General features: G+C 37.4%; 5 protein-coding genes and 1 pseudogene across 5 annotated transcripts; 4 read left to right on the plus strand and 2 right to left on the minus strand.

Annotated features, from left to right (window-relative positions):
* Nucleotides 1-1692: 1692 nt before the first annotated feature.
* Nucleotides 1693-7059, plus strand: LOC101833161 (putative olfactory receptor 52P1). Its single transcript, XM_005074152.2, has 2 exons — nt 1693-2600; nt 7014-7059. Exons 1-2 carry the CDS (start codon nt 1693-1695, stop codon nt 7057-7059), a joined length of 954 nt encoding a protein of 317 aa, XP_005074209.2.
* A 6892-nt stretch (nt 7060-13951) lies between these two features.
* On the minus strand, nt 13952-14879 carry LOC101832897 (annotated as a pseudogene).
* A 6608-nt stretch (nt 14880-21487) lies between these two features.
* On the plus strand, nt 21488-22441 carry LOC101837158 (olfactory receptor 51B6-like). The gene has a single exon (XM_005074102.2). The coding sequence runs from the start codon at nt 21488-21490 to the stop codon at nt 22439-22441; it is 954 nt and encodes a 317-aa protein (XP_005074159.2).
* Nucleotides 22442-32488: 10047 nt separating this feature from the next.
* Nucleotides 32489-33442, plus strand: LOC101836897 (putative olfactory receptor 52P1). Its single transcript, XM_005074101.2, has one exon. It carries the CDS (start codon nt 32489-32491, stop codon nt 33440-33442), a length of 954 nt encoding a protein of 317 aa, XP_005074158.1.
* A 15945-nt stretch (nt 33443-49387) lies between these two features.
* LOC101832635 (olfactory receptor 51V1-like) lies at nt 49388-50329 on the plus strand. The gene has a single exon (XM_005074151.1). The coding sequence runs from the start codon at nt 49388-49390 to the stop codon at nt 50327-50329; it is 942 nt and encodes a 313-aa protein (XP_005074208.1).
* A 9686-nt stretch (nt 50330-60015) lies between these two features.
* On the minus strand, nt 60016-60960 carry LOC101836617 (olfactory receptor 51V1-like). Its single transcript, XM_005074100.1, has one exon. It carries the CDS (start codon nt 60958-60960, stop codon nt 60016-60018), a length of 945 nt encoding a protein of 314 aa, XP_005074157.1.
* Nucleotides 60961-66660: the final 5700 nt, after the last annotated feature.

Raw genomic sequence — 66660 nt, forward strand, 5'->3', positions numbered from 1 at the left:
GAAAAGCTGTGTAATGGAGATTTTTAGTTAATATTTAATCATTTGAGTGGTAGGTGGAAACTAGACTCTGAGAATGAGAGATGGCCATGTTAGAAGCTTTAGAATACAGTCAGAAGAGTCCTGAACAAGTAGTTTTTTTTTTTTTGTTTGTTTGTTTTTTTTTTTTTGCTGAGAGCAACACTGCAAATTGCTGAGTCTTTGATTCACACTGTCACCAGAAAAGATGAAAGCCAGAGCTGGAGCAAGGGCCTGTGGCTCAGCAAGGAAACTGGATTATTGTTGTTGTTATCATCATCATCATCATCATCATCATCATCATCATCAACTAAAGTTCTTATGAACAATACTTTGAGACTACCTTAAAGCACAAAAATAAATGATTATTCTTCCATTTTATATTTTATGGGGATTTGTCCATCAAGAGATCTTCATATGGAGTTAATATTGTTAATGAAAAATAATTGTAGGTCACTGTTTGAAATTACGATCTTCCTGTACTCTGAGCCCTGACTGAAAATCACCATGGTGTCAATCATGATAAAATTCTAAGTCACCAAAATGAATGCAAAACTAGGTGAATAACAGACCTGTTTAGATAGCTCAGAGAGGAAATGTGCCTAATCCTAAACCAGGTGACCTAGTTCAATTTCTAGGGCATACAAAGAAATGATTGTGTCTTCTGACCTCCACATGTATGTATACTACACAGAATAAAGTAAATGTAGTAAGTGCTTTTTAAAAAGAACCTAAGAAGCTAGGCAGCAGTGGTGCATGGTTTTAATCCTAGTACTTGGGAGGTAGAGGCAGGCGGATCTCTGTGAGTTCGAGGTTAGCCTTGTCTAGCAAGTTCAGGGACAGCTAGGCCTACACAGAGAAACCCTGTCTCAATAAACCAAAAAATAAAAAACAAAAAACTAAGCATCAAAATAAGGGTCAAAAATGCCAAATAAGACTTGCAGTTGGCATTAGTCATTATAAAAAAGCAGCCTATAGTGACCTAATGGCAACTAGTGTGTAATTTCTTTATTGATTTGTCTGCCTGTCTCCACCTTATAAGAAAAACAACTTTGAAATAACCAATCTAATTTTTGTTCTGTTTCTTTCTTCATTTTCTCACCAAAACACCAGCCTCTTCTGCTCACGAATGAAGCATCACCCAGCTCTGAAGTGGAAAATGAAGTAAAAGATATTTAAATATGTATAATGTTTAGTTTGTGAACACAAAGTACATATAAGTTCACCTTTGATGGATTATGAAGCACTTATTTTCTATGATTGGATTTGCTTTTTTCTTATTAGCTTTCTTGTTTGAATTCTAACAACTAACTAGACCTCTCTCTTAAGGATAGCAGTATCCTATGATAAGTGATTTCTTGAAATGTCTGCCAATTGTTGATTTGTATGTATGTATGCTATAGTAATGCCCACATAACAGTAATTAAATTGTGTGTTGTAGGATTTAATCACATGTTAAATCTGAAAAATCTAGGTGAATATAATAGTTTCCTTTGCAAATGCAGATCCTGTGCCTCTGAATGCAGATCTGTTACCACTAGACCTTCAAGGTGGGTTTATATAGTGACTCTTGATTACACAATACAGACATTTAAAACTCACCTAATAACCCTTCTTTCTGCTGGTGGGCATTTTTTGGTTACTGTATTATTACTGTGCAGCATCCGTAAGTTTAACATGGAAGGCAATGCTGCACAACACATTGCATATTTCTTTCTGGTTGGTATTCCTGGGTTGGAAAACTTTCACTGCTGGATTAGCATCCTCGTCTGTCTCCTATTTGTCCTGACCTTGCTGGGGAACAGCATAATCATTACTTCCATCAAGCTAGAGCCAAGTCTCCACCAGCCCATGTATTTCTTCCTTTGTATGCTGGCAATGAATGACATGTGTCTTACTTGCTCTGCGGCTCTGAAGATGCTTGGCATCTTCTGGCTTGATGCACATTGGATCGACTTTGATGTCTGTCTAACACAAATGTTTTTTATCCACACTCTCTGTATCATGGAGTCAGCCATCCTAGTGGCTATGGCTTTTGATCGCTTTGTGGCCATTTGCATCCCACTGAGATATGCATCAATCCTAACAACACCCATGGTGATTAAAACAGGCCTAGTTGGCTTAAGCCGAGCTATACTTATGATTATGCCATGTCCCCTTTTCATTAAAAGACTTCTGTACTATACCAAGTATGTTCTCAATCATGCCTATTGTGAGCACATGACTGTGGTGAAGGTGGCTAGTGCTAACACCGATGTGAACAGAATATATGGAATCTTAGTGGCCTTGTCAGTAGCGGTGTTTGACCTCATGCTCATAGCCACATCCTACATAAAAATTCTCCAGGCAGTGTTTCGGCTCTCTTCCCAGAGAGCTTGCTCTAAAGCCTTGGGCACCTGTGTGGCCCATGTCTGCACCATTCTTGCTTTCTACACACCTGCATTGTTCAGTTTCTTAACTCATCATTTTGGCAAGAATGTGCCTCCAAGTGCCCATATAATCTTTGCAATCCTGTACCTGTTAGTGTCCCCCACAGTAAATCCCTTGGTGTATGGTGTTAAGACCAAACAGATTCGTGACCGCGTGTTGGGTTTTTTCTGTTTAAGAAGATTTCTGAATACTAAAACATATTGATACAACTTTTGTTGGAAGAATGCATTTTTCACAGTAATAGTGCATTAGCCTTAGTTGCCACTCTGTCTTGAAAATACTATTTAATAGAAAATATTAAATATCATATTTCTGTATTTATTTTCAATATTTAATTTTAGGAAAACTGCTAATAAAATTATTCACCATTTCATTGAATATCTTCAAATTTCACAGTTCTGTTTTCTCTTTTTCTTTTTTCTTTTTGAGACAAGGACTTGCTATGTAAACAGGACTGGCCTTCAACTTGCAGAGATCCGTTTGCCTCTGTTTCTCTGGGATTCAAGGTGTGTGACACAAAGCCCAGCTATAGTTTTGGTTTAATATAAACACATTTATCCATCATCACCTATCTACTTGTGTATTTCTCTCTGTCTGTAACTAGAGATAAATTTATGTATATTTAGTGTCTTATTCCAAAGTAAAATAATTGTAAAAATGGTAGTTTTAATTCTAGTATATTAAGACTTGTAAACATCTTCAATAACTTTTCTCCATTTATCAGAGAAATGAGGTTACATGGCAAATTGCCATTCTAGAATGTGGGAAGAGGAAACAGAATCACAGTCAGTAAGAATTGATCTAAAATGGAATGCTTCCCTTATCAGCACATTCAGATGGTTCTCTGAGACATGGAAATTAATATAGCTCAAAGATTCAAATCTATGTGAAGAGAATGCAGGTGAAATATTGATTTCATTTTTCATTATTTAATATACATTGCACTATTCAAAGAACTAATGATATTGAGGTGATTGTAGATATCAATATGATGAGATAACAAATACCAATTAATATGATAGTTGAGACATTTCAGAAATTCTTAGAAGAAATAAAAACTGGCAAAATGGCAAACATAGGAATAACCCTGTCACTAGAGTGCATAAAGAAGAACAAGTTACGGACTTAATTTTTTAAATGAACCTAGTGTAAACATTAAAAGAAAAGGAACCAACATAAAAAGAGCTTTGCTTTAGTTCAAAGATTTTTTAAAGACAGGGTTTCTCTGTGTAGCCCTAGATGTCCTGGAACTTGCTTTGTAGACAAGGCTGGCCTCAACTTGACAAAGATCCACCTGCCTCTTTCTTCCAAGCACTGGGATTAAAGGAGTGAACCGTCACTATCATTCTTAGTTCAAACATCCTTGAATTAAGTGCCATCTAAGGTAGCAGATCTTCATAGCAGATTGCAAAATATTTGACAATAATAAAGAACATTTCTGAATCTGAAATGACCAAATAACAAATCCAAATTAAATAAATGCTGAACAAAAGGAGTTTCTGGTTATAACTGCCTATGTTATACTGAGTGATAAAGTTCTGAACACCCAGCATATGCAATCTGTATTGTGCATGCAGTCATACCATGTAATGCCAATGGAAGTTGCTTGAACCTCCTTGGCTAAGAATTGAGATCTTTGTATGTAATGGATTATATGAAAAGTTTTCTTCTTTTATATAAATGTCATGTTTTAACTACAGAAAACAGGAACTTTAGTAATTTCTTCATTATTCTTCAGAATGTAAGTAGTGTGTGTTTGAATGTATTATGCTAATTTTTAAAATAGTTTTTAAAAAAGATTTATTTTTATTTATGTGTGTGCATTTGTGTGTATGGATCTACACATTTGTGGGGCCTGTGGAAGCTAGAAGATAGCATCATATCACCTGGAGCTTGGGCTATAGTGCCTGTGAGCTTCTTGATATGGTTGCTGAACTATCTCTCCAGCCCTAAAGATTTTGATATTGAAAATAGTGTTTAAATAACTGACATGAGTTTCATAAGAAACTGTTCAATAATTTGGCATTGGAATTGAGACCAAACTTCTAGTAATCTCTGAAATGATCCTAAACATACTTTTGCAGTTTTGTACTGCATATTTACGAGAAGCAGAATTTTCTAAATTATTGATCATAAAATCAAAATATAGATCAATTATAAAAAGCACTAGAGATAATTTATATTTTGCAGTATCAGGTGTTCAGGTAAGTTTCAATATGCACATCTAAGCAAGTACATCTTCTTAATAGTATATAATAGTTCCTTAGTCTTTAATAACTAATAAATTTATATGAATCCAGAAAATGGTGTCAAAAATTCTTTATGATTTATGGCATTAATATTTGATTGGTAAGCTTCCTATATGTACCTACATGAAGGTAGATGAAAAAGTACTTGAGAGAAAAAGTTCAGCAAGTAGAAAAACCTTAAGAAGCAACACTCTAGTAGATAAATACAGCCATTGTACAGTCCTTGGGGATACACTCAGAACTCAGGTAAAGAACTTGGTGCAGATTTTATGGTAATATAAGAGTTCTTAACACAGACCTGTGACACAGCTTGATCCTCTGCATGAGCTGAGGCAGTAGAGTTGGTAAAAACCTTGTGCTGTAGTGTTGACAATGTCAGAAAGAAAATGATCAGGAATGGGACAGTGAAGACTGCCTTGCCCCGAGACTTCCAAGACTACTTCTCCAGCATTAGACATACAGATTAAACAGATCTTACTTCAGACTAAATACAGCTCCTAAGTCACTAGAGAAGAATAATTTAGATATTAAAGTGTGCATTATATGGAGGCCAAAATTAAAAGTAGCCTGTACAGTAAATTCAAGGTCACCCAAGTAGACTTTGACAAAGGAGTCAGAGTTCAGGTTTCTTCCACACAATGATGTTGACTGTATAGCAGAGGAAGAACAAGCATGTGGTTTGTGAAGTTGTGAAAGAATCCCTGCTGAAAAACGATGGGAAATTTGGGAGTATGTAATTCCACAGCCATTCATACATTGCAGAAGTGCCCACCACAATACAGCATGAGTGGTTAAATTCTCAAAAACTTGAGGATTTACTTATACCTTAGATGCAAATTTCCAGCTATAAGTTTTGTTCTATTTGATATTTGTGACTTTTATCCTAAGGTGAGGTTTAGGCTTTCCAAATGTCTGTGTGTAATTTCATCACATCTACTATTCATTAGAAACCTTACAAAGTTAGCATAAAATTAAATATTATTGGAATTTTATTATTTCTTAATTAAAATAGTCTTTATATATGAGAGAAGAATGAAAATGAGGCCATGACTGCTCCTAGGTATGGTTGAGTAGAAGGTTTTTATTGTAACATGTGAGGGAGAGGACAACTAGAGGCATCTGAAAGTGTCCAGACTGAACATGGCCTGCAGAATAGATCAGACTATAAAGGGGGAGGGAGGGAGAATAAAGGAGGCAGAGAAGAAAGAGGTAGATAAAAGAAGAACAAGAGGGCAAAGAGAACCAAGAGCAGAGCAAAGAGAATGTACGACTGAAATGGCTAGATTATATAGAGAAGAGAATCTGGAGGAAGGAAAGTGAGGCTCAGGGATTGGAGAAGGTTAGGGTGGGGGCTGGGATGAGAAATGCTGAGAAGAGCCCACTGTAACAGTGGCAGCCAGTGTCCACATTGATATGTTAATAGGCACCTGGGTTAGCCCTTTGTCCTGGGTTTCTTCAGGACCTAACAGCAATATAGGGATAAAATGCTGCCTAGTTTCCAATAGTCAGTTTACAGCTGTCAAGTGGATATGTAAAGAATTCAGTTTTCTTAACTATTCATTTTGTCAGCAAGACAGGTAGATTTTGTCTATGGACTTCCATCCTTTAAATTTCTGGTTTCAGTGGTACCAAGTACAAACACTGAAACAAGCATGAGAGAATTAATCCAAGACATTACTTATTGAGTACTTATTGAGTGCATGAGAAAAAATATGTGACACTAAGGACAATATTTTATTCACTTGAATATTTGTTCAAATCACAAAACTGCATGCACATCTTGATATAATATAGCTTGACAACACTATGGAAGACAATGACTCTAGAAGAATAAAGCAATAAATAAATAAGTATGTAAATATAGGACAGATGGTCTTCACTGCTCATAAAAACAGTCCTCAGGGCTAAAGAGATGGTTCAGTGATTAAGAGTAGCTTCTACTTTTGCAGAGGTCCTGGATCAAATCCCAACACCCACAGAGTGGCTCAAAACAGTCTGCAACTCCAGTTATAGGGGATCTATTGCCCTATTTTGATCTCTATGGGCCACCAGATACTATCATGGTACACAAACATACCTACAGAAAACACTCACATACATAAAATAAAATGAATACATCTTTAAAAAATTAAATTGAAATAATAAATCAAAAGGAAAGTCCAAGTTCAACTTCTACTACATTATGAATAACCTACATTTTTTATGGAGAACTCTGAAACCACACTACTTTTATCAATCATTTTGAATGTAAACATGGGTAGGCAATATCAAAAGCATAGAATAAACATACTATAACAAGTAAGTATAATACAGAACAAGGAAGACTTTATTTAGTTCACATATTAAATACTCCATTTACTACTAGTTGGCTGTATTCTTAAATCATAATCCTTGATCTGTCTGTTCTTGTCTTTTAGTTTTTTTAAATCATTTTTTATTTTAATTTTAAATAGCTTGTTTTACATGTCAATCCCAGTTCCCTTTCCCTCCCCTCCTCCCGCACTCCTCTTCCCCCCCCACCCTTCCACCCTATTGCCAAATCCTGCCACATAGGGGATATCTAGAGTCTGTCATTTTACTCTGGGTAGGGTCCAGGCACTCCCCTAAGAGTCCAGGCTGAGAGAACATCCCACTTTGTGCTATAGGCACACGAAGACTGTTTGTATACCAGGGATAGACACTGATCCACAGCTCAGGGCCCCATAGGTTGCCCAGGCCTTCTCGCTGACACTCACATTTGGGGGGGTCCAGATCAGTCCCCATGCTGGCCTCCTCACTGTAGGTCTGGGGTCTAAGAGCTCTCCCCTGTTCAGATCAGCTGTCTCTGCTGGTTTTGCCAGCCCATTCTTTGCCAATTTGCTCATCACTCCTCTCTCTCTGTCACTGGGTTCCTTGGGTTCAGTTCAGTGATTAATTATGTGTTTGCCTCTGCTTCCATCAGTCACAGGATGAAGGCTCCCGGATGGTTATAGACATCAAGTTCATTATCAGGAATGGGCATTCGAGGTGGTCTCTCCACTATTGCTTAGCTTGCCAATTGGTGTTATCCCTTTAGATCACTAGAGGTCGCTCTGGTGCCTGATCTGTATTCGATCCTATGATTCCTTCTTCCCCCTATTCTACCCCCACCCCTCAACTTCCTGTTCCCCCATGACCAACTCTCTTCCTCTTCACCCCCAATCTTCTTCCCAGGTCCCACTCCCCCCACCCCTCGCCTTGTTCCCCATCCATTCAGGGGATCTTGTCTCAATCCTCTTCTCTTGGGTACTATGCATATATGCATATCTTTTAGGTACTTTCCTGTTTCCCAGACTCTCTATCAGTGGAAGTGCAGACTGGCACTATCCTGATCCATGTCTAAAATCCATATATGAGTGAGTATATACCATGTTTGTCTTTTTGCGACTGGGTTACCTCACTCAGGATGGTTTCTTCCAGTGCTATCCATTTCCCTGTGAATTTCAAGATTCCATTGTTTTTTTCTGCTGAGTAATACTCCATTGTGTAAATGTACCACATTTTCTCTATCCACTCTTCAGTTGAGGGGCATCTAGGTTGCTTCCAGGTTCTGGCTATTACAAATAATGCTGCTATGAACATAGTGGAGCAGATGCCCTTGTTGTATGAACTTGCCTCATTTGGATATATGCCTAAGAGTGGAATTACTGGGTCTAGTGGTATATTAATTCCCATTTTCCTGAGGAATCTCCATACTGATTTCCAAAGAGGCTGTATGAGTTAACATTATCCCCAGATATTTGATGCTGTTTTGGCTATTATAAAGGGTTATGTTTCTCTGATTTCTTTCTCAGGCACTTCATCATCTGTATATAATAGGGCCACTGATTTTTTTGAGTTTACCTTGTATCCTGCCACATTGCTGAAGGTGTTTATCAGCTCTAGGAGGAAACTTGCAGAGTTTTTTGGGTCACTTATGTAAACTATCATATCATCTGCAAATAGTGAAAGTTTGACTTCTTCTTTTCCTATTTGTATCCCCTTTATCTCCTTTTGTTGTCTTATTGCTGTAGCTAGAACTTCAAGTACAATATTGGAGAGATATGGAGAGAGTGGAAAGCCTTGTCTTGTTCCTGATTTTAGAGGAATTGCTTTGAGTTTCTCTCCATTTAGTTTGATGTTAGCTGTTGGTTTACTGTATATTGCTTTTATTATATTCAGGTATGTTCCTGTTATCCTTGATCTCTCTAGGACCTTTATCATGAAGGGGTGCTGGATTTTGTCAAAGGCTTTTTCAGCATCTAGTGAGATGATCATGTGGTTTTTCTTTCACAGATTGTTAATATGGTGGATTACATTGATAGATTTTCTAATGTTGAACCATCCCTGCATTCCTGGAATAAAGCCTACTTGATCATGGTGGATGATTTTTCTGATGTGTTCTTGAATCCGGTTTGCAAGTATTTTATTGAGTATTTTTGCATCAATGTTCATGAGGGAAATTGGTCTATAGTTCTCTTTCTTAGTTGTATCTTTGTGTGGCTTGGGTATCAAGGTAATTGTAGCCTCGTAGAAAGAGTTTGGCAGCGAGCCTCCTGCTTATATTGTGTGGAATACTTTGAGGAGTATTGGAATTAGCTCTTCTTTGAATTTCTGGTAGAATTCTGCACTGAAGCCATCTGGGCCTGGGCTCTTTTTGTTTGGGAGACTTTTGTGACTGCTTCTATTTCATTAGGGGTTATAGGTCTGTTTAGATTGTTGATCTGTTCTTGATTTAGTTTTGGCAAGTGATATCTATCCAGGAAATTGTCCATTTCCTTTAAATTTTCAAATTTTGTGGAGTACAGATTTTCAAAGTATGCCCTGATGATTCTCTGAATTTCCTCAGAGTCCGTTGTTATGTCCCCTTTTTCATCCCTGATTTTGTTAATTAGCATGCTCTCCCTCCGTCTTTTGGTTAGTTTCGACAGAGGTTTATCTATTCTGTTGATTTTCTCAAAGAACCAACTCTTTGTTTCATTGATTCTTCTCAGTGTTTTTCTGGTTTCTACTTGATTGATTTCAATCCCTCAATTTGATTATTTCCTGGTGTCTGCTTCTCATGGGAGAGTTTGCTTCTTTTTGTTCTAGAACATTCAGCTGTGCTATTAATTTTCTAGTATGACTGTTCTCCAGTTTTTTCATGTGGGCACTTAGTGCTATAAACTTTCCTCTCAGCACTGCTTTCAAAGTGTCCCATAAGTTTGTGTATGTTGTGTCTTCATTCTCATTGAAATCGAGGAAGTCTTTAATTTCTTTTTTATTTGTTCCTTTACCCAGGGATGGTACAATTGTGCATTGTTCAATCTCCATGAGTTTGTAGGGTTTCTGCGATTTGTGTTATTGTTGAATTCTAATGTTAATGCATGGTGGTCTGATAAGATGCAGGGGGTTATTCCAATTTTTTTGTATCTGTGGAGATTTGCTATGTTTCCTATTATGTGGTCAATTTTAGAGAAGGTTCCATGTGGTGCCGAGAAGAAGGTATATCCCTTTGTATTTGGGTGGAATGTTCTATAGATGTCTGTTAAACCCAGTTGGGTCATACCTTCTATTAGTTCTTTTGTTTCTTTGTTAAGTTTCTGTCTGGAGGTCCTGTCTAGCAGTGAGATCGGAGTGTTGAAGTCTCCTACTATTAGTGTGTGAGATTTTATGTGCATTTTGAGCTTTAGTAGTGTTTCTTTCACGAATGTAGGTGCCTTTGTATTTGGGGAATAGATGTTTAAAATTGAGACTTCGTATTGATGTATTTTTCCTTTGATGAATATGAAGTGTCCTTCTTCATCTCTTTTGTTTGATTTTAATTTGAAGTCTAATTTGTTAGATATTAGGATTGCTACACCCACTTGTTTCTTGGGACCGTTTGATTGGAAGATCTTTTCCCAACCCTTTACTCTGAGATAAAGTCTGTCTTTGATGTTGAGATGTGTTTCTTGTATGCAGCAGAAGGAAGGGTTCAGTCTTCATATCCATTCTGCTAGTCTGTGTCTTTTTATAGGCAAGTTGAGGCCGTTGACATTGAGGGATATTAATGACCATTGATTGGTGATCCTTGTTTGTGCTTAATTTATTGTTAGTGAAGTTATTTTGTGTAGTTTCTCCTCCCTTTTTCTTTTGGTGTTTTGTAAAGTGGGATTATATATTGCCTGTGTCTTTGTGAATGTAGTTATCTTCCTTGGATCTAAGTTTTCCTTCTAGCACTTTCTGTAGAGCTGGATTCATGGATACGTATTGTTTAAATCTGGCTTTGTCATGGAATATTTTGTTTTCTCCATCTATGGTAATTGAGGGCTTTGCTGGATATAGTAGTCTGGGCTGGCATCCTTGTTCCCTTAGCGTTTGTAGGACATCTGTCCAGGATCTTCTGGCTTTCATCGTTTCCATTGAGAAATCACGTGTAATTCGGATAGGTCTGCCTTTGTATGTTACTTGGCCTTTTTCTTTAGCTGCTCTTAAAATTTTCTCTTTGCTCTGTAGGTTTGATGTTTTGAATATTATATGGCGAGGTGACTACTTTTTCTGGTCAAGCCTATTTGGTGTTCTGTAAGATTCTTGTACTTTCATAGGCATATCTTTCTTTAGGTTAGGGAAGTTTTCTTCTATGATTTTGTTGAATATGTTTTCTGTACCTTTAAATTGAATTTCTTCACCTTCTTCTATACCTATTATTCTCAGGTTTGGCTTCTTCACGGTGTCCCATATTTCCTGGATATTTTGTGTTAAGCATTTGTTGGTTTTGAGATTTTCTTTGGTTGACGACTCTATATCCTCTAATGAGTCTTCAACACCTGAGATTCTCTCTTCTATCTCTTGTATTCTATTGGTGATACTTGCATCTGTAGTTCCTGATCGTTTACCCAGCTTTTCTATTTCCAGCATCCCTTCATTCTTTGTTTTCTTTATCGTTTCTATTTCAGCTTTCAATCCTTCAACTGTTTGAGTTGTTTCCTTAATTTTTTTGGTTGTTCTCTCTTGGTGCTCTTTAGATTCTTTGAGATATTTGTTTATTTCTTGAATTTTTCCCCCATTTCATGGATTTTTTTGTTTGTTTTCTTCTATTTCTTTAAGGGATTTCCTCGTTTCTTCTTTGAGGGTCTCCATAATCTTCATGAAATAATTTTTAAGGTCTGTCTCCTCTTCTTCATCTATGTAGTGCTTTTCAGGTCTTGCTGGTGTTGGATCCCTGGATTTTGGTGGGGTCATGTTGGTGTTTCTATTGCTGAGTGATCTCTTATTCTGTCTTCTTCCCATCTCTTCTTTCAGTGGGTGCTGGTGGGGTCTTTCAGTCTCCACTGGTCTCCTTCCTTCCTGCAGCTGAAGCTGGGGATGCTGACACGGAGTTTGGGTCCTGGTAGGGCTGATGTCTTTCCTGAAGCTGGTCTCACTGGGGTTGGGGTCTTGGAATTGTTGACTTCTTTGCTGTGTTGGCAGGTCTCCTGAAGCTGGACTCGCTGGGGTTTGGGTCTTTGAAGGGCTGATGTCTTTCCTGAAGCTGAACTCGCTGGGGTTTGGGTCTTGGAAGGGCTGATGTCTTTCCTGTGTGGGCGGGTCTTCTGAAGCTGGACTCGCTGGGGTTGGGGTCTTGGAGGGGCTGATGTCTTTCCTGTGTGGGCAGGTCTTCTGGATGCCGGGAGCGGCCCAGAAGATCAAACGGGATGGGTGATGGGCGGGCAGTCCCTGCAGGAGACCCAATCTCACCTGAAGCTGGACTCCCTGGGGTTGGGGTCTTGGAGGGGCTGATGTCTTTCCTGTGTGGGCGGGTCTTCTGGATGCTGGGAGAGGCCCAGAAGATCAAGGGGGGATGGGTGATGGGTGGGCGGTTCCCCCCGGAGACCCAATCTCACCTGAAGCTGGACTCACTGGGGTTGGGGTCTTGGAGGGGCTGATGTCTTTTACTTTTAAGCCAGGTATTTAGAGTAGTTCCAAGACCCATTATTCTATCATGTGCAAAAATATTTGCAGCAACCCACTTTAAAAAAATAATAATCTAGAAAACATTTACACATACCTCCTCATTTATGCAAGTGAGATAATTACTCAAGATACTAGATCTATAGAAATATGAAACAATGAAGAAATCACAAACATAAACATTGAAATATCTGAATTTGAGGACCTCCTATTTTATCTGTTAACTGTTGGTATAACATTTCCTATCATTTTTTATTCTATTTCTAAATCTTTTTTGCACAAAAATAGCATATTAACTGTTGATCACATTTACTCACTTTGTGCTTGATCCAAATTTTCCTACTGGGGTAGAGGTTTATATTAACAATTTTGTTATATGTGTATCTGTCATAAACCTTACCAGATGCCATCCTAAATAAAGAAAGTACAAGTAAATATTAGGGCATATGTTAAAATTTTCATTGTCAAATTAGTACTTAATTCTCAAGGATACAAATAATGAGCTACATTTAAACATCCTAATAGTGATGCTGAGTGTGATTAAAAGTTATAAAACAATTTATTATCTTCAGTTATAATGTAATTTAAATATATTCAAATGTAATTCACACATAGTGGCACCAATGTCACTTTATACTTTGAAGTAGAATTTAAAATGTTAGCAGGTAAAATTACTTTTTGAAAAGTGTTTATTATTAAGAGTTTAATTTATACAAATACAACTGTCTTTTATAGTAAATTAATTTTAAACATGATTAGCTTCATGTTTCATTACAATCAGAACAGAAAGAGACAGATATAATAAGCAGTCAAAGTTTTTTCAAGTTGTGAGAGCCAAGTTAAACTAAAACTTAGTACCTGTTCACAAGGAACTTTATTAAATACTCATCATGAAAAATGTTTAGCGTTGTCAAGATAGCTCAGTTGGTTAAATACTTGATGCTCAAATGTGAATTCAGTCTCTAAACCTAAGTAAAAAGCTGGGTATGATGGCACATACTTTAGTTCAAGGGCTGGAAGGGTAGATGAAGGCTAGTGGAACCCTTGGGTTCTCTTCCCTTCCAGAGCAGTCTAATTGTGAACTCCAGACCATCAGAGGCCACTCTTAAACAAACAAACAAATGAAATACAAAACAATAACAACAAAATGCCAAGGTAGCAAGGTGGACTCTATATAGCTTTCACATACACACACACACATACACACACACACACACACACACACAGAGAAAGAGAGAAAGGGAGAGAGAGAGAGAGAGAGAGAGAGAGAGAGAGAGAGAGAGAGAGAGAAAAATGAAAGAGTTTTGAGTGAGATTTTCTATTTGAAGCCAAAGTAAGTAAATGAAAAATCAAGAGGGATAATTACAATAGAAAATTTTGGACACTTGGACTCAAATCTGTTTGGTCTTCACCCCATAAAAAGTAGGATTAAGCAAAGGTGGTACAAGTAGGTAAAGGTTAGACAGGAGAATGTGAATGTGGAAGCCAAATCTATGTGTAAAAAAGGAGAAGAAGGCCAGGAAATAAAACTCCAAGAACACACGAATGTGGGAAATGCAAGTGTTAAAAGCTTTGAGTCTTGCTTCCTTTTGAGGCAGCTTGAAGACAGTTATAAATATTCTAATGTAGGAGAGTGGGATAAAAACTATGTCCAGTCCAAGAATACTGAAAGACACAAAGAGCACGTTGTTAACAGGAACGTCTTCTGTTGCCATCTTTAGGATGGCTATGTGCTCACAGTATGAGTGTAATACAACAGTGGTCCAGTAGAATTTCAGCCTGTATCTGATGAGAATGAGTCACAGAGCTACACAGAGGGAGCCTCTGAATGTAACTCCTACTACTATCTGTGTGAGGAGTCTCTGGGTAAAAGTTGATGCATGTCTTAGAGGATCACAGATTGCCATATATTTGTCAATTGCCATTGGCAAATAAAATACCCGACTCAATACACTGGAATATGTGAATCAGACACATCTGTAAAAGGCATCAAAGCATATGCTTGGAAGGTGAAACCAGAATATTCCTAGCATTTTGGGTAAGATGCAAGTACTGAGAGCAATATTTGTTGGTCCAAGCATTGCTAGGCAGAGGAACATGGGTTCATGGAGGCTTTACTCAACTTTGATGACAACTAGGAGCAGAAAATTCCAAAAAGAGCAATGATGTATATGACAAAGAAAGGAATCCCAATCCAGAACTGCATAACTCAAAGCCAGGAATCCCAGTCAGAGTCAGCACTGAAGGCCTGAAGATGGAGCTATTGAGATGGGGCATGCTGCCTTCGAGGCTGCAGGCCTATGGCTTCTCAATTAGACTGGCAGCATCTACTGGGGAAACTTCTTCTGTTTTCAGTTCTCACCTAGATTCACACATTAGAGACTTTTACTGATGAGACCCCTTTATGTACATCCAAGAATGTCTACATATCTTTTATGGGTGTGAATAATTTATTTCAGAGTTCAGTTTTCCACCCATCTCGCTCACTTGCTTCTCTTTCCATGTCTATCACACCAGAAACATACATAACAGACACACAAACACTCCAAATAAAAGCTTATTAAATATGTTCTAGAAAGAAGACATTTCTGAATAATTATGAAAAATATTCAATTGAAAGTAAAGTTCAGTTTTCTATAATAATTAAATATCTTCTTTGATATTTAAATAGTGTCATCTTTGTTATGTCCAAGCCAAGAAACACTTATATATTTAATAAAGATGCCATAAAAGGGCAATGATGTATTTGTTTTTTGTTTCAGCAAGTGCTAAATAATACATGATAAAGAAAATTACTTTATTTTAATGCTTCATGACATGGATATTCACTTGTTTCACCTTGTCCCTCTCTTAAAGTTCTTTTTACCCCTACCCTAGTCCTTTCTACTTCAGTGTAGAAATATGCTGAATGAGACATGCTTATATGATTAAAAATATCTATTTTAATAGGTTTCCTATTAATGTGATTATTATTTTGTAGCCTGTAATCTAATGTCCTTTGTTTCAATATAGTGAGATAAATTTTCTTCAAATTCTAATCTAGCTCAACTTGGAAAACCACATAGGGTAACATTTTCTTGGGTAAAATGATGTCTGCATGGAGGAAAGGGAAGGGAGAAATGTTGTAATTAAACTTAATCTCAAAATAAAAAAGCTACTGTATAAAGATGATATTAATATTACCAGTGTCATGACTTCCATCACTCTTATATACTTCTAGTTTTTGGATTGATTTATTTTTCTAATTCTATATGATATTCAAAAACATATACTTACACTTTTTTGTATTTCTTTTGTATTTTACCCATCATAATGCTTTTTGTTTAATTTGCAGGTCAAACATCTTCTCTTTGAAAAATCAGAGTTTTTCATCTTTCTTTTTTTCTTATTGAGGGAGTATTTAATGATTGTAATCTTTTAGAAACTACTAAGTCAACTAGAGTACACTTTTCCATCAATTAGTTAAGTTTCAAACTAATAGACTTTCTATGCAGCTGTGCTGTATTGCCAGCTGTGCACATGTAGGGAGGGCTGAAGAATTAGAAAAAGGAAACAATGAAGCTCAAATTGGCTAAAAATCTTAGTCTCTTGATGTGTAAGCTTCAAGGTTTTTATTCTGATTTCCTGCTGCTGTGATGACCAAATGTAACTTACATACCTGTGTCTGTGAAAACATAGGAGAAATATCTACTAGATCAAGAGAAAAATCAGCATTTCTTTTTGGATCCTAGAGTAGTAGAAATATCCTGATAAACCACATCTGACTTCACTCTTGCCAAGACAATAGAGTATTTTGTACAGTATTAAAGAGTTTGATCAAGAGTATCATATTATAAAACAGTCACTATGTCACACATCAGAAAATAAAATTTATTAACCATATCTTCAATTGTTTCTCATTCATCAGTCTCTGACAATAACCAATCTACCATCTTCCAAATATAAATGGTACTACAGAACAGTTGTTTTTCTTTTCCTAATTATTCCCTTAGCATAACAGGATCTCTTTCATTGATGCTTTCACCAATATGAAGATCTTCAGTTCTTTTAGAGTTGAGTGATGTTCCACATGAAGTAGATCACAATTTTCATTATCCATGAAAATGCTAATATACAATAGTTCCTAGACCATGCTACTGTGAAGAGTTGTCCAATAAGCAACTATGTACAGGTATCATTTTTAGACTTAGTACTTGTTTTCTTTAAGATATAAATCTATGGTATTGGGAGTTAACTCATTCAGTAAAGCGATATTCTTGCAAGCATGAAAACCTGAGTTTGATCCCACATAAATAAAATTATGGGATAGTGCTATGCTTTTATAATCCCACAGTTGAGTAGGTGTAGACAAACAGATAGCCAGGGATTTCTTGGTGACCTACTTTATGATTTCTGTTCCAATGATAGTCTCTCTCTCTCTCTCTCTCTCTCTCTCTCTCTCTCTCTCTCTCACACACACAATATATATATATATATACACACACATATATAAATGTGTGTACATGCATATACAATATCATATGAATAGAAATCAGAAGACAATTTTGGAGAATCAGTTCTCTCATTACATCATGTGTGTCCAAGTGTCAGCTTATCATGTATGATAGAAAGTACCTTTATCTACTGAGCTGCTTGTTGGTTCATTAGAAGAGTTTTCAATTATCCCATCACATCAGTCATTTAAGCATTTCTCCATGGAGCTTCATTTGTATGCTGTTGTCTGAAAATTATTTGTAGCTACTTTTATAAATCATAGATTTTTTCCTGTTATATTTTTGTGGATGTTTACAAATATTCTATGTCTAAGAAGTTTATAACATATTTTCAAATCACAACTGGAAGAATACAACACATTTACTAAAAAAAACTATCTTCAATAGCCATGATAAAGAGGATGGCAGAAAAACCACAGGCCTCAACCCTGCAAAAAGAACCACAGGCAACCACAGGATTATTGAAAGCAGGATAAGTCGTCTTTCCCAGAAAATAGTACACCAATTTGTTATTCATTACTAGACGGTCAGCCTTGAAAACATGCATGCAAGTAGTATTATATAGATTGAGTAGGTTATATTTCAGGATATATAATGTATATATTAACAAAAAGGGGCCATGAACTTGAAAGAGAACATGAAGAGGTCTGAGAGGGAAGGAAAAATAATGCAATTATATTATAATCTCAAAAACAAGAATTAATACAATACGAAGGATATCCATAAAAGAAATGTGTGAATATCCATTAAATCTATCCAGATTTTCTTGTGAGATAAGCTTTCAAAAATATCAAGGTTTGATATTTTGTAGGAGATTGATGGTTCCTCCCTGGTGCCTTGTCTAATTTTTGTATTCCAACCTTTATTACTGTAAATAAAGCCAAAACTACCATAGTAATTAAAATGGTCTAAATAATTTGCTTATTAGATGTGCATTTTATGCCAGGAAATGATGGCTAATCTTCACTGTCAATTTGACTAGGTAAGAATAACCCTAAAAGACACTGTTCTGTGCATTTCTTTTAGAGCATCCTCGGTGAGGTTCACCTGAGATGAGAAGACTCACAGTAGATGTGGCAGTAACAGCCCACGAGTTAAGGTCCTTGACTATAAAGTCTGTTGAGTGTATTCCTTTTCTTTGTTTTCTGAACTACCCACATCCAAGTAATTTTTTGCATCCAGGCACCCCATGTGTACTGTACCCTGAACCTGTGAGTCAAAGTGAGTCCCTCCATCTTAAGTTGCTTCATGTTATATTTTGGCCACAAGAAGAAAAGTGATTAATCTATTCTACCTCTGAATCACCGTGCAATAATTTTATTTCAAACATATCTGAGCAATTAATCATGAAGACTCAGTGTTATAAATAAGTTAAAAAATACAATTTGAGTAATTTGACTTCAGATAGGTTTATTAATAACTGTAAATATTATTTAATATACCATTAGTTTCACATATAATATTATGATATATTAAGTTCTATAGTGAGAAGTGTTTTTTTAATACTAGACTCTAAATTTCAATATGAAGAACTTTTTTCTTTTTGTTTATAGTATTATTTTATTAAGTTGGGCTTAGTATTTAAATGTCAAGTAATGCTTTTGAGTTTAAAACACATTTTTATTACTTATTTAATACAGGCTCAAGCATATTTGCCTGTGATATCTAGTTGTAGGGTACCAGTGAATCATCCACATATTATTGAATAATACACTCTAATTGTTTATTGATATGTGAAAGGCAGGAACTTAGGTTAGGTATATGAATGTAAATCTTCTGTGATCTCGAGCTACAGCCAATTTATAAACACTGCATGGATGCTGGGAACTGAAACTGAGTCTTGTAGAATAATAGTAAGCACTCCTAACTGTTGAGCCATCTCTCCAATCACTGTATATAGCTTATTACAGGTTAGACAAGCACTTGTTACATATCCCAGTTTGGTCCTAAAGTTGTGATCCTCCTGCTCTTTCCCTTAAGTGTTGGGATTCTGATATGATACACAATTCTTAGTTATGTAGGATATCAACTGAATGATACTAACGATATTAGAATATACTGTCTAGATTTCCTTTCAAGGAAAGACTTCCTGCACAGTCATGACAGTGGGATCAGCATCTAATCTCTATCCCTCCATCCATAGTAGATGTCACTGTGCTGTAGAGAGCCATTATGTTCAATATTATGACCTCCTGGTGCAAAAAGATCTCATCTGCTGACTATTTGAGAAGTTTTAAAGGCCTGGCCATTCAACCTATATCTCAGTAGTATTTCTTCTTGTTAATTCTACACATTTTTATTTTACTAGATATTTTTCCTATAATAAACATTTTTCTATGAACTGTGCAAACAGCATCTTTTTTTAATAACCCAACCTGTAGCAAGAAAATACTAAAATGAATAAATGGCCATCAGTGAATTGGTGAAAGTGTATGCTTTGTTGATTAACAATAACACAAACATCTGAATAGGGCACTATTACCTGAGGAATGTTACTTTAACAAAACCATTTCCTTGTTCTTTAATTTACACATAATACCTATTTTAGGTGTGAGACTGAGATCTATTAACACAGTAGAATATATAATTTTCCCAAAACATGGTTGCAGTCCACATTCCTAACCAGTGTGTTTAGGTTTCCACATCTTAATAGAGTTATATTACCATTTTGTCAACGGACTCAAGTCAAAGTTAGAATATAAACAAAAGTACTAGAGATTGTTAATAATAGTTCTATAATCCGAAGGTTCAGAGTACACACAAAGGAGGGAGCAAGGGAGGAGACAGACTGATAGAGAGAAAGGGAAAGACAGCAAAGGAGGGGCAACACATTACCTAAATTACAGTTGATCCCTGAGGAGATGCTTCTGAAATAAATGCTCCTACTAGCCAGGCTTTTGTGCAGTGTCTGAAAAGCATGTGTGATGATCAAATTCTTCACAAAGCTAAATATTGGAATCTCCTGACAATGGTGTTAATGAATAAACAAGGTCAAAATCTCCGGTAAGTGAGGGTATGGAACGAATTTTCTCTTTGAGGGCTTACAGGTATCAGGGCAGGGCAAAATGGGAAACAGCTTATCTTACCTTTCAGTAAGAAAAAACAGAAGTATTGTTAGCTAAGACTTATGGGTGGTAGTCATGGGTCCTAAAGTCTCTCCTGTGTGCCTGCAGCCTACCTTATATAGGGGTTACCATTGTCAATGTATATATAAAAAAGAAGATATCAAGTTAGGGCAGGGAGTTTGGATTGGGGTATAGGAAAAATTTCTAATGGTAATGAGGAATGTATAATTCATTAGATGCATATATTAATCTCTCAATTGTTATTTTTAATAATAATGTTAATAATAACAATAGCAAAAACAATGCTAAAGGTAACTGCAAAGAAGAGTGTGAGAGCAAGCCAGAGTGTCAATGAGATGAATTGTGTGATTCTCTTTCCCTTTGCTTTCCTGTCTAAACTTTTAATTTTTTACTTCAATACTCCTAACCTTGTGATTTTCTTCTCTAAAATTATCTGTTACTACTTTTTTCACATATTGAAAAAAAGCTGTTACCCTCAACTAGTCCAAGTATGCAATAATTTCTCACTCACATCTCAACTGTATCTTGCTCAACCAAACACAGCATCTGCTGTTCAACTAAGTCCAGAGTAATGTATTTGTTTAAGGTAAGACCTCCCTGTATTTTCTTATTCTCTTTTCCTATAGGTTTCATAAGAATATATGATCACTTGCAAATCTAAAGCTGGATAACACAGATTTATGTCCACTCCAATTTTTGTAATAACAAAAGCTTCAAAGTGAGGAAGACATTCTCTTTATCAATTCTAATTTACTCTTATACTTAGCAAGATCAAGATGAAGACAGAAATAGCATCTTTTCTAAATAACAACTGCAAATCTTAAGTGATTCTCTAGGTGTAAGCACTGTTAGAAAACAACAGTAGTGGAATTGCAACCTAGCTTAGTTGCTTTCTGACATTGTAGGTCTCATTTGTTCTGCAAAATGCTCAGGACAATTCTCACCACCCACAGTCAAGATGAAGAGTACCATGAAAAATATTAAGTACCAAAACTGTAAGAAAAATACTCAATTACAATGATTGCTCCCTTCATTTTGTTTGGAGTATAGAACTGACAAAGACTCACATAGATGTACTCTTCATACTGAAGCTTTGTCTAGCATACACTTCAGTAGTCTTATAGTGAGCTCTGAATAATTATAGAGCTGTTCTTTATAAATCTTTTTCCCCCATGCCTAGATAGCTCCCAGGAATGACTGAATCACCATTGTTGTTGGAAAGAAGGACCTCTGATCATCCACATCGCAGGCAAACCACAAATAATTGATTTTATTATCTCACATGGTGTGGAAATTTTCCTCTGCAATGCCCTCAGTGTGGCTCAACACCTCCACCTGCCCATTCCTGCTCACTGGCTTCCCAGGTCTGGAGAAGTTCTATCACCTGATCTCTCTCCCACTTCTGGTAGCCTATATCTCCATATTACTTGGCAATTGCACCCTTCTTTTCCTCATTAAGGATGACCACAACCTCCATGAGCCCATGTACTATTTCTTAGCTATGCTGGCAGCCACAGATCTTGGAGTAACATTGACCACTATGCCCACAGTCCTGGGTGTACTGTGGTTAAACCACAGGGAGATTGGCCATGGAGCCTGCTTCTCTCAGGCCTACTTTATCCACACTCTTTCTATTGTGGAGTCAGGGGTCTTGCTTGCCATGGCCTATGACCGTTTCATTGCCATACGTAACCCGTTAAGATATACCACTATCCTTACTGAAACTAGGGTAATAAAGATTGGAGTTGGTGTATTTATTAGGGCTTGTCTATCAATCATGCCAATAATCATTCGCCTGCACTGGTTTCCCTATTGTCAATCCCATATACTCTCTCATGCTTTCTGTCTACACCAAGATGTCATCAAACTAGCCTGTGCTGACATCACTTTCAATCGTCTCTATCCAATTATTGTTGTATTTGGTATGGGACTTCTGGATTTTCTGATTATTTGTTTCTCCTACATTTTGATTCTCAAGACTGTCATGGGCATTGCTTCTACAGATGAGCGGGCTAAGGCCCTCAACACATGTGTCTCCCATATCTGTTGCATCCTGGTCTTCTATGTCACCGTGGTTGGTCTGACATTTATTCACAGGTTTGGAAAGCATATTCCTCACGTGGTTCATATCACAATGAGCTACATATGCTACCTTTTCCCTCCTTTTATGAACCCTGTCATCTACAGCATTAAGACAAAACAGATTCAGAGTGGATTGCTTCGCTTATTCTCCTTGTGTTATTCCAGAACACGACTTTGATTATTCTCTGAGAACAATGCCTAAAATTTGAACAAGTTGGCAGCATTTAATGCAGAAGAAACTAAACAAAGCATGGGAGAGCAGTAAGGTTGAGTCAAGATAAGAATAGAGGAGAGCAGGATGAAAGATACCATAATATATCGAGTCATTATAGGCTTGAGGAGATAGCTGACACTAGTGAGATCTCCAGAGATCTACAAGGATAACACCATCCAAGAACCTTCATTCAGGGACTGATGGAAGCAGAGACAGATACCCACAGCTAAACACTGAACTGAACTCCTGGAACCCAGTGACAGAGATGGAGGAGTGATGTGCAAAGGGGTCAATACCATGATGGTGAAACCCACAAAGACAGCTGACCGGATAAGGGGGGGCTCTTGAACCCCAGACTGATGGATGAGAGGCCAACAGGGGATAGATCCAGACTCCATGAATGTAGTGCCAGTGAGGAGGCCACAGAAATCACTGGGGCCTTGAGTAGTAGATCAGTGTTTACCATTGTGTATGAATGATCTTTGTGGGCCCATTGCAAATAGAGTGATGCTCTCTCAGCCTGGACAAATGGGAAAGGGCCTAGGTCCTTCCCTGGATGAAATGACAGACTTTGGAGATCCCCCAAAGGAGGGCCTCACCCTCCCTGGGGGATGATGTGGGGATTGGGTGGGGGTTGGGAGGGCTGTTGTAGGGACAAGGAGGAGGGGTGGGAGAGGGAGCTGGGATTGACACGTGAAGCATTCATGTTTCTAATTTAAATAAAAATCTATATTGAGAAAATCTATATTGAGAAAAAAGAAACCTGCTTGATTTTTGTTTATTACTGATTTGATATGGCATGATGTAATCACAATAGGAAGCACTATGTAAGATCTCACTTTGATGTAAACTATTGTACTATGGAAACACATTTTGTTTGGTATCTTATGACACCTGACATGTACATTCATATATAGTCTTTGAAATTACAGTATATAAATACTTGGATCAAAACTGTAATCTCCCGTATGAGCTTCTTACATTGAACATTGTTTTCCTAGCACTATTTTTGTTAGTATTTTTGTTCAAATGGAAGTAGTTGCTGTTTTTAGAAACCTTCACTGAATGAAATGTAAATAGCCATTAATTCACAGTGCTTACTGTAGGAAAAGCATGTCCTTGAAAACCTGCTTATAAACAAACATTTATAAAATAATAAAACCAATACATAGGAATTTAAGCCAAAAATATTGTTCTATCTAATCACTATCTTGTTATGTCTGGTCCCAGACATGGCTGAGTAGAAGTAGGCATTTTCTGTAAGTAAAATGATATAAAAAGTCTTATCTAGAGAACAGACAGAAGATCTTAAATAGGAGATCTTGCTACACAGAGTTCCAGACCTTGACTTGGCTGGTCATTTTCTTGAATGGGGAGAAAGAGAGAGAATGGAGCCAATGGTTGTAACTGAAAGATAAATGCTCTTTTCTGACTCCAAATTCATTTTGAAGTTAATTTTGATCTCTCTTTAAGCATAAGCAAATGGTGCTTCTGATTCTATGCACCTTAAAGAACAAATACTTGCTCATCTATGTTCATAGCCACACTATTCATAATATCCAGGTAATAAAAAAAACCCTAAATGATCTCCAAAGGGAAAATGTGGCGCATATACATAGTGGGGATGCCATCAAACTGTAAAGAAAAATGAAGTCATGTCAATTGAAGGTAAATGAATGGACCTTGGAAATATGGCAGTGAGTTTACCAGACCCAGAAAGAGAAACAACACATATTCTCTCAACAGTTTGTAGAGTGCTCAGCTCCAGTGGAAACATCTGCATTGCAGATACCACATCTATGGCTAGGGAAAACTGCAGAAGAGGGAGTAGAAAGATTGCAAGATCCAGAATATTTGCTATGATAATCTATCCTAGAAATGGCTGTGTAAACAAGATATAAATAATAGCTATATACATGGACATATTAATGTGGAAGGGGAGATTTTTGTAGGGTCACTTCCCTGGAAAAAGAATTAAAGTCAGTTTATGACTACTGGTATGGGGAGAATTAGATGCTTCTAGGAAGAACTGCAATGCTCTTTGCCAAATACAGATTGTTTCAGCCTTAAAACAAAAGAGATACAAATACAATAATGGACTAAATAGGACAAAAACAAGTTCCAGATATATACAAATTGGTGTATATATTTATGTTTGTGTGCATACATGAATACCAGTGAAACAAATGTAATCAAAGAAAATGAGACAGTTAAGAGAATGAGGGGCATGGAAAGGTTTGAGGGAAGATAGCTGGGAAGTTCTGGAGGCAGGAAATGAAGGTCGGTCTGAAATTGTATTTCAGTTAAAACATAAAATATGAACCTGTGCATGTGATTCAGATTTTTTTAACTTACCAAACACATTGTTATTAACAACATAAAATACTAGCATCATAGCATAACATTGAGTGAGGAATCATTTGATTCTCTTCATATCTCTGCATTTATTTCTGGTCTCTCTCATCCTGGCCTTATCACAAAATGGTGATAATTTTACAGACTTCTGGAATTTATGAGTAACTTAGAGAAGAAAATAAAACATTACTGTGTTGATTAGTTTTATGTCAACCTTTTTCAGTTACAATTATCTGAAAGGAGGGACTTCAATTGACAAAATGCCTCCATAGTATCTAGCTGTAAAATCTTTTTTTAGTGTTTGATAGGAAAGGGTCAGACCATTGTGGGTGCAGCCACCCCAAGCAAGGTGATCCTGGGTTCTCTAAGAAAGCAGGCTAAGCAAACCATGAAGGGCAAGCCAACAAGCAGCTCCCCTTAGTGACTTATGCCAAAAGTAACCTTATATGGACTGAGGAGGTTATATTCATATATTTAGGAATATATATATATATATATATATATATACATATAACAACAATTAAAGGAGAGAAGTCCATGATTTTGGAATGAGGTAAGGGATATATGAGAGCTTCTGAGTGAAGAAAAGGAAAAGGTAATGCAATTATATTATAAACTCAAAAAAATTCAAAAAGTAAAATAAAACAAAACATCAAAAAAACTATAGCTTTATTTGTAATTGCCAGAACTTGGAAGCAACCTAGATGTCCCTCACCTGAAGAGTGGATAGAGAAAATGTGGTACATCTACACAATGGAGTACTATACAGCAGAAAAAAATAATGGAATCATGAGATTCGCAGGCAAATGGATGACACTAGAAGAAACCATCCTGAGTGAGGTAACCCAGTCACAAAAAGAGAAACATGGCATGTACTCTCTCATATATGGATTTTAGACATAGATCTGGGGAGTGCCAGCCTTCAATCCTATGGCCAGAGAGTCTGGGAAACAGAAACTTTATTTAGTGGCTGATCGAAGAAGAGGCAGACTCCCTTGGTTAAGTACTGAGCTGAACTCAAGAAAGCCAGTAACAGAGAGGGAGGACTGATGATCAAAGGGATTAAGACTGGGCTGGTTTAACCCCCAGAAACAGCTGACCAGACTAAGGTTAACTCTTGAATCCCAGGCATCAGCCTGGGAATCCAGCATGGGACTGATCAAGACCCCCTGAATCTGGGTGTCAGTGAGGAGGCCTAGGTAATCTATTGAGCCTTGGGCAGCAGATCAGTACCCATCCCAAGTATACACACGGACTTTGGACTCCCATAGAACAATGTGAGGTGCACTCTCACCCCTAACTCTTGGGGAAGGGTCTAGGCCCTGCCCTATATGAAATGACAGACTATGCACACCCCCATGGAGGGCCTCACCCTCCCTGGGGAAATGAGGGGATAACGGGGGGGCTCGGGAGGAAGGGAGGGAATGGGAGAGGGACCTGGAAATGACTTGTGAAGCAACCTTGTTTCTTATCCAAATTTAAACTGGAAAATAAAATTTAAAAAAAAATAAAAAACTATAGTTCTTTTATTTCTTGGAATAAATTTAGGGGACCTATCCCATATCAAAGCAAGATTTTCATTACTTTTAATTTTTCTATGTACAATGATACTGAAGACTGCTCCTAAGTATATTAAGATAATAGTAGTGTAAAATAACATTTTTATTGATGCTTTGAGAAATTCATATGATATATTTTGGTGTTTTCACCTCCAAAGTCCATCTAGTTTCCTACTGGTCCAACTTTGCATTCTGTTTTTCTTTTATTTTACTTTATAAATTATTATTTTTTCTAAATTATAAATTACTTACTTTTCACCTTTCTCTTCCTCCCACCAAACTCTTCCATATTCCCCTCCTTGTTTTTTCAAAATAAATTCTTGGCCTCTTTTCAATGAATTAACTTTGCACACACACATAATGCACAAGCCATTCTTTTAAAACCACAAAGTTCAGTTTTTGCTGTCCAAATAAGAATATCACACTCCAAGGCAGGGTAATAGTGTTTTTGTAACATTTATAAATTGATATACATATGATTGACAACATACAAAATGCCTCTCTTCATTTTTGTCTTTCCTTATATTGAAGATATAGAATGGTGTTGAGGGATATTTGATCACACTGTGAAACTCTGTGACTGTATTAATAAAAATAACCTTGTATCAGAGGGCCAAAGACAGAGACTGACAAGAATTAGCTGTACAGAGCCAAAGAGGACTCGGGAAGATGGATAGAGACACAGTCACACAAGAAGGAGTAGGGAGGAACTTAGAGATTTGTTCGAGAGAGGTGGAAAGGGTCTCAACTGCTAGGTCTTGAGTCCAAAAGGAAGGTTAACTGGATGATTTTCACCTTCTGTGTTCTAGCAGATTTATACACCAATATCTGATGTCCAATTATTTATTGGTAAATAAACAAGATACATAAAAACAATAGAATGTGGAAATTAGAGAAATTGTACAAGACAAAAGATAAGACATGGTTTCAGATACTCTTTGTGGAGCCTTATCTTGTGTGACACAACAGGGTCTGGGTCCATCATGGCCTTTAAAGTCTGGGAAACAGGAAAGAACCTAAAAGATATACATGGTACCCAAGAGAAGAGAAATGAGGCAAGATCCTCTGAGCAGATGGGGAACACGGCGAGGGGGGAGGGGGACCTGGGAAATAGAGAGGGGGAGAAGTGGAAGAGAGAGTAGGACATGGAGAAACAGGAAGGTCAACTGGGGGGGGTCGGTAGGATAGGGGGAAGAGGGAATCATAGGTTAGAAGACAGATCAGGCACCATTGTGACCTCTAGTGATCTAAAGGGATGACACCAATTGGCAAGCTAAGCAATAGTGTAGAGACCACCTCGAATGCCTATTCCTGATAGTGAACTTGATGTCTATAACCATCCTGGAGCCTTCATCCAATGACTGATGGAAGCAGAGGCAAACACCCACAGTTAAATACTGAACAGAACCCAAGGAACCCAGTGACAGAGAGAGAGGAGCGAAGAGCAAATTGGCAAAGAATGGGCTGGCAAAACCAGCAGAGACAGCTGATCTGAACAGGGGAGAGCTCTTGGACTCCAGACCGACAGCTGGGAGGCCAGCATGGGACCGATCCAGACCCCCTGAATGTGAGAGTCAATGAGGAGGCCTGGGCTACCTATGGGGTCCTGAGCAGTGGATCAGTGTTTATCCCTGGAATACTAACAGACATCGTGTGTCCATAACACAAAGAGGGTTGCTCTCTCTGCCTGGACTCTTAGGGAAGTGCCTGGACCCTACCCTGAGTGAAATGACAGACTCTAGATATCCCCTATGCAGAAGGAATTGGCAATAGATGGGGGGGGTCGGGAGGAGGGGAGGGAGAGGGAACCTGGATTGACATGTAAAACAAGCTATTTAAAATTAAAATAAAAAAATGTAAAAATCAAAACAAAAAGAACTCTCAAGAGATAAACACTGGCTCCACTGTAGGAGGGACTAGGCCCTCCCCCAAATGGTGTGACAGACTTTGATTATCTCCTATGGAAGGCCTTACTATCCTTGGAGAGTGGGTGGGGGAGTCAATGGGGGACATGGGAGGATGGGAGGGAGAGGGAATGGGGATATGTAAAATAAAACTGTTTCTAAATTTCAAAAAATATTTAAAAAAGAACTCTCAAGTGTAGGTAGGGTCGAGGGACACAGTATAATGAAATTTTCAAAATGAAGGTTTCTGTGACCCTGAACCCACCTCTACTTAAATGGAAGTAATGGGCCCCAAGGTCCTATACCTAAAAATCAGTACCAAAAGTCATCTATCCTACTTTGTCTTTTCTAATTCTATGTGACATTTAAAATTATATGTTTTCCTGATGATAGTCTAGTCTTTAAACAAATATGTAGTAGGAGAACTTGGCAACTATTATTTCAAAGTTCCAAATCCTGAAGGCTACAGAGATAAAGGCTAGAAGAATAAATGAACCGTAGGAAGAAACTCTTGAAAGAAGATTTCTTCATTGCTTAATGTTGTGTATGGCCTGAGACTGTTAAGCTCAATACATTCTGCAGTCATATCATTGGCACCAGTGAGCAGAAGATTGATGACCAGGTCAGTAAGTGGCTCCAGCAGAACTTGAACAATAAGTCTAGTACAGGCAGAAGGGATTGGCACAACAAACAGAGGAGCAGGTGATGATGTATTGGAGGGTATATAGGGAAAGGTACTAACATGTAATTCAATAAGTCATGGGATGTATGAGATGAGAGAAGCTCAAGTATTGCCAACTCTGAGTAAGAGTTTATTCTTCGAGATGTGATCTAAGAGAGGCCATGTTCTAGAAGATTGCCTTGCATCAACATACATATTGGCAGTACTAAATGGTCTCCATCAGTTTAAAAACATACATGGAGTTGGTATGGGAAATTGGTAGAGCATAGAGGAAGGATTAAGAGAGAGGAACTGGGGGCTGAATCTTGTCAAAATATCCTACTTATAAAATTCTCAAACAACATAAAATATGTAATAAAAATAAAGTTTATCAGAAGTGCCTTAATCTATTCTTGGTCTTCACAAAGATTTCCCCAAGGAATATATTTGTTTCAACATTTATGTGCCATGATTTGACTGTTCAGACACTAAATATTTTCTCTGGAAAAGGCAGATTCACAAGTTATATCAAATCCTTGGTGTGTGCAGGGTTAACATGGCAGTGTTGAGGAACATTGTGTTGCTGTGTGTTTCCTCTTTTCACTTTAACATTACATCCCCAAGGGGCATCTACCCCTGAATCTGACCTCCTGAGCATTGGACTAATACATTGGCATTCAGAACTAGTAACTTGGTGATGTGCTCTCTGGTGGATGAAACAATTATTCCCCAGTCTCATAGAACATAACACAGTATTAAAGATAAGGAGATAAGGAAAATCCACACATATTCCAGTGGTATTACTAATCTAGATGAAGCAAATAGGAATTTGATTTAGTGATGAGGACATGAATATTATGGAATGTTTTCTTGCTCAGGAAGAATATTGACAATATTTGTTGCAGTATTAGTTCTGGTTGTGTAAATCATTGTAGAAATAATTTGGGCAAACCCCAGTCCATGGAGGAAATTGAAGTGAATAAAAATTGGAAATACATTTGAACAAATCATCATCTGTGGAATGACAGGTGATTCCAGCACAAGATGGACAATTCTTCTAAATGATTCTGAGACTGGAGAGGAGGCTACACCTTCTGATCTGTAAGAATTTATTGTGCCTTTACTAGATTTTTGTAAATGCCTTTTGAACTTAATTCATAATGAACAATACTGACACCAGACACTAATTAGAACAGTAGCAGAATCACAAAGTTAACTATGATTGATAAAATAAAATAAAACCAGTTTGTCCTGCCTTACATGTGTCATCATAACACTTAGGGAGAACATAGATAGTGCATTAAAAGAAAACTCCATCAAAATGCCACAGTCTTTCATGTGAGTTATCTGTTCTCAAGATGAGAGCTCCAGGCAAGGAACTGTGCCCAGGGACTTAGAAACATTGTTACTGTTCAGGCTCTATGAAATAGTACAGTATTTTTGGGGGGTTAGAAGTGAAGAAAATTGTATCAACAGAAGTTTGAGGTTAGAGTAGTCCTGACAAGGCTTAGGGATAAGAAATGAAGAATAGAATACTATTATGAAGATTATACTTCAGGAAATTCCTTTCACATTTAGCCTGGGAGGGAGAAGCTATGTATCAAAGGGATCCTGATCCTAGTTTGGGCTGCAAGTCTGTGCTCCTGGACTCTGCCAAGGAGCTTTTTCTTGGTGTTAATTTTCCTCTCTTCTTAGATACGAGGCAGCTATGCTGTCTTCATGAAAAGTGAACTTACTGGAAACAAAGTGATAAGATTTTAGTTATCGGGAAGAATTTTATTTATAGTCTTTAGAAAATCTTTCTAAAATCATTTGATATTACAATCACAACTTCCTGGTTAAGCATGTCAACGTGATTGTCCTCTAAACTGCAACCAGTTTTTACAAGTTTAATTCCTTCAGAATCAGATCAAAAATGGAATTTTGCTCAATGCCTCTACCTAGGGAAGTCATTGGAGGAATTTCAAACAGCAAATGTTTCATAATAAATAAAACCCTTGTTTAATTGAAAGTTTCATATGTGTATTCTAGTCTTCATTTCCTATCCCTAAGCCTTTAGGCTTTAGTGGAGCATGGTTCTAAATTATGCCTTAGTGGTAAAAATTGAAGCTATGATTAATTCCCAACACTAAAAGCCATCTTGTTTCTTTAGTAAGAATATTTTAGAAATATATTTATTTGTATAACCCCAGAATAGAAGTTTTTGTAGTTCAGTAGGATAACAAAACTTGTCACTTCAGAAGTCATATTCAAACAGTTAGGCAAGGAAGACTTTCCAGAGGAATATATGAATAAACCTGTGTTGTGAGAGTGCAGTTAAGAGTCTACACTTTTGGTTAGAGGTTAAAGCTAATTCTAAGAAGAATGATTAAGAGTGATTGTAAAAGCTAAAGGATATATAGTGCAAGAAGACCTAAGAATCTATGCTTGCTGTTGAGACAAAAAACCTGAATTTATGAGTCTTTCAGCCTTCCTATCTATCACTAGACCCTGTCTAGTGATGAGTCTTTCAGGTTTTTTATCACAAGACAGGAAGGGTTCACTCTACATAACTGTGGCTCCTCAAGTAGACTGGATTTACTTCTATATCATTGGCTTACAAGCCACAATTTTAAATATTTGACAATGTATCTTTCTATTTCTTCATTTTTTGTGCTTGTATTCACCTGTCCATCAAGCCATCTTTTTAAGAACATAATCTTCTTAAATAGAAAGAATGAGAGGCTATTGTTAGTCGACAAATATCCATGAAATTTCCCAAATAGGACAGGTTCGAATGACAGAATGTGCTCTGAATAAAGTCAGTGATCATTCCAGGGAAAGCAACTTTTAAATGACCAACCAGCCTTGTTTCCCTCATCTGTGTTTTTAAACCTTTTTCATAAGCCTCTTATGCTCATGTGATTTTTTAATTTTATATCCTAAAGGGTCATACAATTTTGAAATGGAAACATATATGATTTTCCTGTTGGCAATAAAAAATGTGCTTGCCTTTATTTTTGAAGTGTAATAAGGGATTTATGTCTATACTTTTATATTCTTTATTCTTATCAGATCCTATTGGAATGTCTAAGTCTTTAGTTGCACCAGACCAGGATAAAATTATAAAATTAAAATGACAAAATATTCTTGCACCCATCAAAATCTATTTGTGAGCATTTTCATGTTTTTTTGTATTTTGTTTAGTTTCTTGGGAAGAAAATGACCAGCAGTAACCAAGATATACACTAGTTTATTACTGATCCAATGATCCAAAAGAAAATTACTGATCCAAAGGAAAATTAGTAAAACTCAAGAATGTCTTGAAACTCAGAAAAACTAATGAATAAACGTATTTCCTTTTCAGATTGTGTTGACATCTTAAAGAATGAAGTCATTTATATTAGCATTTTCAGAGGATTGGTTGAACCAGCCCTTCTGGTAAAGCATTTTCAAGTGACTGGATCAAAGAAGAATTTGCAATGTTGTTTTCTGTTTATAGAATATTACTATTGGTATTTTCTACTACCCATATAGCACACTGGGTTTTAACATGGCAGTAAATGTTACTCGTCAACACATTGCATCTTTCTTCCTGGTTGGTATTCCTGGGTTGGAAAAATTTCACCACTGGATTGGCATACCTGTCTGTCTCCTGTTTGTCCTGACTTTGCTGGGGAACAGCATAATCATTACTACTGTCAGGCTAGAGCCAAGTCTCCACCAGCCTATGTTTTTCTTCCTTTGCATGCTGGCAATGAATGACATGTGTCTTTCTGGCTCTGCAGCTCTGAAGATGCTTGGCATCTTCTGGTTTAATGCACATTGGATCGACTTTGATGCCTGTCTAGCACAAATGTATTTTATTCACACTCTCTGCATCATGGAGTCAGCCATCCTAGTAATCATGGCATTTGATCGCTTTGTGGCCATTTGTATCCCCCTTCATTATGCATCAATCCTGACAACATCTATGGTGACTAAGCTAGGTCTAGTTTGCCTGATCAGAGGTGTGCTCATGGTTTTGCCATGTCCTCTTCTCATTAAGAGGCTGCCCTACTATACAAAATACATCATTCATCATGCCTACTGTGAGCACATGGCTGTGGTGAAGTTAGCCAGTGCCAACACTGTCATTAATAGAGCATATGGAATCTCAGTGGCCCTTTCAGTAATAACAGTGGACCTAGGCCTCATAGCCACATCTTATGTAAAAATCCTCCAGGCAGTGTTTCGGCTCTCTTCCCAGAATGCTCGCTCGAAAGCCCTGGGCACCTGTGCTGCTCATGTCTGCACTATGCTTGTCTCCTATATACCTGCACTGTTTAGCTTCCTAACTCATCGCATTGGCAAGAAGGTACCGCCAAGTGTTCACATCATTGTTGCAAGTGTGTATCTCTTGCTACCTTCTGCAGTTAACCCAGTAGTGTATGGTGTCAAGACCAAACAGATTCGTAATCGCATAATAGAACTCTTCTTTATACACAAAAAACTTCCTGAAACGTAACACATTACCATAAAACTTATTTTAGCCAATTTTGTTTTGTGAAGTCAGTGTACATTAACAGTAGTTAACTTCTGGTTTCAACTTTATTCTGAATTAACTAATTAACATATTATATAATATGCCTCTATACTTACTCAACTGCATTTTATATAAGTTAGTTTTAGAACTGTATTATTTATTTCACAAATTTAACATGTTTAACAATTTTAGCTTAAATTTATTTATAACTATCTTCTTCCCATGCTGTATCTATGTCTAAACTTCTCCATAGTAAAATTCAGGCAACTAGGAGAACTTTACTGAGAAGTGTATTTAATATTTTGTTTTATATTTATTATAAAGTGCATATTGAAATCATTATTATTATCATTGCAGCATGAAAATCAATTGGAAAAGATATCTAAAGTTAATGATATTTCTTCAGTTTATCAGAAAAAAATGTTTTAAATTGCTACCACACCCTCCCTGGAGAGTGGATTGGGGATTGGGTTGGGGGTTGGCAGAGTTGGTGCAGAGAAGGGGAGGAGGGGAGGGAAAGGGAGCTGAGATTTACATGTGAAGCAAGCTTGTTTCTAATTTAAATTAAAAGAAGAAAAAAATTGCTACCACAAATTTTAGAGACCAGAAATACAGAAGAATGGGCTACCTGAAGCTTAACGTTTAGATGTACAAATGTTTTAAACAGCTTCCTGTTTAAAGAATATGAAGAATGATCAGCCTAGAGTGTACTGATATTTGACAATGTGTACAGATATTTTTATCTGCCTTTTGATAACTCCAGGGCAACCATTAATTATTTTAAAGGATATTAATGGAAACTAGATACTAAAATTCTCAATCTATAAAAGCCAAAAAGAGGAAGGAAAAATTAATAATTGAACATGTAAAAACTAATTCAAATATCATAATTATTCAGCTGTAAGAAAAATCATAGTGATTACACATATGTCTAAATATACCTGAAAAGATAGTTTATTTCAGAGTGTATAAAATCCAGTAGAAACTTTTTTATTATTTTAATTTTAAATAGCTTGTTTCCATGTCAATCCCAGTTCCCTCTGCCTCCTCTCCTCCTGCACCCCTCCACCTTCCCCCCCAGCCTCCCATCCTATTGCCACTTCCTTCCATATAGAGGATATCTAGAGTCTGCCATTTTACTCAGGGCAGGGTCCAGGCTGAGAGAGCTTCCCTCTTTGTGTTATGGATACACGAAGTCCGTTTGTATGCCAGGGATAAACACTGATTCACTGCCCAGGGCCCCATTGGTTGCCCAGGCCTCCTCACTTATTCTCACATTCAGGGGGTCTGGATCAGTCCCATGTTGGCCTCCCAGCTGTTGGTCTGGGGTCCAAGAGCTCTCCCCTGTTCAGATCAGCTGTCTCTGCTGGTTTTGCCAGGCCACTCTTTGCCAATTTGCTAAAAAAAATCCTAGGAAAGGACTGAAATCCAAGGTTGTCCTCTGATGTCCACATACGTCCCATGATACGCATTGGCACACAACTACACACATGAATATTCACATAAAAACACAATGATAATTAAAATGTGTAAAAAGAAAAAGAAGGCTGAAAAACATTGTAGTGTTAAGACTTGGTTAGAATATACAGGATTCTGAGATCAATCATCAATAATGGTTTGTATTCTACATCATAATTTTTTTTATTCAATTTTCTAGATTTATTTGAGAGTAGACATGAAAGTTTTAACTGTGCTGTGGTTCTGAATGTACAGAGAATCTAAAGCAATTATATTAAATATGGCGAAGGAGAAGGGACATAAAGAGAAATACATTTATACTTCATTGGAACTGGTAAAATGACGTAAGCATTCTTGTCTATATGATTATCTATCAATAATTAAAATGTGTGTGCATGTATGATGCATGTGTGTTTGTGTATGTGATATCTCTCTGTGTGTTTGGTGCACATGGGTGGAGCTCAGAGGACAGAGTTCGTGTTTGTCCTTACCTTCTACCTTGTTTGAAATTGGGTTTCTTTGTTGTTCACCACTGTGTACACCAGACCAGCTGACCCCCAGCTCCTGGGAATTTTCCTGACTCAACTCCCAATTTGCTAAAGGAGCACTGGGATTGTAGATGTGCCCCACTGCACCCAATTTCAGGGAAATTGTGGTGACTCAAACTAAGGTTCTCATGGACTTCACCCCCTTGGTCATATCCCCAGATCTGTGAAAAAAATAGAAAACTGAACATGTTATTTGAAGAGAGTCAAAATATTCTAGATAGGACTGGGGAAATGATTCAGTGGTTAAGTGCTTGCTACCTTAGTGTGAAGGCTGGAATTTAGATCCCCAGAACCCATATACATGCCAGGTGCATGTGGTGGCCTGTCCATAGTCCTAAACTTTGAAAGGGGAGCATGGGGGTCCTCAGCGTAAGCTAGCTAGTGAGACTATAGATAGCCCGATGGGTGAGCTCTGGTTTGGATTGAAAGACCCAACCCAGTGAAAAAGTTCAAGAGTTATCAAACATGATTCCAAACAGCAACACACACACACACACACACACAAATAAAAATATTCTAGCTACCTATAAAATTCTACAAAAAGCTCAAATGACCCACATGATTCCAGAAATAAGAAAATGAAATACAAAAGAGAATAGAAATAGAAAACTTAAATCCTACATGTGAAAAACTATGTTAAATGTAAAATGGTCTCAGCACACCAACAGAAAGACAGATTAGCAGAGTGGACTTAAAAACATGATAGAAATATTTTGCTACATATAAAAACTTCATAAACAGTAATATAGACAGGGTCAAAGCAAAAGGACAGAAAAACATGTTACTAGTAGTGGCTTCAATACTATCAGATAAAACAGACTTCAGAATGACTATCGGAGAAAAGAAAATATTGTACAGTTGTGAAAATGTCATTGTCCTGGGCAGACATAGTAGCACAAAGTACACGTGCACAAGACAATAGAGATGCATGATACACAGAACAAACACCGAAAGACCCGAGAAGCATGAACAAATCCAGAGGTACAGCTGGAGACTGTCTCAGTTGCGGTTTCTATCGATGTGAAGACACACCATGACCATGGCAACTCTTTTTTTTTTTTGTAAAAGAAAATGTTTACTGGGACTCATGGCTTCAGAGGGTTAGAGTCCATGATCATTATGGCAAGGAGCATGACAGCAGGCAGGCAGGCATGGTGCTGGAGCAGTAGCTGAGAGCTTAAATACCAATTCACATGCACAAAGTGAAGATTAGGCTTTTGAAACCTCAAAGATCCCTCCCTAATGACACATGTTCTCTATCAAGGTCACATCTCATAATTCTTTCTAAACATTTCCATCAACTAAGAACCCAACATTCAAATATATGAGCCTATGTAGGCCATTCTCATTTAAATTACTGCATTCCACTCCCTGTTTCCCACAGGCTTGTGGCCACATCATAATACAAAATGCATTGAGTTCAACTTGAGAAATTCCAAAGTCTTTCAGTCTCAACACCATTTCAAAGTCCAAAGTCTCTTCTGAGATTCAGGGTAATCTCTTAATTGTAACCCCTATAAGATAAAAAAGCAAATTACATTCTTCCAACATACAATGGCATTCCAATATGCATTACTGATCAAAAGGGAAGGCTTCAGTGAGGAAATACTGGACCAATGCAAGATTGAAATCCAGCAGGGTAAACTCCAAATCATGACGCTCTAAGTCCAGTGCCAGCTTTTCTGAATGCAACATAACTTTTAAAAAATTGGCTCAACTTGCCACATTCAACTCTCCTTGACAGGTATCCCACAACTGCAGCTCTGATTCCTCCAGTACCCTCGGGTCTCCAGCACAACCCAAGCTTCACCTTCACAGCTTCATATAACAGCCTCTTTGGGCTTCCATTCAGGGATTCCCTTGCCACATGCCTGGTCTCAGTAGTTTTCTTAACAACAGAGAAAGATTCTACAACCCTTTTACGCCTGTATTCTCCACACCTCTAAAGCCAGAACCATATAGCTGATGCCACCAAATTCTGCTTCCTGCTTAGGATAAAATCTGGCTCCCTCCTTGAATTGCATTTGCATAAGCTTTGATTTGTTGTTGCTCTTTAGGAACAAATAATTCCTTAGGCTTTTTCTTTTCATAAGTTGCAGGAATAGCTGGGTGAGGTCTTACCCTGAGGACATCATTCCCTTTACTACCCTCTCCCCATTCTCCTTATGTCTTTCAGCATAAACTAAATCTCCAACATTAAATTTCCTGGTGTTCCTTTTCTTTATTTTATTTTATTTTATTTTATTTTCCAGTTTAAATTTAGATAAGAAACAAGGTTGCTTCACAAGTCAGTTCCAGGTCCCTCTCCCTTTCCCTCCCCTCCTCCCGTGCCCTCCCCCCAACCCCCCCCGTTATCCCCTCATTCCCACAGGGAGGGTGAGGCCCTCCATGGGGGTGTCCATAGTCTGTCATTTCATATAGGGCAGGGCCAAGACCCTTCCCCAAGAGTTCAGGGTGAGAGTGCACCTCACGTTGTTCTATGGGAGTCCAAAGTCCGTGTCTGCTGCCAAAGGCTCAATAGATTACCTAGCCCTCCTCACTGACACCCACATTCAGGGGGTCTTGATCAGTCCCATGCTGGATTCCCAGGCTGATGCCTGGGATTCAAGAGTTAACCTTTGTCTGGTCAGCTGTTTCTGGGGGTTAAACCAGCCCAGACTTAATCCCTTTGATCATCAGTCCTCCCTCTCTGTTACTGGCTTTCTTGAGTTCAGCTCAGTACTTAACCAAGGGAGTCTGTCTCTTCTTCGATTAGCCACTAAATGAGGTTTCTGTTTCCCAGACTCTCTGGCCATAGGATTGTAGGCTGGCACTCCCCAGATCTATGTCTAAAATCCATATATGAGAGAGTACATGCCATGTTTCTCTTTTTGTGACTGCGTTACCTCACTCAGGATGGTTTCTTCTAGTGTCATCCATTTGCCTGCGAATCTCATGATTCCATTGTTTTTGTCTGCTGAATAGTACTCCATTGTGTAGATGTACCACATTTTCTTTATCCACTCTTCGGTTGAGGGACATCTAGGTTGCTTCCAAGTTCTGGCTATTACAAATAAAGCTGCTATGAACATAGTGGAACAGACATCTTTGTTGTATGAATGGGCATCTTTTGGATATATGCCTAAGAGTGGAGTTGCTGGGTCTTGTGGTAGGTTTATTCCCATTTTTCTGAGGAATCTCCATACTGATTTCCAAAGTGGCTGAACCAGTTGGCACTCCCACCAGCAATGGAGGAGTGTCCCCCTTTCACCACATCCTCTCCAGCATAAATTGTCATTGGTGTTTTTGATTTTAGCCATTCTGACAGGAGTGAGATGGTATCTCAGAGTTGTTTTGATTTGCATTTCCCAGATGGCTAAGGATGTTGAGCACTTTCTCAAGTGCCTCTCAGCCATTTTAGACTCCTCTATTGAAAACTCTCTATTTAGTTCTACAGCCCACTTTTTAATAGGGTCCTTTGGTGTTTTGGAGACTTGCTTCTTGAGTTCTTTGTAAATTTTGGAGATCAACCCTCTGTCAGATGTGGGATTAGTGAATATTTTTTCCCATTCTGTGGGCTGCCTTTTTGTCTTGCTGACTGTGTCCTTTGCCTTACAGAAGCTTCTCAGTTTCAGGAGGTCCCATTTATTAATTGTTGATCTCACTGTCTGTGCTAGTGGTGTTATGTTCAGGAAGCTGTCTCCTGTACCAATTCGTTCAAGGGTACCACCCACTTTCTCTTCTAAGAGGTTCAGTGTGGCTGGATTTATGTTGAGGTCTTTGATCCATTTGGACTTAAGTTTTGTGCATGGCGATAAACATGGATCGATCCGCATTCTTCTACATGCCAGTCTCCAATTATGCCAGCACCATTTGTTGAAGATGCTTTCTTTATTCCATTGTATATTTTTAGCTTCTTTGTCAAAGATCAGATGTTCGTACGTGTGTGGGTTAATACCCGGATTTTCAATTCGATTCCATTGGTCTACCTGTCTATTTTTGTGCCAATACCAAGCTGTTTTCAGGACTATAGCTCTGTAATAGAGCTTGAGGTCAGGGATGGTGATGCCTCCGGACGTTGCCTTGTTGAACAGGGTTGTTTTGGCTATCCTGGGTCTTTTGTTTTTCCATAAAAAATTGATTATTGTTCTTTCAAGGTCTGTGAAGAATTGTGCTGGGATTTTAATGGGGATTGCATTGAATCTGTAGATTGCTTTTGGCAGGATTGCCATTTTTACTACATTGGTCCTATCTATCCAAGAGCATGGGAGATCTTTCCATTTTCTGAGGGCTTCTTTAATTTCTTTCTTTAAAGATTCAAAGTTCTTACGATACAGGTCTTTCACTTGTTTGGTTAGCGTTACACCAAGGTATTTTATGTTGTTTGTGGCAATTGTAAAGGGTGATGATTCTCTGATTTCTCTTTCAGCCCTTTTGTCATCTGTATATAGTAGGGCTACTGATTTTCTTGAGTTGATCTTGTAGCCTGCCACTTTGCTGAAGGTGTTAATCAGCTGTAAGAGTTCGCTGGTAGAGTTCTTTGGGCCATTGATGTAAACTATCATATCGTCTGCAAACAGTGAAAGTTTGACCTCTTCCTTCCCAATTTGTATCCCCTTGATCCCCCTTTGTTGTCATATGGCAATAGCTAGAACTTCAAGTACCATGTTGAAAAAGTATGGAGAGAGTGGACAGCCTTGTTTTGTTCCTGATTTTAGAGGAATTGCGTTGAGTTTCTGTCCATTTAGTTTGATGTTGGCTGTTGGTTTACTGTATATAGCTTTTATTATATTTAAGTATGTCCCTGTTATCCCAGATCTCTCCAAGACCTTTATCATGAAGGGGTGTTGGATTTTGTCAAAGGCTTTTTCAGCATCTAGTGAGATGATCATGTGATTTTTGTTTTTCAGCTTGTTTATATGGTGGATTACGTTGCTGGATTTTCGTATGTTGAACCATCCCTGCATCCCTGGGATGAAACCTACTTGATCGTGGTGAATGATTGTTTTGATGTGTTCTTGGATCCGATTTGCCAGTATTTTATTGAGTATTTTTGCATCAATGTTCATGAGGGATATTGGTCTGAAGTTCTCTTTCTTAGTTGTATCTTTGTGTGGCTTGGGGATCAAGGTTATTGAAGCCTCATAGAAAGAGTTTGGCAAAGACCCTTCTGCTTCTATTGTGTGGAACACTTTGAGAAGAATTGGTATAAGCTGTTCTTTGAATTTCTGGTAGAATTCTGCACTGAGGCCATGTGGACCTGGACTTTTTTTGGTTGGGAGACTTTTGATGACAGCTTCTATTTCCATAGGGGTTATACGTCTATTTAAATTGCTTATCTGTCCTTGATTTAGTTTTGGCAATTGATAGCTGTCCAGGAAGTCATCCATTTCCTTTAAATTTTTGAATTTTGTGGAGTACAGGTTTTCAAAGTATGACCTAAAGATTCTCTGGATTTCCTCAGAGTCTGTTGTTATGTCCCCCTTTTCATTTCTGATTTTGTTAATTTGCATGTTCACTCTCTGCTGTTTGGTAAGTTTGGACAAAAGTTTGTCTATCTTGTTGATTTCCTCAAAGAACCAACTCTTCGTTGCATTGATTCTTTGTATTGTTTTCCTGGTTTCTACTTTATTGATTTCAGCCCTCAATTTGATTATTTCCTGGCGTCTACTCCTCCTGGGGGAGTTTGCTTCTTTGTGTTCTAGAGCTTTCAGCTGTGATGTTAATTCTCTGGCATAACTGTTCTCCTGTTTCTTCATGTGAGCACTTAGTGCTATGAACTTCCCCCGTAGCACTGCTTTCAAAGTGTCCCATAGGTTTGGGTATGTTGTGTCTTCATTCTCATTGAATTCGAGGAAGTCTTTAATTTCTTTTTTTATTTCCTCTTTGACCCAGGGATGGTGCTGTTGAGCATTATTCAATTTCCATGAGTTTGTAGGTTTTCTGCAATTTGTGTTGTTGTTGAATTCTAATTTTAAAGCATGGTGGTCTGATAAGATGCATGGAGTTATTCCAATTTTTTTGTAGCTGCTGAGGTTTGATATGTTGCCAAGTATGTGGTCGATTTTTGAGAAGGTTCCATGTGGTGGTGAGAAGAAGGTATATTCTTTTTTATGTGGATGAAATGTTCTATAGGTATCTGTTAATCCCAGTTGGGTCATTACTTCTATTAGATCCTTTACTTCTTTGTTGAGTTTCTGTCTGGTATTCCTGTCTAATGGTGAGAGTGGTGTGTTGAAATCTCCCACTATAACTGTGTGGGGCTTTAGATGAGATTTAAGTTCTAATAATGTTTCTTTAACGAATGTGGATGCCTTTGTATTTGGGGCATAGATGTTCAGGATAGACACTTCATCTTGGTGGGTTTCACCTGTGATGAGTATGTAATGACCTCCTTCATCTCTTTTGATTGATTTTATTTTAAAGTCTAGTTTGTTAGATATTAGGATTGCTACCCCTGCTTGTTTCTTGGGTCCATTTGATTGAAAAATTTTTTCCCAACCTTTAACTCTCAGGTAATGTCTGTCTTTGAGGGTGAGGTGTGTTTCTTGTATGCAGCAGAAGGAAGGGTTCTGTCTTCGAATCCATTCTGCTAGTTTTTATGGGTGAGTTAAGGCCATTAATATTGAGGGATATTAATGACCATTGATTGCTCATCCTTCTTCGATTTGCGATGGTTGTTGCTGGTGGAATTATGTGTGGAATTTCACCCCTTTGTTCTTTTGGCTGTTGGTAGAGAGGGATTCTCTAATGCTTAGGTTTTTCTGGTTGTAGTTAGCTTCCTTGTGTTGGAGTTTTCCTTCCAAAATTTTCTGTAGGGCTGGGTTAGTGTACACATATTGCTTGAATCTAGTTTTGTCATGGAATATCTTGTTTTCTCCATCTATAGTGATTGAGAGCTTTGCCGGGTATAGTAGTCTGGGCTGACATCCATGGTCTCTTAGTGTAGGTAGAATATCTATCCAGGACCTTCTGGCTTTCAGAGTTTCCATGGAGAAATCAGGTGAAATTCTGATAGGTCTGCCTTTATATGTTACTTGACTTTTTCCTTAGCTGCTCTTAATATTCTTTCTTTATTCTGTATGTTTGGGGTCTTGATTATTATGTGGCGAGGGGATTTTTTTGTGGTCCACTCTATTTGGTGTTCTGTAGGCTTCTTGTACCTTCATTGGCATGTCTTTCTTAAGGTTGGGAAAGTTTTCTTCTATGATTTTGTTGAATATGCCTTCTGCCCCTTTGAGGTGGATTTCTTCTCCTTCTTCTATACCTATTATTCTTAGGTTTGGTCTTTTCATGGTGTCCCATATTTCCTGGATGTTTTGTGTTAAGGATTTGTTGGATTTAAGGTTTTCTTTGTTTGATAAATCCATTTCTCCTAGTGTATCTTCAACACTTGAGATTCTCTCTTCCATCTCTTCTATTCTGTTGGTAATGCTTGTATTGGTAGTGCCTGACTATTTGTCCAGCTTTTCTATTTTCTGCCTTTCTTCAGATTATGTTTTTTTTTAATGTCTCTATTTCAGTTTTCAACCCTTGCAGTGTTTGCATTGCTTCTTGCAATTTTCTGTTTATCTTTTCATCTGTTTGTTGCCTTTTATGAATTTTTTGGTTTGTTCTTTCTTCCATTTCTTGCATTTTTTGGTTTGCTTTTTCTTCCATTTCTCGCATTTTGTGCTTTGTTTCTTCTTCCATTTCCTGCCTTTTTTGGTTTGTTTCTTCTTCCATTTTTTTCATTTTTTTGATTTGTTTTTTCTACCATTTCTTGCATTTTTTTGCTTTGTTTCTTCTTCCATTTCCTGCCTTTTTTGGTATGTTTTTTCTTCCGATTCTTGCATTTTTTGCTTCATTTCTTCTTCCATTTCCTGCCTTTTTTGGTTTGTTTTTTCTTCCATTTCTTGCATTTTTTGGTTTATCTTTTCTTCCATTTCTTTGAGGGATTTTCCTATATCCTCTTTTAGGGCCTCTATCATTTTCATGAAAGTGCTTTTAAGGTCGTTCTCTTCTGCTTCATTCGCATTGGAATGTTGGGGTCTTTGCTGATGTGGAGTCTCTAGAATCTGGCGGTGTCATATTTGTTTTTCTGTTGCTGACTCTGTTTTTGTATTGTCTCTTTCCCATCTCTTCTTCTAGTGGGTGCAGAAAGAACCTCTTACTGGTCTGGGGACGAGAGTTCCCTTTTGGTGGGTGCTAGCAAGTCCAATAATCTGGTGGTTCTTCTATTCCTTGTCCAAATGCTGGGCCCGTGGGTGGAGAAGAAGAACAGGAATCTGGGGCGCTTAGCCTCCTACCTGGTCCCCTGGACCCTATGCTGGGTCCTGTTGCACCTGATCCGGAACAGCTACTCCCCTGGTCTCCCTGCCTCCTCTGATTTCCTGTTCTCATTGGTGGGAGAGAAGATCTGGCTCCCGCCGGAATTGGAAGCTCTGTGCAGTTCCCAGGCGATCTGCAGGCACTGGAACGCAGGCTGGGAAGCCGGCCTGTTTACCTTATGCTGCCGGAGGAACCTGTACATCATAATTTTATCTATTTAAATTTCCTAACCATGCAATTAAATGCTAAATTATAAATATAAATTATCTTGGAGTTTATAATGTAAACACCACACACACACACACAAAAACCAAAGTCCTTGAACAGATGAGTGAGAGAATATTACTTGGGATATATCATAATATCACTTAAAGACAGATTTGGTAAGTTGAATATGTAAAATATTCAGGTTAGCAACATTAGGCCACAAAGTTATAATAGTCAATCATTAAAGTGTGTAAAATAGAGTCATTAAACAAAGGAAAGGAAATAAAAGGTGGAACATAGAGAAAACTAACTGAAATAGGACATTTGTAAAGCAATTATATTAAAGGCCACAATTATGAACAGTATAAACAAACCAATCTCTCGTATTTAACAGAAATGTGCTTTAATTATAAAAACACATTTGGAATAATATTGGGAAAAGAAAAAATATTTATTCCTTCTTGCACCTAAACAAAAAATGGCAAATAATTCTGAGAGGCTATGTCTAGGATAAAACATTTTTTATAATAAAGAAATGTGTGAGGGTTAAGGTGTGTATTTTACAATGATGAAGGGATCGATTCATTCATTTCTGAACAACTTCCCACCTTAAAGGAAATTTCCAAAAGAGATATTACAGAGAAGAAGGAAATAGACACAGGCACAATTATGGTAATAAGCTTCATCTCTTCTTTCTCAATACTTGAGAGAACAAGCAACCAGAATATCAACAAACATATGTTATTTAAGAACAACACAATAATCCAACATAGCCTAATTATTATTTATCAAATATTCTATCCAATAACAATAGAACATATATTGTTAAATTAAACACAGACTATCAAGAAACTCATTAAATTTTATTAATTGGTGTGTGTATATGTGTGTGCGAACACGCATGTGTGTCTACATGTACATGTGCATGTGCGGGTGTGTGTGTGTGTGAGCATATGTCACACAACTCATGTGAAAGTCAGAGGACTTTCTTTTTCTTCCATCATAAGAACCAAGAATTAAACTGAGTCTGTCAAGTTTGCACTGTCAGTGTTTTCACCCATTGAGCTATCTTGCCAACCTAGGAAATTGAATTTCGATTTTTTAAAATTTTACGTTTTTTCTTTTTTATACTTTATTTATTCTTTTTAATTTTCATTTTCCATTCACCTCAGTTTTCCCTCTGATCTCTTCTCCAGTCCCCCCTTGCTTTCTTCCTAGCACACATGACCCCAGTCTATTTCTCCTCATGGTTAAGGGCTCCCATGAGGATTCAACAAAGACTGCCATATTAATTTGAAGTTGGACCAAACCCCTCTCCTATGCATTGAAACTGAGCATAACATCCCACCATAGGGAATGGGCTCCAACAAATTAGCTCATGTACCAGGGTTAGATACTGGTTCTACTGCCAGGGGCCCCTGTGATAATCCAAGCTTCACAACTGTGTCCCACGTAAGGAGGTCCTCGTTTGGTTTCCCAGAGTCTTCCCAGCTGTTGGTCTAGAATTCATGAGTTTCCATGAACTTGGTTCAACTGTCTCTGTAGATTTCTCCATCATCTTGACCTCCCTTGCTCATATATTCCCTCCTCCCTCTCTTTGATGGGATTCCCAGAGTTCAGCCTGGTGCTTGGTTGTGGATCTCTGAGTCTAGTTCTATCAATAACTGGATGAAGATCCAATGATGATACTTGGGTTATTCACCAATATGATACAGGGGTAGGCCTGTTCAGTCATCCTCTTCACTATTGCTAGGAGTCTTAGCTAGGTTCCTGCTTGTGAATTCTTGGGAATTAACTTAGCACTAAGTTTCTCCCTAACCCCATAGTCACTCTCTCTATTAAGGTATCTCTTTCATTGCTCTTCTACTTCATTCTCCCCTCAACTATACTGTTCCTTTGTGTTCTCATCCCCTATCCCATCCACTTTACCACCCCCTTCACCTCAGTTTCCCCAGGATATCTTACCTAATTTCCTTTCTAAGAGCAATCCATGAGTCCCTCTTAAAATCCTTCTTGTTACCTAGCTTCTCTGGAGCTGTGAATTGTAGCCTGGTTATCCTTTGCTTTACATCTAATATCCTCTTATGTGTGAATACATACTGTGTTTGTCTTTCTAAGTCTGGTTTTCACCACTCAGAATATTTTTTTTCTAGTTCCATTCATTTGCCTGCATATTTCATGATGTCATTATTTCTTACAGCTGAGTCATTCTCCACTGTGCAGATGCACCACATTTTTTTATCAGTTCTTCAGTTGAAGGGATTCTAGGTTGTTTCTAGGTCTTGACTATTACGAATAAGATGCAATGAACATTTTTGAGCAAGTGCCCTTGTCGTATGTTTGAGCATCCTTTGGGTAAATGCCAAGAGAGGTATCTTTGCTAGCCGCTTTGGTTTATCCCCCGCCAGCCGCCTGGGCTCTGCCGCATTGTAGTCCCCAAATAAACACACAGGAGGCTATATTAATTATGAAGCTGTTGGCCTTGCTTGTTTCTTACTGGCTACCTCTGACTTAAGTAATTACCCCATAATTGTTAATCTAAGTATGTCTCTTACCAGAATGGTTCCGGGCTTCCTACCCCCATGGCGTTACATGTCGACTCCCTTGTGTTTCTCCTACCCAGAGTCCTCCTGGACTCCTAGTCCCTCCTATCTAGATTCCCCATTGGCCAGACAGTACTTTATTGACAAATGCACAGGACTTCCCCCAACAGCTGGGTCTTAAAATAGATTGATTCCCAGTTTTCTGAGAAACTGCCATACTGATTTCCAAAGTGTCTGTACAAGTGTGCACAGCTAGCAGCAGTGGAGGAGTGTTCCCTGACTCCATATCCTTTCCAACATATCCTCAGTAATTTTGAACTTAGCCATTCTGGCGGGTACAAGATTGTATCTCAGAGTTGTTTTGATTTGCATTACCCTGATTATTAAGGATGTTGAGCAATTCCTTAAATGTCTTTCATCCATTTGAGATTCTTCTGATGAATTCTCTGTTTAGTTCTGTACCCCATTTTTTTTCAATTGGATTATTTTGTATTTTGATGCATAGTTTTTTGAGTTTTATACATTTTGGAGATCATTCCTCTGTCAGATGTGGGGTTGGTGAAGATCTTTTCCCAGTCTGTAGGCTATCATTTTGTCTTAGTGACAGTGTCCTTTCACATGCAGAAGCTTCTCAATTTCACGATGTTGTTGCTATCAGTGTCTGTGCTAATGACATTCTATTGAGGGAGTGTCTGTGCTAATGACATTCTATTGAGGAAGTGATCTCCCGTGACAATAATAAATGGGACCTCCATAAACTTAAAGGCTTCTCTAAGGCAAAGGACACTATCAATAAATCAAAAAGATAACCCAGACCCAGAAATACAAACTTGGTATGTACTCATTCATAAGTTGATATTAGCTGTAATATAAAGAAAAACTAGGCTACAATCCATAATAGGCCCAGAGAGGTTAGGTAACAAGGAGGGCCCAAAGAGAAACTCATAGACTTCTCTGAGTATGGAAAATAGAAGAAATCTCCTGGGTAAACTGGGAGCTGGAGTAGGTGATGTGAGGATGGGAACATGTGTGATGGGTTGGGCTGGTTGGGGGTGTTACAGAGAGAAAGAGTTGTAAATATATTTCGAGGATAGGGAGAAACTGGTGTCAGGGACGTCCCAGGAATCAACAAGGATGACCCCAGCTAAGACTCCTAGCAATACTGAGAGAGTGCCTGAATTGGCCTTTGCCATTAATCAGATTGGTGACTACTCTAATTATCATTGGAGAGCCTTTACAGTAACTCCTGGAAGCCAATGCAGAGAACTACAGTCAAGCACTTGGCTGAGCTCCTGGAGTCCTACTGAAGAAAGGGAGGAGAGATTGTAAGAACCATGGGGGTTTAAGATCATGACAAAGAGCAAGCACAGAGACAGCTGACTAACAGTTTGAGGGCCTGCTTGGGACTGACTGCATGTATGTGGCAGTAGTGTGTCTTTGTCTGTTTGTGAGGCTCCTAGAATTCTATAGGGTAAAAGACAGTATTTCACTTTTATACATTGTAAACTCTTTTGGTGGAGCTTATATTTATTCCTATCTAAATAAAATGAGCAACAGAAGTGATACTGAACAACTCTATCAGTTAGAGCATATTGTATTTTTAGCTCTTATCAAATTTTGTGGGTAAGGCATTTTATAAAATATATTTATTTATATTATTCAATATTTATAAAATATAATATTTGTTCCAATTTAAATTAGAACCCCACAAATTTACAAATTTATTTGTAACAAATCTTGATTGTTAGTTTTCATTTTTATTCTATTAATAGGCTGACCTGTCTCAAAGGTTTTATATAAATAATGATCTTTATCCAGAGGGTAAACAGGAACCAAGGTAAAAGTAAGAGATAAAATTTGTTAATATTTAAAAATATTGGCTGTGTGATGGTTGCTCAGGGCATTAATCAGAGTACTTGGAAGCAGGTGGATCTTTGTGAATTTGAGGTCAGCCTGGTCTAAAGAATAAGTTCCAGGAAAGATAGAGGTACACACAGAGATAAAACCTGTCTCTAACACACACACACTCACACAATGTTGGATGTTTTAAATTTTAAATTATTAGACTTTTGGAAAGTTTTAAATTTCACATGCATATAAATCTTCTCTATTGAGGTTCTAGTGTATTCTAAAACCTTAAATTATTTTTCCAAATTGTGATGATTTAAAAATTTTTCATAATCAAAGAATAGCATGTGTGTTAACTCATATATACACATAACCAAATAATTGCATGCATGCATGCTCTTCTCTGGTTAATATGGGAGATGTATTTCTGTAGAAGGTACAAACTGGCAGTTTCATTGTTACTGTTGCTTTCTTTCCTATCATGGTTGTATTGTTTTAAGCATATACATATTTTATCCCTACACAGATAACAAAGGCAGAGCTAAGACATATATTATCAAATATTTGCTTCAAAATAGACAGTTAAAATGGGTAAATTATGTTATATTGTTGTGGAAATTTAACAAATGAAAATAATAACAACAACAAAAGAAAATAACATGATCTTCAGAAAAGGCAGGAAATCCTCTGAAAGTCATAACAAATGAGTGACTTAGCACTTTCTCGTTAGGACTGAGAATATCCCAGCAGACTCCTCATGTTCCAAATCCCATGAGCCCATGGGTGTTGCTGATCCTGCATAAATCTCTCAGGTGTCCTCTCATCCCTCAACACAAGCACTGAAAGGTCTATGTCAAGACAACAGGGTCAGTGATGATAAACAACAAAGGACTACGTATGTATCTTCTTATTTATGGAAATTGCAAAATACTGAGTTTTCTTGCACTAAGCAGGTAGACATTGCTTGAAAGTATAGCATTGGAAAGTCATGTGATTGACAAAATCTTTCCAAAGGTATTTTAAACCTTCTACCAATGTCAGTTCTCTCTGTCACAAACTCCAGTAGCTCTAGGTTTGCTTTGACTGGTTTTCCTGGTTTAGAAATTTATTACCTCTGGCTCTCAGTCCCATTCTCCATCATCTATGTGACAGTGTTCCTGGGAAACTGCATGGTGTTGCATGTGATCCGGACTGAGCCAAGCCTTCACCAGCCCATGTTCTATTTCCTGGCCATGTTAGCACTCACTGATCTGTGCATGGGACTGTCCACTATTCACACAGTGCTGGGCATCCTTTGGGGCTTCATTCAAGACATCAGCCTCGATGCTTGCATTGCACAGTCTTATTTCATTCATGGATTGTCCTTCATGGAGTCCTCTGTCCTTCTTGCCATGTCCTTTGATCGCTACATTGCTATTTGCAATCCTCTAAGGTATTCTTCCATCCTAACCAATGACAAAATCATGAAAATTGGAGTGGCCATCTTATGTAGAAGTTCTATGCTCATTCCTCCAGTCATCATCCGCCTGAAGTTCTTAAATTACTGCCGGCCTCATTTTCTCTCTCACTCTTTCTGCCTGCACCAAGATTTAATTCGAATGGCCTGTGGTGACATCCGTTTCAATAGCATATATGGTCTAGCCCTGGTAATCAGCAACCTGTTGCTGGATTCAGTACTCATATTAATGTCATATATTATGATCCTGCACACAGTTCTATCTATTGCTTCTAGGGAGGAGAGAATCAAGTCTCTACAGACTTGTGTTTCTCACATCTCTGCTGTTTTGGTTTTCTACATCCCCATCATTGGTCTGACCATGGTTCACCGCTTTGGAAAGCACCTCTCTCCACTGGTTCATGTCCTCATGGGCAACATCTACATCCTTTTCCCACCCTTGATGAATCCCATTATATACAGTATCAAGACTCAACAGATACGAGTGAGAATTAAGAGATTGTTCCTGAAGGGAAATTAGGATCTTTGATCTGCTATGTATATATTTGAAAGTCAATTTACAGATTTTACAAAGGCTGAAATTCAGTAAGTTATTGCAACCAGATGTACTAAATGCATTTTAATGATGCTTCATGTATTATAATTGGCTTCCACTACTTGTCTCATCACTTTTTAAATGTCTGTTCGAATGACTTCAGTAATACAATGGTTACCTTCACAAAATAGAGTATACAAATAAAGCATACTCAGAATCATCTTTTAAATTTGTTTTAAGTTTTTAAATTTAATTAATCATTTGTATTATTACTACTCTTCTTTATGTATCAAGTTAATTTACTCATAAAATCCATATATTCTCTGGCTAATTGCACAGATATGTGTCTTCTTACATTCATTATGAATCTGAGAGTTTTGATTTAATAGCCTTTGATGATCATTATAGTCATTATCTTAATCTATTTTTGTACATCTGAACAACATTTTTATGATATACACAAAATCCTAATTACTTCAGCCACTTAGCACATAAAAAATGAGCAGCATATAAAATTGGACTGTTCAGTAACTTAACCATATTTAAATGTACAAAAGGAGATATTTCAGTACTGCACTCTCCAACACCCCACAGCTTCCTAGGCCCCCACCTTATAGATGGTAACAAAGATGCTTAATATGATTAATGACTACCATAGGAAAACTATTTGAATCATGTGAAAGTATTCTTTGATTCATATTTTCTCTTTCTTAAATCTCAAGTAATAATTACAACATCATTGTAACAATGTAACAGAAATAATCTTCTAACCTAATTAACATCTTCTTTAGATCTCTGAGGTAGATACTATTCTTTCTTTCATAAATGGATTTTGTACCAGTGATGTCAAATTTCAGGTTGCAATTTATGAGAAGAGTCAGATATATTTTGCACTTCATTTATTTTCAAGTAACATATCCATGCTTTCCTGCCTCCCTTGTGTGATTCCTTTAGTTCAAACTGGTCTGGCAGTTGCTAGAAAACATTGAACAAAATACAGAAGTCCAGAAAACACCAAAATGAACCACTTATGATAAGGCATGTAATAGCACCTTGTTAATATGTATCCTCTTTAAAACAATAATATTATTTACAATAAAACATTATAAAATGTTATGTACAGCATTTTCCAATAATTCACAGCAGAATTATTATAAAATGTAGACATAAAACTTGACGAGTATATAGGAATACATTTAGAAAAGTATTTTCTGCCATGAATCTATTTCCATAGCCAAGGTTTCTGCCACATTCCAGAATTTCCCATGTGCTATTTTACGCTTTCAAATTCACAACCACACTCATTACTGTCTTATAGTGTTGGTGTTAATGAGGTCATGTAAATTACATAGTACCAACTTAGCTTTCTCTGCATCCTTCATTTCACTTTCAGCAGTGTCACTCAGTTGATTATGACAGACTCCTACTGACAGCTCTCCTTTAAACATTTATAGCTGTACACTTAGGAATGAAAACAACCTTGGAAACGAAAGAAATGAATAAAACAGATTTCTTAAAAACATAACTTATAATTCTTAGTCTTAATTTTCAGAGCAATGTTTTGGATAGTAATTCCTAAGTTTCAATATCTACATAAAATCATTAAGAAATGGGTTTTAAAGTTAGTCAAAAACAATGGTGAGACAACTGGATATGATGTTAACGTTTCTGCTATAGCTGATATTGAATTTGACTGCATAGGTATTTCCTTATTATTCTTGTACTTTATTTTAATGTTTTTCATGTTATAAGTTAAGAATTTTAAGGTAGTCAAGAAACTTATTAACAGAAAAATATTTGGGACCATTATTTTTGAGCATATATTACAGCATAACCAAACCTGCTGTAGCATTTTCTCACTTAATTATCTAAATTTTTCTGGGAAGAACTTTCTGCTTGTTATTTGCTCTGGTAGTACTTTTAGTCATTATTCTTTTTAAAAGAAATATTCTTTTTTTCCTTTTTTTATTATTTTAATTTTAAATAGCTTGTTTTACATGTCAATCCCAGTTCCCTCTCCCTCTCCTCCCCCCTCACCCCCATTCCCCCCCTAGCCTTCCACCCTAGTGTCAATTCCTTCCATATAGGGGATATGAAGAGTCTGTCATTTCACTCAGGGTAGGGTCCAGGCACTCCCCTAAGAGTCCAGGCTGAGAGAGCATCCCTCTTTGTGCTATGGACACACGATGTCTGTTTGTATTCCAGGGATAAACACTGATCCACTGCTCAGGGCCCCATAGGTTGCCCAGGCCTCCTCACTGACACTCACATTTGGGGGGTCCGGATCAGTCCAATGCTGGCCTCCCAGCTGTCGGGCTGGGGTCCAAGAGCTCTCCCCTATTCAGATCAGCTGTCTCTGCTGGTTTTGCCAGCCCATTCTTTGCCAATTTGCTCTTCGCTCCTCTCTCTCTGTCACTGGGTTCCTTGGGTTCAGTTCAGTGTTTAACTGTGGGTGTTTGCCTCTGCTTCCATCAGTCACTGGATGAAGGCTCCCGGATGGTTATAGACATCAAGTTCATTATCAGGAATGGACATTCGAGGTGGTCTCTCCACTATTGCTTAGCTTGCCAATTGGTGTTATCCCTTTAGATCACTAGAGGTCACTCTGGTGCCTGATCTGTCTTCTAACCTGTGATTCCCTCTTCCCCCTATCTAGCCCTACCCACTCAACTTCCAGTTCCCCCATGACCTACTCTCTCTTCCTCTTCTCCCCCTCTCTTCTTCTCAGCTCCCACTCCCCCCCACCCCTCACCATGTTGCCCATCTGTTCAGAGGATCTTGCCTCATCCCTCTTCTCTTGGGTACTATGCATATCTTTTAGGTTCTTTCCTGTTTCCCAGACTCTCTGTCAGTGGAAGTGCAGACTGGCACTATCCTAATCCATGTCTAAAATACAAATATGAGTGAGTACATACCATGTCTGTCTTTTTGTGACTGAGTTACTTCACTCAGGATGGTTTCTACCAGTGCTATAAATTTACCTGTGAATTTCAAGATTCCATTGTCTGCTGAGCAATACTCCATTGTGTAAATGTACCACATTTTCTCTATCCACTCTTCAGTTGAGGGGCATCTAGGTTGCTTCCAGGTTCTGGCTATTACAAATAATGCTGCTATGAACATAGTGGAGCAGATGCCCTTGTTGTATGAATTTGCCTCTTTTGGATGTATGCCTAAGAGTGGAATTGCTGGGTCTTGTGGTACACTGATTCCCATTTTCTGAGGAATCTCCATACTGATTTCCAAAGTGGCTGTATGAGTTGGCACTCCCACCAGCAGTGGAAGAGTTTTCCCCCCTCTGCACATCCTCTCCAGCATAAATTGTCTTCAGTGTCTTTGATTTTAGCCATTCTGACAGGAGTAAGATGGTATCTCAAAGTTGTTTTGGTTTGCATTTCCCTGATGGCTAAGGATGTTGAGCACTTTCTTAAGTGTCTCTTGACCATTTTAGCCTCCTCTATTGAGAATTCTCTATTTAGTTCTGTACCCCACCTTTTAATTGGATCCTTTGGTGTTTTGGAGACTTGCTTCTTGAGTTCTTTGTAAATTTTGGAGATCAGCCCTCTGTCAAATGTGGGTGTTGGGGAAGTCTTATGTCAATAAAGTACTGTTGAGCCTATAGGGAACCAAGATAGGAGGGATTAGGAGTCCAGGAGAACTCTGGGAAGGAGAAACACAAGAGAGTTCGAGATGTAACGGCATTGGGGTAGGAAGCCCGGGAACCTCTCCGGTAAGAGACATACTTAGATTAACATTTATGGGGTAATTACTTAAGTCAGAGCTAACCAGTAACAAACAAGCAAGGCCAACAGCTTAATACAGTGTCTTGTGTGTTTATTTGGGGACTAGAAAGCGGCAGAGCCCAGGCGGCTGGCAGGGGATATACCAAAGCGGCTAGCAAGAAAAAGCTTCTCTTAACATGTGGGGTTAGTGAATATCTTTTCCCATTCTGTGGACTGCCTTTTTGTCTCGTTGACTGTGTCCTTTGCCTTACAGAAGCTTTTTAGTTTCAGGAGGTCCCATTTGTTAATTGTCGATCTCAGTGTTTGTGCCACTCATGTTATGTTCAGGAAGTGGTCTCCTATACCAACTCATTGAAGAGTATCTCCCACTTTCTCTTCTAAAAGTTTCAGTGTGCCTGGATTTATGTTGAGATCTTCGATCTATTTGGACTTAAGTTTGTACAAGGCGATAAACATGGATCTATCTGCAGTCTTCTGCATACCAGTACCCAGTTATGCCAGCACCATTTGTTGAAGATGCTTCTTTCTTTTTTCCATTGTATAGTTTTAGCTTCTTTGTCAAAAATCAAGTGTTCATAGGTGTGTGGGTTAAAATCAGGGTTTTTAATTCGGTTCCATTGGTCTCCTGCCTATTTTTGTGCCAATTTTGTGCCAATACCAAGCTGTTTTCAGGACTATAGCTCTATAATAGAGCTTGAAGTCAGGTATGGTGATGCCTCCTGAAGTTCCTTTATTGTATAGGGTTGTTTTGGCTATCCTTGGCCTTTTGTTTTTCCATATAAATTTGATTATTGTTTTTTCCAGGTCCTTGAAGAATTGTGCCAGAATTTTAATAGGGATTGCATTGAATCTGTAGACTGCTTTTGGCAAGATTGCCAGTTTTATTATGTTGATCGTACCAATCCTTTTTTCTACTCTCCTCAAGTCTTACCCATGTGCATCACTTTTCATGGGCCCCAAAACAAAACAGAACAAAACAAACAAACAAAAAACAACCTATCATCTAGTATCCTGTAAGAGGATTAAGGAAGCCTGCTTCTTCAGTGTGATGCTGCCTAGATTACTCAGTTGACATTTGGACCTTGGCTTCTTTCCTTGAGAATCAAACACTTCTGTGGTCTAGGTTGAACTTCAAAGATTTATGTTTCCTCTGGTATGGTATTAAGTGACTCATTTGTAACTTTTATCCTAACTTCTCAATCTTTGAATCCCACTTTCTCTTACTTTTCAGACTCTGACATTTATATCAGGAGCATTCCATAAATTCACACCTGTCCAACATCTTCAGAGCCTTGGCAAATTTAGGACTGGGTACTTTCCATGCTACTGCTGTCTGGGGGTATGTGGATAGCCTGTAGCAGCACAGGGCTTTGACAGGAATCCATGGAGTCAGGGAGGCTAAACTTTTTTGCCTGAAAGGGGGTTAGGGAAAAAGGCACTCACAAACCCTCCTGATAATTTCCCTCATTATTCTCTTTTTCTTTCCCTCTTCTCATATATTTTCACAGCTATTATACACCAACAGAATCTTCAAGGCAGTACATGATTCAAAACATTATCATTCAATTTCTCGAGTAATGATTATAGGTAAATACATGTTTCTCATCTCCCTCACATGATTAAACATTTTGTATAGGTGAAAAACAAATCATCCCAAGAACCAATATACATTCATAGTCAAAGAACCTGTTATTAACCATGCGGGTAAGCAAGGTATTCTTGTCAGTTCTTTTACTGGCAGACTGCATTTTATAGTTACAAACAAAGGGCCAAATAATTAATTAATTAATTGAAAAGTAATCTTATAAGGAATCTTAAAATAATCATAACCTTAAACTTTTATATATGAAAGAGTCCATCAGCTCCACTTTAAATCTTTAGGGTATATACCCACTCATTAGTAGTTTTTTTAACTCAGGAGATTGAGGGCAGAAATGGGTATAAGGAGTTAATCATCAGCTTTGGTCATCGTCTTTGCTCAGCAAGGATTGCACAACAGCCAGTAATAACTGGGCTGCTTTGTTCTTGTTCCATGATCTTAGAGAGTTTCACATGTAGTCACTCATTTTTCTAAAACTTTAGATGGTCTTCTTGTTTATTCACTTCAAAGTTATTTAACAAAAACACCTCAGTCTAACTTTGTTATTTTCAAAGCTTTACTTCAGTTGTGATGCACTTCAAGACCTATGAGCGCATCTCATAACATTAAGGGTAAAGGAATTCAAACTAGCGGGTCTACTGGGTCTCAATTGTTAATCCTTGAGCAACAATCTATGCAACTCCTTGGGTAAAACTTACAGATCTGGATGTGAAACACATCTTGTATTTATTTTTATTAATCAAAATTCTGTATAAGCTATCGTTATTATTATCAGTTTAAACAGTTCAATTTATGGAGGGGTCATCTTCTTGACAGTCTACAGGTAGAAATGCCCAGTAGAACAGGATTTTTCCAAGAGATAAACACACTATATTACAAGCAGTGGAGCTCTCCCTGTGTCCACTCACACCATGCTCTCTCCCAGAGAAAGGAGCTACAGAAAACTTGTGAAGGCACAGCAGAAAAAAAAGACATTCATCTTTTATTGCCACTGATGATGGATAGGCATGGAAGCAGTGGGCTGATAGCCACAAAGAGAAGCAATCTTTTAGCATAGACTGTAATTTGCCTAGTGTCAGTTATGCTACAGAAAACATTGTTTTCTTAGCATTCAATTGCATTAATAGAAATGTAAGTAGATCAGTAGTGTAGACAATTAGCAAGGTTCACACAGCAAAAGAAAACTCCACAATAGAAAACAGAAATGTCTATACGCTTTACGCTTCAGTGTAAACTGTACAACTTACTGTTGAGGACTTTTTGGGTAACATAGCTGAATAAAGAAAAATCCAGTAAATAGTGTTTTCCATGAAAATACACATTTACAACAATATACTATTTGAAATTTCTTTATATCAACTACCAATTAAGGGAAAATATACAAAGAGAAAGTTGTAAGACTAGTAGCCCTGGCAAACTCACTAATTTGAAAACAAATTAATTCCCTATTATTTTCCTAGCATTTACAATCCATTTATTTACGTAGCTTCCAGAAATTAAATGGTATGAACCATCAACAGACTTTCTCATTGAGTCTATGGTAAGGAGCTTGGTATACAGACGGTATTTGATAAGTATTAACTAATGGTGATTTGAAAGGGGATTTTCTTCATCATTAGGATGCTAGTTGTAGCATCCATAATAGACAAGATATAAAAATCAGAATAAACTTACATGGAACCCTGCAGATCACAATCACACCTCTTCCCAATGCATGGGGTACAAAACTAATGCATGAAGTTTACTTTGATTTTACCGGAGGGGGGTACAGTGGTACATCCTTATAGCAGCAGGATCACAGAAGGAAAGATGTACACACTAAAGAGTAGATTCTACCAACTAGGGGAGACTTTTGCAATTGTGATACATTTGTTTACCATGTGTGTATTGAAATCATGATGGTGAATAAAATATAGATTAGCATTGGAAAGAAAAAAATTCTTCAGTAGTGCAATGGAATATTAAGAGAAAATTAAGTTTTTAAAATACAGAGCAATATTAAGAAAATTTCAAAATATTCTTGAATGAAAAATATTCATGTAAGTAAAGATAGCTAGTTCATTTGTGTTTATATGGGGGTTCTCTGCAATGCTGGAAGACTCTGAATGGTTTGACCTGCTGGGGTGGGTCTTCTACATTCAGAGCAGACCCAGGAAACTCCAAGAAGGGGCCAGGGAAGATGGGCCTGAGTAGGGTCCAACTCACCTCTCCAGGTGGGTGTAGAGGGGCTAAGACTGAAATATTGGCAGACTCTGGCTGGTTTGGCATGCTGGGGCGGGTCTACTGCATGCCAAACAGATCCAGGAAGGGGCTCTCAATGACAAATTCACACAACAGAACAGGATACCTGGTGGCCAGAATCTTGAGGTTGTGAAAGCTAATGAACCAAATTCACCTACAAGGAGACTTACAACACTGATATGATGTGCTATATTTTCACTTTGGTATTGGCTACATCAACATACCTATATTTCAAAGTTCAACACAGCATGAAATCCATCTAACAATGATAAGTTACTCTTGGTGTTTATGCAATAATAAGCATACCACCAAAAATGAGTTAATTTGTGTACAATACATTAATAATATTTGAATGAAATTTATAGAAGTAGGGTCTTTTGCAACTTTTCTTCTTATATTCACTATGTATTTTATTTATTCATTTGAATTCATTATATGTATTAGAGTGTTTGCTTACATGTATATAATTGTACCATACATACAGAGGTGCTCACAGAGGCTGGAAAATGCATTGGATGCCCTGGGACTGGAGTTAAATGTCGTGAGATATGGGTCAGTGCTTTGAAGCAAATCCAGTTCAACTGTAAGTGCAGAAAGTGGTCTTAACTACTGAGCCATCTCTCAAGTTCATTTAACATTCATTTTAAATTGGTTATCTATCCATTTAAAGATTCGTTTAAACAAGGAAAGTGGAAAGTAGGAAACAACCTACTTTCTTTATAATAAAACAAGTAATATATGCAAAACACATCATAAAGTATTTCCTAAAATCTGACATTTCATGATACCTTTGGAATTTTAAAATCAAATTATGCAATATAAAGTACTAAAACTTTGGTGGAGATATTACATTATAAACATATGAACACTTATAATTGTATACTTCAGAATTATGTGTTGTATATTCAGTTAATAACATATAAATATTTTAATGAAAAATAATGAAGGTACTTTACTTAAATACACAAATTCTCAATGAAATGAGAGAAAGATATGAATTAAAGATAAACTTTTTGAAGTCACTCAAATCTTCCTTTATTAACAGTCAATATTATATCACTGTTATATATTGGTAAATATGATAATTACAAATATTTAATTATTCTACTCTATCACTTTTATGATTTAAACAGTGGCTTATATTTCCATCCTTCTTACTAGTTATACTATTCATAGGATATAAATAGGTAGATATTTGGATATATACACACCAACATCAAGATATCTATTAGATTTTATTGTATTATGTTTCAACTGTTTAAAATGGCCAATCTCTCAAAGTGAAGAGACAGCTCAGCTATCAGCAGTCATGTCTAGGTACTCACAATCTACTATAACTCCATCTTCATGGATATCTGATGTCACTGCATTAGCAGGCACCTGTACTCATGTGAGCACATCTTACCACACACACATAGATGAATCAAAATAAAATAAATCTATTTCAAAAGCACAAAGTCTTCATGATATTCACTCATTACAATGTCATTTGAATAAGTTTGGAAGCAGAGTTTATGCATTCAGAATTAATATGTTGACTGGAGTAATAATAATGGAGAAAGTTGATTCAATAAATTCATGAAGAAATATATTCATAAAAATTTACTTTTCTCGCTGGGCGTTGGTGGCGCACGCCTTTAATCCCAGCACTCGGGAGGCAGAGGCAGGCGGATCTCTGTGAGTTCGAGGCTGGGCTGGACTGATAGCCTCCAAAACAATACAGAGAAACCCTGTCTCGTAAAAACCAAAAAAAATTTACTTTTCTCTTAATGAGAACAAATAAATACATCCTTCCTCCATTGGCCACAGTATGGGAAGAAATTTCCTACTCAAACTCATCATAAGTTAAATTAATTCATCTAGTAATTCTCAGTATATTGCAAGTTTGTATTTTGATTTATATAATGGCCATACATTTTTATAAGACAATGTCCATGATTCATGGTGGTTGCAGTAAAAAGTAGGAAAAATATTTGTAAAATTTTAATAAATGACAACCAAGTAGTCAAGTTTCAGGTCCTGACATTCATCCTTTGTGAACGTACGAATTTCTTTACCTTTAAACACAGTTTTATGGACCAGAGGACTTAGGTTTCATTCAAGGAAAATAGCCTCTGTATTCTCAATCGTATCTGTTGAGTTTTGATACTGTATATAATGGGATTCATTAAGGGTGGGAAAAGGATGTAGATGTTGCCCATGAGGACATGAACCAGTGGAGAGAGATGCTTTCCAAAGCGGTGAACCATGGTCAGGCCAATGATGGGGATGTAGAAAACCAAAACAGCAGAGATGTGAGAAACACAAGTGTGCAAAGACTTGATTCTCTCCTCCTGAGAAGTAACGGATAAAACTGTGTGCAGGATCATCACATAGGAGGCAAGAATGAGCACTGCATCCAACAATAGGGTGCAAATCACCAGAGCCAGAGCATAGAAGCTGTTGAAGCGGATATCTGAACATGCCACTCTAATTAAGTCTTGGTGCAGGCAGAAAGAGTGAGAGAGGAAATGAGGCCGGCAGTAATTTAAGAACTTCAGGCGGATGATGACTGGAGGAATGAGCATAGAACTCCTACATAAGATGGCCACTCCAATTTTTATGATTTTGTCATTGGTTAGGATGGAGGAATAGCGTAGAGGGTTGCAAATGGCAATGTAGCGGTCAAAAGACATAGCGAGGAGCACAGAGGACTCCATGAAGGACAATCCATGAATGAAATAAGACTGTGCAATGCAAGCATCGAGGCTGATGTCTTGAATGAAGCCCCAAAGGAGACCCAACACTGTGTGCATAGTGGACAGTCCCATGCACAGATCAGTGAGTGCTAACATGGCCAGGAAATAGAACATAGGCTGGTGAAGGCTTGGCTCAGTCCGGATCACATGCAGCACCATGCAGTTTCCCATGAACACCATTGCATAGATTGTTGAGAAAGGAAGGGCAAGCAAGATATAGTAAACTTCCATTCCAGGAAATCCAGTGAGAACAAATCTAGACGTACTTAAATTTGACATCAGGGTAATAGACATTGAGAGAATACAAAATATTTCTGGAGGGCTAGTTTCTATTACATATCCTGTATTCCAATTTCTAGTAACATTTATCTGCTTTGACAAAAAGAAATAATTCAATTTTCAGAAGCAGAAAAATAAGTTCCTCAACTGTGGTTGTTTATTGTCTCAGAAATTTCCTGTCTAGAAATCAACCACCGATACCTAGTGTTAACAGAACCAGGAAACCACAGAGTTTTATGTTGAAGCAATAATGTCAATGGACTGTCTGGGTTTATATTGCACACTGCACTTCTGAGAGTTAGTCCTAGTGGACCACAGTGCCTGGGCCAGGTTCACAATGATGTCATAATTGATATGCCCCTCAAGAGGACAATTTTCCTCTCTGGTTCTATAGATGGGCATGTCACTGCCTTCAAGTCTTAATTGATCTCTATGAAAACAGGCTGGTTGAAGCAAGGCATTTTTTAAAAATATGGATTCTTAGGGAAAGGAAAGGAAGCAATCTTAGTGGAATATAAAGTTTTTGTTGGATATCACTGTGCTTTGCTCTTGTATGAATTATTCATCTATATAAATTATACTTTGTATTTCTTCTCAATATCTAGATTTAAGTCTTTTATCAAATTCATATTATTGTTAATTCTAACGCTTTCACTTGTAGCTTATTATAGCAAGAATTTCATATTGGGTGGTTTTGAAGAAAGAGTGTTTTTCTTTTCTGTGTGATATCTATATTGAATAAGTTGGTCATTAGAGAATGTTGCATACGTTGAATGATACAGCAGTAATAAAGAAAGCACACCTGGGCCTAACTTCTTATACATCTATATACTCCACTACTGCATCTCTGAGAAATTCCCATATTTTAATACTTAAAGTATCATCAAGTCAAAGTAATCCAACCTTTTACCAACATGACTACCTAAATATGAGTTGAAAAATAACCATGGTAATATATATGGGTCCAGGGTCCTCAAGATTACACAAAGAACTTTAGGCTATTAAAAATACATAGAACAAGGGAAATAGTCATCCCCGGAGAAGAGAATGCTGATTGGTTTTTCAATACCAAATGGTTAGCATTAGAACATAAATACATGTAATATTATATATACTGAAAAAATTGTACTCTATGATTATATATACATTCTTAATAACAACAATTTAATGTAAAAAGAGGCCATGAACTTGATAAAGATGAAGGAGGAGCTATATTTGACAGGATTTGAAGAGAGAAAAGGGAAAGGGAATGATTCATTATATTATAATCTCAAACAATGAAAGAAATAGTTTAAAAGAGATGACATAAGAATGTGGAATGATATGTCCTATCGCTCATGTACTTGGTGATTCATGGAAGATTTAACTGTCCAATTTTGTAGGATAACCAAGGGCAATGGCAATTGCCTATAATATTTGAGGAGGTCTATAGGATCTCTTTGAGCAACAAATCAAAAATTGGTATCACATACCTGGAAATGAGCTTTTATTTGGTAGAATATATTATGTGGGAAGGGCATTGTCCCACTATTATCTGGCAATTTTAAAAACTCCACCCAACCCTCCCACTTTTGCAGTTTTATATCTTACATTTATGGCCATAATGCATTAGACTGGCTTTTTGTATGCAGATCCTGTTTTATTGTTTTACATATTAAAACCCATTTACATGAAAACAAGCAGCATTTGATTTGGAAAACTATGTCTGTCCATTTACAGGAATTTTCCTTGGAGAGTTCTTGAGATGATGTATTGATGACAGACTATTTTGGTAGAATAACTATTGTTTTTCCAAAACTTGGAAGTTTCAAGGAGATGTTCTGAGTCTTTATCTACACTTAGAGATCTTTTTGAGGGGGAATTACTCAGACATTTACTTTAAATAAAAAGTAGTTTTCTTTTGACTCCTTTCCTTCTTTCCAACTTTATGCTTCCAATATCTGCCTTCCTTACAATCTTCACTCTTATCATTGCTCTTCTGATCGCCTTATGTTGTGTATTAGAAGGAATGTAAAGCTAACAGCCCTGACTATTCTGATGGACAGTCACCAGTGGAATTTATCTTCATAAGTTCTCATTGTAAGTTTCAATGAATAACATTTCTGGCTTTCTAAAGCCTTGTGTAGATTATCTGAGCTGCAGACCAGATAAATTCTTGTCTTCATGACAGTTTTCTGCATTCTCAGTGTTCTCTCAGCAGTATCTAACAGGTTTTTTATGCCCTGTGGATAAAAGTAAGATCCAGTTTCCCCCTTTCTATCTCACTTTGGTAGTAGATGCATTACTTTGTGTTTGTATGGTATTGAGATCCACAGTCTAAAGAACCTACTCACTCCTCTGCCGTTGGCTGTTGTGATTTCTAGACTTGTCTCTACCCCAATCTTAGAGTGGTCTATTTGGCCATCTTTAATTTATGCTAATTTGTACTTCTGATCAGTACAGTATGCTCTATTGACCATTTGATTTAATATATTGATGAGTAAATACCTGATATAATAAAACACAGAAAAGGAGGAAACGAGATCATAAATCTGAAAATAACAATAATAGGAATGGGATAGCTTACTTTATAGTCTTGAAATTCAAAGGAGTTAATATCTTCTATTTCAGTGGAACTTCAACTTTACTTTTCCTGAAATATGTTCATTAGTGGAAAATGGAACTAAGAATTATATTTTTTCCTCATCTAAGAATCTTAAAATAGAGAATATTCAGAGATAAAGTTCTAAGAAATTTTAAGGGGTTATGAAGATATATTTTAGGGGATCCTAGGTGCACGAGATACGTCATATATCCCTTGACATCGTGAATGACATGTTACTACCTTTCCCTACATACCTTCCAATACATCACTGCCTGATCCTCAGTCTGCAATGCCAATTCCTTTTGCCTCTTCTAGGCTTACAGTTCAAGTTCCATTGAAGCCACTTACTGAGCTGGTCATCAATCTTTTGCTCATAGGTGCCAATGATTTGACTGTGGAATGTGTTGAGTTTAACAGGCTCAGGCCATGCACAAAATTAAGCAACACAGAATTCTTCTTTCAAGAGTTTCTTCCTAAGGTCCAATTCTGCTTTTTCTAGCCTCTATCTCTATAGCATTCAGGATTTGGAACTTTGAAATAAGATTTGCCAAGTTTTCCTCCTGAATATTAATTTAAAGACTAGCTTTATCAGCAGAAAAATGCTTAATTTTAAATGTTAAATAGAATTAGGAAAGGCAAAACAGAGGACATTTTTTTTTGTTCAGAGTTTTAGAGAATTTCTAGGACCTTGGAGCCCATTACTTCAAGCAGAGGTCGACACACTGGTAATAGTAAACTTCATTTCGAAAGTTTCATTATACTGTGCCCCTTGCCCATATCTACCCTTGAGAGCTCTTTAGAGGCCATGATGATCACAAAGCCTGCTGTGTCACACAAGACACAGTTCCATAAAGAATACTTGAAACCATATTTTATTTTGTTTTGTACATTTTATCCAATTTCCCCATTCTGTTATTCTTATTTATTTTGTTCTATTTACCAATAAATAGTGGTGTGAAAATCTGCTAGTTCAGAGTAGCTGAAAAGCAACTTGGTGACCTTTTTTGGCTTGAGACGCAGCAAGCTGGACTCTCTCCACCTGTCCACACCCAAAAGGGTCGTGATCCTGAAGTCCCAGCCTACTGTTTCCTGTGCATCTCTCTATCCATCTTCCTGGGTTCTTTGTACTCTCTATGGCTAATTCTTGTCAGTCTCTGGCTTTGTCCCCTATTCCAAGGTTAATTTTATTAAGACATTTTCAGTTTCACAGCATGATCAAATATCCCTCAACATCATTCTATCCCTTCAATATATAGAAAGACAAAAGGGAGGGGAGGCATCTTGTGTGTTGTCAATCATATGTATATTAACTTATAGACATTATAAAATTGCTGTTTTCCTGGCTTGGCGTGTGATATGCCTATTTGGACAACACAAATTGGACTCAGTCGGTGTAACAGACTGGCATATGCATATGTGAGTGAAAAACAGCTAAGGAAAACAAGAGCCCACAAATTTGAATTTGGTAAAGAGGAAATAGGGGAATATGGAAAGATTTGGAGGGAGGAAAGGTAGGGGGGAAATTATGTAATTATATATTATAATTTTAAAAATAAAAGAATTTTAAAAGTTAAAAAAATGAAAAACAGAACACAAAGTTGGACTAGTAGGAAATAGTGCACGGTTCTGGGTGGACTTTTGAGAGAAAACACTAAAATATGTCATAAAAATTTAATAAAATGTCCATGGAATGTGTATCTTGCTTATACATAATGCTTATAAATGTGAGCAAAGTCTGCTTTCAGTCATCTGTATGATGATGGCACTTTGTCTATGCCTCAATTATGACAACTTCTATTTATAAAGTAAAGCTAAACCATCTTCATTATTTATTTTATTTTTGAGATTGTAATATAATTACATTTCCCCTTCCCTTTCCTCCCTTTGACCCTCTTATGTACTGCTCCTTGCTGTCTTTCAAATTCATGATCTCATTTTTACAGTAATTGTTATTTACATACAATATTGGGTAATCAGTTGATGTTCCCTTCCCTGGGGAAAGTGATCTCTTTTTCTCTCAGCATCCTTCAGTTGCCTTTACATCGTTGTAAGGATTGAGACTTCACGGACTTTCCTCTGTACACTTTGGCATATTTATTGCTGTTGTCCTTGTTCAGCTTATGTTTGGAAAGTCATGTTGGTGAGACTTTGTGGGTGTTAACTTCTGACATTACTAAGAGACACAGTCTCATAGTCAAATCCCTTATGCTTTTGCTATGGCAAGCCTCTGTCCTACCTTCTACAGGGTTCCCTGAGATTCCAGTGCAGGAGCTTTTTTTTTTTTCAGATGTATCCATTGGTAATGAGCTCCACAGTTCTGCCTTATGATTGGTAATAGTTTTATGTGATGGTCTCTGTTTGTTTCAAAGAAAAATTTCCTTGATTAGTGGTAAAGAACCTACTTATTTGTAAATATAAGGAAACAGTAATTGTGGTGATTTAAGAAGATGGCAGTTGAAAGTTCTTCTCCATTATCTGTGACATGACTAGTCCTGCTAAGTTATTTTTAACACATGCTGAACTTCTATCAAATGTAGAACCTTTAAAACAACTGATGAATCTAACATGAGCCAGAGTAATTGAAAGATAAATGTATTTATTAACGTATTACAATAATAAATATTAACATTTATAGAACATGCATCATGATTCAGTTACTAATATTAGTGTTTAATAGATTAAAAAATAAATAGAATTGTAAAATAGCTTCCTAAGATTTATATATAGAAGCAGAGGGGCAGAGATTTGATTCTTAGTAATGTAACTCTTAGTTATAAACCAACGCTGTATCCTAGAAACTATGTCCTGATAAATTAGAGGTGTTATTTCACTAAATAAGATTCTCAAAGTCACAGGCTTCTCTGTTCATCACTTTTAGTTTGACTAATTCTATTCTCTGTTTGTTTTTGACATAGTTGTCAGTAACGAGTTCACTCTGTTGCTCTTTTTAAAAAACAGGCTCCCTTTTATATAACTATTCCTAGTTTCCTCTTGATATGAAGATGTACATCATGACTAAGTTTCATGGCATATGTTTAATAGATACCTAATCAATGAAAGGAAATGATCCAAAATAACCATGGTTTGTAAACGTCCACCACTTAGTCTTAGAATCTAACTGCTATGTGTCT

The sequence above is a fragment of the Mesocricetus auratus genome, unplaced genomic scaffold, assembly GCF_017639785.1.
Source record: "Mesocricetus auratus isolate SY011 unplaced genomic scaffold, BCM_Maur_2.0 Super-Scaffold_4256, whole genome shotgun sequence".
Lineage (NCBI taxonomy): Eukaryota > Metazoa > Chordata > Mammalia > Rodentia > Cricetidae > Mesocricetus > Mesocricetus auratus.

Bases quoted from the DNA above. Each gene is read 5' to 3' on its own strand.
- LOC101833161 (XM_005074152.2), top strand. From the start codon at position 1,693: ATGGAAGGCAATGCTGCACAACACATTGCATATTTCTTTCTGGTTGGT. The intron at 2,601-7,013 runs GTTGGGTTTTTT...ATACAGAACAAG, and splicing joins AAACAGATTCGTGACCGCGT to GAAGACTTTATTTAGTTCAC.
- LOC101837158 (XM_005074102.2), top strand. From the start codon at position 21,488: ATGCCCTCAGTGTGGCTCAACACCTCCACCTGCCCATTCCTGCTCACT.
- LOC101836897 (XM_005074101.2), top strand. From the start codon at position 32,489: ATGGCAGTAAATGTTACTCGTCAACACATTGCATCTTTCTTCCTGGTT.
- LOC101832635 (XM_005074151.1), top strand. From the start codon at position 49,388: ATGTCAGTTCTCTCTGTCACAAACTCCAGTAGCTCTAGGTTTGCTTTG.
- LOC101836617 (XM_005074100.1), bottom strand. From the start codon at position 60,960: ATGTCTATTACCCTGATGTCAAATTTAAGTACGTCTAGATTTGTTCTC.